The sequence below is a fragment of the Seriola dumerili genome, unplaced genomic scaffold (genome assembly GCF_002260705.1).
Source record: "Seriola dumerili isolate Sdu_G_001 unplaced genomic scaffold, Sdu_1.0 BDQW01000017.1, whole genome shotgun sequence".
In the NCBI taxonomy this organism is placed as follows: domain Eukaryota; kingdom Metazoa; phylum Chordata; class Actinopteri; order Carangiformes; family Carangidae; genus Seriola; species Seriola dumerili.
The window spans coordinates 5,633,835-5,685,229 of record NW_019174272.1 but is presented as its reverse complement, the minus strand read 5'-3'; the positions used below and the strand labels follow the sequence as shown (position 1 = coordinate 5,685,229).

Below are 51,395 nucleotides of genomic sequence, written 5' to 3'. Positions count from 1 at the left end.
CAGGCAGCGTACCGGAGCTGAAGGATGAGAGGCCATGTCCAATAATGCACAACAGACAGTTTGACAGCACAGCAGGTCAGAGCAGTGTACTCCTCCCTACACATACATTCATGCAACCACTGAGGCATAAACTGTAGCATAATCTCTTTCAGCCATTGGTCTTATTACTTTTAACCCCTTACTAAACTCCAACCAACACATGCTTACCCTGTTATAAGTTTCAATTCTTCTCTGTTTTGAGACTTTCGGGGTTTACCCTTACCATGCAGCAGATAACCTGATTTTTTTTTAATATTCCCAACTTTTCCCTGTAATTCCTGACATACAGTAATTTCTGTTTTTCTACTAAAAGGTGTTTCTGGGAGGAAGGTAACAGCATGACGGCACGCCCACATTCCTGTATGAGGAAACAAAGAGGGGAGAGGGTGGGCTGGGGACGGGTGTGGGACAGAGAGTTGTGAAATATTCAGGGGAAATGTGTCCGTATTTTAGACATACCAGGCCACAGTGATGGATTAACTTGAAAATGAAAATAAACAGGGACTAACTATTGCTGTCTCCTCACTTCATATAAACTCATAAATAACTGAATTACTGACAGTACCTACATTTTGAATGTATTTTCAGAAATAAACATGTAAATAGACATTAAACTGGCTGCTAATCATAATGGTGAGGATGTAATACCTGTTTAAAATCTAATAAATAAAATGTTAAACTGTTTTACTGAAGTTTATGTGCTTGATTTTTTTGCCATGACTCCATCCATTTTAGACATTTTTGAACTGCAATAAAATGATGATAAATACATGAACATATTGTACATCAGTTTTTCATATGAAAAACTATGAAGGTAACAAGTTGCACAACTCTATTTTAAATATATCTATACACACTCAATTACACTAACACACACACACACACACACACACACACATAGTTGAAGGAGTGATTTATGAACTCCAGCACCCGATGAAAGTATTTCATGAGTTTGACATTCATCTGTACAGTACAGTTTGATTATATAAAAGATCAGTTTTACTTATCTGCAGCATAATGATATTTTAGATGGATACGTTTCTCTGGGGATTTTTTTTAATAATAGCATGAAATATTGCTGGACAGAGAAAAATCCTCAAAACCCAATAACGAACCACATGTTAGTTTGTAAAACTGATTTATTATAAAATGTAATAGCACATTCACAACTTCGCAATATAATTTTGCAGCATATCTTATGTTGTTATTACTCTTGCTCTTCTCTTCCTCTTTCCTTTGCCTTTTACTCTGCTCCCTGAGCTGACTCCAACTGTCCACCAACATTTTCTTCATTGTTCAAGATGTTGTTCTTCACAAAACTCTGTGGATGAAGAGGTGGGCTGCGTTCAGGCGCTGGATTGGTGTAGATCGAAGGAAACACCCCGGACAAGAGATCAACCCAGGTGCTGTAAAATGAAGAAATATACAGTAGTTTGTGGAGAAAGAGGAGGGGTGCTAGTGTGTGTGTGTGTGTGTGTGTGTGTGTGTGTGTGTGTGTGTGTGTGTGTGTGTGGCAGCAGTGGAAAAAGTGTTCAGATTCTTTCAGTCTGTAAGTGGTACTAAGGAAAATGCATCAATACAACAATGTAAAAGTACTCCACAACAAGTGCTGCATTCAAAACTTGACCCAAGTAAAACTGCCCTAATTTTTGCAGAACAAGTAAAAGCACTTGTTTGCCAGAAAACAGCCCCTGTGGCTGATATTTCATTGCATAATAGGATATGATTAGATACTGATGCATCTCTGTGTCAAACAGCATTTTACTGCTGTGGCTGGTGGAGTTAGTGTTATCTACTCTACATTTAGGTAGAGTAGTCCAGAGGTTCCCAAACTGGGGGTTGACCCCCCTCCAAAAGGTCACAGGATGAATCTGAACGGTTATAAGATCATTAACGGGCCTCCAACAATTATTTAGATAAAAGTGTTTGAAAAACGGTTTGATCTCAAACAATTATAAAACATTTGTATTACTAGTAACTAAAACTCAAATAGAAGAAAAAATGTTCCTCTGAAATGGAGTGAAGTAGAAGTATAAGGCAGTGGAAATATTCATGTAAAGTATATGTAGCTCAAAACTGTGTGAATGCACTTATTTAGTTTCCACCTCTGCTGTGATGGGGTGTGGAAGTGAAAAAGATAGAGACTGTGGCAGCTGAAAATGGAGAAGTGAAGCTTTCTACTGACTATCACTTTCATGGTTCTGAACTGCATGGTGATTTCCAGCATGTTATATCCGCAGGCTCGTCAGAATCACAGCTGTCAGATAGCAGCGATGCAGACCAGGTGACGGAAGAAGCTGAAGGATCACAAGATGCCAAGATCTACATCCCCTACGAGTCAGCCGAGCACTGCATCACTCAGGTAAAATGATGAGCGTTGGCGGCGGTAGAGCAGCGCACAACAAATACTGTTTCTCATTCAGGCAATGTATTTATATTCAGAATAAAATCAGTTTTAAACCATTCGACATGGATACTGAAAAAAACATTGCAGACCGACACAGTGAGAGCAGATAAAATAAGCTTCACTTTATTTCATGAAATGGTGACGTGTGACTTGGGGCTCTGTCCAGTTGTTCAGTGAGAGGGCATGCAGGCACACAATGAACACACTGTCAGACACTGTGTTGTGATCTCGCTCACACTCACATGGCTAACCTGATGCTGCTGCTGTGGCCCTGGAAGGCATCAGGACCATGATACTATTTTGTGTATGTGATGTCTGTGTGTTTGTATGCACTCCACAACAGATAGCCGAGGACATGGAGGCTATGAAGAGACGACACTTGGAAATGGTGCAAGAGCTTGAGGAGAACTTTCAGATCACAGCACGAGAGACACAGGTGAGGAAGTGTCTGTGCGTGCACGTGTGCGTGTGTGTGTGTGTGAGAGAGAGCATGCACTAAAACATTACTAATGCAAATGACGGTGTGTGTTATCAGGAATGGACCATGCAGAAGATCAGATCTCAATACCAGAACAAGTTAAACATTCTGCGGAGGATCCTGGACCTCTACCAGGAGAAGGTGGAGAAGAAGAACGCTGACTGGGAGAGGAGAGTTGCAGTCAGTGTCGTCCGTCTTTCCTTCAGAGTCATCTCTTGCTTAAGTGTCTCTTTTGTTTCAAACCAACTCCCTGTCCTAATGTCTCCCTCATCTAAATATCTGGCTTTCCCCTGTGATGCCTGCAGCTCTCTTGTGGCACACTTTGTTCTTTCTGGTCATAAAGTTCAACAACACAGTCAAACTCTCTGACCTCTGCTTCAAACTTTGGAATTAGTTAATCAGCAATGCTTGTGCACACATTGTCATCAGTATAGGTGACATATCAAAAAGTAATTTATCTATTCATCTCGTCGCCTGGCCCTGTTTCCTGCAGGCTTTGACTGCACAGAACGAGCATCTGCTGGAGGAGCAGAGAGCTGAGAGGAGGAGGAGCAAAGAGGAGGCGCTGCAGTGGCACAGAGAAAAGGTGGAATTGTCGCTCTCATGTCTTCCTCTGAACCGGAGCGCCCTCTTGTGGCCATATTTCAGTATAAACCATTTCATTTTGTTACATAATTATCTTCTCTCTCTCTCTCTCTCTCTCTCTCTCTCTCAGAGCAAAATGCTGGAGCTGTTCTCCAACAGGCTGGACGTCCTGCACAGCCACCAGGCCTCCAGTGAGTCCACGTGGATGCATTCATATGCATGTGTGATCATTACATATTACACCTTTATTAATGCTCTGTGACACTGTACAGCACTGCAGGAGCTGCAAATGGCCAGACAGGAAGTTGGGAAAGTCCAAGAATTGTTGATGGTATCATCACAGGAGCAGCGGGAGGAAGCAGAGGAAGGTGAAAGCTCAGAGAACAAAGGACAACAACAGATTGTGGTGGGTTGGAGTTAGTTACCATGGCAATGCTGCTCATATCTCAGAACATGATCTAAGATTATAAACATATGAACACAAAACCAACAAAACAATCTAACCTTCTGAGGGACATGATCATATTACAAAGACATTAAACATTGACATTGAACTGATGTATTTTGATGGTAGCTGAAGTTTAAGAGGTAGATATCACAAACATCAGCACATAAAAACAAAACTATTCGCATGGCTGGTGGTACAAAATAAGTTTTTGTGATTTGGGTGTACTGGCCTTTTCTATTTGCAGGATTGCAGTGAGTCAGATCTGCCACTGGAGGGGGCTAAAGCCCGTCTAGAGGAGCTGAGGGAGAGTTTGTACCAGAGGGAGAGAGAGATCACTGAGCTGCTGGAGGCAGAGAAGAGCCATGTCCCTCCTGTTCCTCCGCCACCCTGCAGTCTTCTGCTTCCCACTGTCATACACAAGGTGCTGTTCAACTATTAAACTATGTGTGAACTGTTAACTGTCTGCGTATTGAATTATTATAGATATGGTTTTTGCTGCAGTAAATGCTTAATTTCTCCCTGAAAAATTATCACCCTGATTTTATGACTTTCTTGTACCAATACCATAACATTGCTTTGTTTTATTTTCAAGGCGCATGCAATCTGCAGTGCAGTGACTGAGACCAGAGCTCTGTTGGACCGGATGATTGAGGAGAATCAGGCTGCTCTGGTTGAAGCCAGACACAAACTGAACCGTCTACAAGCGGCCAAAGAAGACAGTAATGGCAAAGAGGATAAGACTTCAGACCATGAGCGGTTAGATATCATGGAAACAGTTGGCAGATATAAATAAGCCAACTTTTGTATTTTCTTCATTCTTTTTGTTGTCTGAAATATAATAATCATGAAAATTATTTCTCTTCCTCGCTTCAGGTCATATGAATATGGGTCAAGTTTGTCATTACTACAAGAAACAGTGAGGGAGTATGAGGTCTCTCAAATGGCTTTAGACTGCATCAAAACTGGAGAAAGCCCCGTAACAAATGGTAAATAAGTAACTTAAATCCCCTGAATATGTTGCTTGCTAAAGCTAAATTAATCACTACATTCATTTTACATGCATCCAGCAGTCAAGTTGACATGGACTGTGATTGTTTCTACATTAGATTTGACTCATTGAGTGTACAGTGCATCCACTTACATCAGTGGTTTTAATTTTTAATTTTTCAATTTTATTTAATTTTTTAAGATTGTGACACAGTCTCAGAACTGGACGACATCTTGGGACGAGGGACAACCCGAACCACAGAGGGAGTGAAGAGCGTCAGTCAGCAGCTCCTCTTACTGCAGGATCAGGTTGGTTTTATATTACATAGGTCAGTGTATCAGGTCAGATCAAGCCTCAGGGGTAACAAAAAAATACTGATGATAACCTCCCAGCTGCCCTGTACACTAGTAAACAACAAACTTATGTACCAGAAGAAGTGGGCCTTCCCTATGTATTAACCTGTGCCACTATATGACATCAGTGGTGACCATTGTGAGCGTCGACAACCTGCTACTGGGTCATACTCTGACCTTTGACTTGACTTTTCTATGGGTTTTTAAGTTTCCGGATGCAGAAGATGTTTTGGATTATTAAAAATTGGTTTAGCTTTCTGTTGTCATACCTGTGTGTTATCGTGCTCTTCTCTCAAGCTCAAGCAAATTAAAGAAGAGAAAAAGAAAATAATTGAGAACTACACTTCAGAAAGAACAATGAGGAAGAAGTACTACAATATGGTGGAAGATATGAAAGGTACACGTTAGCCAGCATTCAGTGTTAATGCATGGAATTAAACACCAGAAAGTGAGGCCCTCTCAGTTTAAACCTCAGCTTTTTGAGGTTATTAATGGGTTTTTTTTACCCCACAGGTAAAATCCGAGTGTTTTGTCGGATTCGACCAGTGAGCAGAACCGAGGATACGCAGGGTGAGGCCGTTGTTGTGGATAAAATAGACGATTACTCTGTCACCGTGGAAACCCCTCGTGGGCCGAGGGAGTTTCAGTTTGACAAGGTGTTCAGTGCTGAAGTGTCTCAGGAAGACTTGTTTCATGACACCTACAGGTGAGGGGTAATGTGCTTCCAAATCAGGGACTAATACAGTATATACACATATCTACAATAACACACGTATAATGGGCACCAGATGTGTCTCTTCCAGGTTCTGATAGTTTATAGTACATCCTGAAGTTTAGGTACAAGTACTTATGTAATATAATGTATCACACTGATGGAGGCCCCCAGATAATCTACAGATGTTTGAAAGCTCGCAGCTCAGAAATATTTTCCCCGCAGACTCATCCAGTCGGCTATTGATGGTTACAACGTCTGTATCTTTGCGTACGGCCAGACGGGCTCAGGGAAGACCTTCACCATGGTGGGGGACAAGGAGCAGAAGAATCCCGGGATCATACCAAGATCTTTTAATGCCATATTTGATATCATACGGGAGAACAGTACCAAATTCGACTTCAAGGTAACAGACCACTGTAATTAGATGTTACTGGGAGGAAAGATCTTAGATTTTACTTGAATTATGAAAACCTCCCATCAACTCTCTCCTCTTGTCTCTCTCCCCCAATTTCTTCTTGTCCCTTGTGCTTCTTCATCTTTCTGCCTCAGGTTTCGGCCTATATGCTGGAGCTGTACAATGACAAGCTGCAGGACCTCTTTGTGAGCCTGGCTGGTGAGGCCCATGCACAGCCCCAGTCCCATGGGCAGGCCAGGCGGGTGGAGATCAAGAGGAACAGAAAGGGAGTTGTGTTCGCCCAAGGAGCAGAGACAAAGGAGGCTTCCAGTGCCCAGGAGCTCTACGCTCTGTTCCAGCAGGCCTGCGCCAACCGACACATCTCTGCCACCAGTGAGTTCTCTGTGCCGTGCCGTTCTGTGCCGTGCCGCCCAGTTCAAACAGTGTCCTGCTAAATGGTTTGGATTAATTGTGTTAGTTACAGTCAGTATGGCTACAGCAGCTAGGTACATCATTACTGGACTGGACGGTGAGTGGCAGAGCAGCCAAATGGTGAATCAGCAACACTGTGTTATAGGTGCACACAGGTCATCAGAGTCTGTACAGGATACACCTAATGTTTTAGTTTAACAGAGCTAGAGCCACTACAAAATTCTTACTAACTATTACAAGTACAATCTATTGACAGTGGATACTGACACATTTGTAAAAACCTCACACACTATATGGAAAGAAGGACGGAACAAAAAAAAACACATTTTTTGTATGTATGGTTTTAAAGGTAATTACGCTATTTTTTTCACCTTAATCATTAACAACTTGACTATAGGTGAAATGATTAGATGATTAATTGAAGTCAAGTCATTTGTCACAAAAAACCGGCAATTAAGACAAACAATTGATCAGTTAATCTAAATGATGATCAGTAATTAAAATAAATTTTAGTTGTAGCTCTAATCTTGACTACAAGTTTATTTGAGAGAAAAACTAAATTAGTGAACTTTTTTTGGTTATGTTTCACAAGAGATGAATGTGGAGAGTTCCCGTTCCCATCTCATTGTTGGAATCATGGTGGAGAGCAGGAACCAGACCAATGGGAGCGTGATCACCGGGAAGCTGAGCCTCGTGGACCTGGCTGGCAGTGAGAGAGCAGCCAAGACTGGCGCCAAGGACCACCAGCTGAAGGTTTGCATGTATATTATTTATTAATATGTTTTGACTGGCCCATCAAGTGACAGTAAGGATGATTGATATTTCTAATGGCCTCTTTAAATTCCCCTCTCTTCAATAGGAAGCTAACTCCATCAACAAGTCTCTGAGTGCCCTGGGTGATGTGATCTCCGCCTTGTCTGCTGAACTGCCCCATGTACCATATAGGAACAGCAAGCTGACACAGGTAACTTTTAAAACCAGTAAACTTTAGCAATCCAGTTTGTTCAGTTGTGAAGGAATTCAAACTTTATTGACTTCAGACACAAATTATAAAAAATAGCAATGAACATTAAGGTCATCCAAATCTGACCTGTGCTTTTAATGTCCCTTTAGGTGATGCAGGACTCCCTGGGTGGCAATGCCAAAACCCTCATGATCGTCAACATTTCTCCTTCAGAGTGCAACCTTGATGAGACTCTCACATCTCTCATGTAAGAAACAAAGACAGAGAGAGAGAGAGAGAGAGAGAGACAGAGAGATTATTATCATTTATTTGAATGCTAACAAACTGAACAACACCTGAACCTCCTGAACCTTCCAGTTACGCAACAAGAGTGAAGGCCATAACCAACAATGCTCAGAGGAATGTGGAAAGCAAAGAGATTGCCCAGCTCAAAGAGGTGCATGTCACTATAATGTGCTACAGTTGTGTCAAAACCATGAATCTATATTTAGGATGAAACCTAAAGAATGTGATTGCCCCATTGAAACAGTCACACCAACTTTATTTCTGTTTTAACTTTTCCATTTTTTTTCTGACAGGTGATCATGAAGCTGAGGTCAGGACAGACAGTGGAAGAGGAGGATGTTTGATCTGGACTACATTGCACATTGCGCACAATAATGCACTTAAGTGGTGAAATGGGATTGTTTGGACCATTTCTTATATCTTGTATGCTTAAGCCGCAAATACTTCTGAACTGGCATTTTCGAGTATTTTAAGTCATATTTGGTCACATGGAGGGATGAGTGACATCACTATAGGAGCACTGACAGTGGCATTCAGGGCATACAGCATACAGTGGCAGGGGGTGAGAGCTTCATGACGGAAGGTAAAGGCAACCGTTAGAGGGGCACTGTTTAAAAACTGCCAAAGTTTGCAGGGGAAATATATCAAACGAAAGAGACCTCCAAGGTTTTATTTCCCTTTAAATGTGTATATACTACAGTTTCATATAATCATCCATTTGAAGAAGGCAGTGATTTAATTGAGGAGTCATACAGAGATTTATTCTGCTGTTTATTGGTTTGTTGTTCTCTCCAGGCCTTGGCTCAGACTGGAACAGTCACAGCAGATCCAAGGCTTCAAACAGAAATCGTTTGAGCCAGGATGGCATTTCAGTGCTTATGGGGGATAACAGGTTCTATAAGTAGGCTGCCTTTTGTCTGCATTTGGGCCTGATCTTAATTGTTCATCATTTTTTATCGATACCGCGGGCCCCACAAGACGTTTGTCTTTGTTATGCCACATTAGCTAGCTTTGCGTGCTGCGTTTTATTGGCTGCTTTAGATCAGAGGCCACTCAGCACATGTTCACTGTGATTTGTTATTCTTTAATGACGGCCATAGTTTCAATCATACTGCAAGCTCTGTGGACTAGAACAAAGTGAGGGACAAAGACACAGAGTGCTACAGAGAGCACATGGAGAGGGAACAGGGTTGATGAGGGGGCTGAGGTCTCATCCTCTGGGTGATTTTTGTTAATCAATCAACACAAAGCAATTCACTGTAAATGGTTTGCATACATGACCACCCACAGGCAAACAGCGAATGATGCCTTAATACAGTTAATGACTGCAGGCTTGCTGTCACTACATGACTTCTGTCAGTATACATTTGTATAGAGGACAACTGAGAGTTATCATTCTTGTACAATAAGCTTTAAAGGACAGGATTACCTTGGAAATAGAAATATTACAAGTACAACACAGAGGTTAAGCACTTCTTTTCTTATTTTCATGTTGCATGTTTCACCACAGATATCATGATATGCATTATACAAAGGCAATGTTAGAAGCTGACTACTGTTTTACTTCATAATTTGTGCTTTTATCTGAACAAGATTTAATGAAAGAAAAATCTGCACATATCATGGGATAAGTTTTATCTCACTCTTATTGGTCTACTTTTCCGTTTTAAAATGTTGTAAATAAATAAATAAAAAAAGTTAACAAAGCCTGCTGATAGTATAAACTATAATGATGAGAGCCCAGTGCTCAGAGATTTAATACTCTGAGTTAATCTTTTCAAGAGGTAATTCAACATGTTTGCAGTTATAATGTATTATAAAAAAAAAAGTGAATACCTGAATACCTATGAGAGTTATAATGGCTCACAACAAATGTCTACTGATGGTGCAAACCTAAAGACCAAAAATGTTCAAACAGCTAATAATGTGCTGCTAGATTAATGATGGCCGCACCAGCAGCCACACACTGAACCAGAAGGCCTGGTCTGTTTCATTTCCTTAGTTTAAGAGTCTTTCGGCATGATACTCAAAACTCACATATACAAAAAGATAAATAATTGGACACATAGCATTTGGTTTGATATAACATACAGTTTTATTAGCCATTTTTGACAGTATAGATATCTATTTGGGGTGCACACATTCAGTTAACTTTCTTTGTCGATTTTGATATATTAGTTTCATAAACTTATTTCCAAGTTAATTCAGTTTTCTTTGAGTTACCAGTTCCAGGGGATTGCAGCTGGAGTTGCCTGGTTTCTCCAGTGTGTAGGCTGCTAGCTCGGAGGCTTTTGTTTCCTGTAGTGAAGGAGATTTTTAAAACAGTAACAGGCAGGGAAAGTGGAAATGGAGACATGCTGCAAATGGAAGGCTTATACCCACAGTCTACATCCAGTGAGTCAGACTAATGTCAGATAAACCTTGGTCCCAATCACCAGCTCTGACTTGGCTTCCTTAGCTAACTTAAATCCAATTGACAGGATTGGTTTGTTATGTATGTGACGTATGAATCCTTGGCTGTATGAATTTCTGCTTGTTTTGTCCATGATATGTCTTGTATCATATAAATAAACACCATACGATTTTTTTTTAACAAGGTTAAAAGTTTGATTTTCATTGGAGGGGGTCTTTAAGTTTTACACTGCCTAATACCATTCCTACACAGCCTAGAGGTTGGGGAAGGGTATGACCTGAGGGTTGCCAGTTTGAATCCTTGGGACAGACTTCACTCTCTACTGTTCAAGTGAAACTATTCACTGCTGAACACTATCAGGCTGTGTCTGTAAAATGAAGTTTACAGGTCAGACACTGCTGAGATTCACATGAGAGCTCAGACTTCTCCAGGACAGATGAAAGTTTAAAACAGAGAATAATGTCATGAACACAACTTTCAAACTCTCCACTTAAGAGTGAAGTTTCCATAAGTTATTCAAACACATACTGCCATGCTTCTTTACATTTAACTTATGAAAATAGAACTTCCTGATTTCACACTTCGCCGTCCTCTTTACCTCCCTCAAAGATGTCTGGGACTGTGTCTAATCTGAGTGTGTGGGAGGTCACAGTACTGATGGGAGACGAGGAGGAGGTTCAAAATGTCTGAATATATACTTTTGCGTCATTCCTCAGAGAGCCACTGGGGGAGACTGGAGATGGGACAGATGAGTTAGCTCGGCAGTGTTTGCCTTGGAGCTACAAAAAAAGAGGAGGAGGAGCCAGGGCAGGGGGATAAAGACAGGAAGAAGATGAGGACATGAGGGGGATGAGAAGATGAAAGGGAATCTAACAGATGAGGAGGCAATAGGAGAAAAGTTGAAACGAGGAAGGAGAGACGAGGGCCAGCGAGAGTGAGGATGAACCCTGCATGAACACAGTTTGAGGCCTGAAGCGATGATCACCAATCTGAAACACCCTCTCTCTCCCTCCCTCAGTGTTTAACTGTAACTAATAACTTGAGATAAAGACATTTAATGAGGGTCTGTTTTCGAGCTAGTTTCATTTTTAATGTGATGGGACAGGAAGGCAGAGGGACCCTTTAGAAGTACAGGCACAGAAGCACTTTGAATGACCCTCACCCAGTAAAGATTTAGCTCAATACAAACAAGTTAGTCCATGGTAAATGCTATGTCTATCTGTTTTTTGATATCTTAGAAATGCTTTTTTACATACAGTATATTTCCCTTTTGTAGTTCATGTGTGTGCTTATGGTTTTCACCCCTTTTGCCAAAACAAAAACTCCAGTCTATGAACAAGGTATAATGAGAGGTACTATATCTCCGTGGTGTTAGGAAGGTTAGCCAAAGATGGTGGCTAATAGAAATAATAATTAGTATTTGTGTTGTGATTTTCCAAAACATCCACACAGAGCATCATTTGGGTTTTTTGAGGATCTAAAACCTCGAGGAGATCATGATCCTGTACGGACGTGGTTTCATAGTCAGACCAAAATCAGTGCTGAGATCCAGCTCCTGCCCTGGAACATTTTCAATCCGCAGCCCATGGAGCAGCGTGGTGAGAAAGACAAACATCTCCAAGCGCGCAAATCCATCACCGAGACAGCGTCTCTTTCCCATGCCAAAGATGAGAACCTTCTCCGTCAGCTCCTTGTTGAGGAGTCCTGATGGACTCAGGAAGCGTTCAGGCCGAAATGTGTCCGGGTCACCCCAAAGATCACTGAGACATCGTGAGAAACACGAAGACCATTAAAGTATTAAAACAGAAAAACACTATCTTCTCAGCTGAAAGAGATGTGCATACTTCAGTCTTTACTGATACAGTAGCATGTCTTATTAAAATCTAATTCAAAGTCATAATTAGGTGATGATTGCTCGTGGCTACTCACATGTCATGATTGACTTGATACTGGTTAATGAAGACACATGTGTCTTTGGGAATGAAATATCCATTCAGGGTGATGTTTCTTGTTGTACTAAAAGAGCGGAAAGGCGAAGACTGCATTAACAACAATACAGACAACCTGAAATTTACTGTATAAAAACATTTTGTCTTACCAGTGAGGTATGGTGAAAGGGACGTAGGAAGCATGACGAAACACTTCATATATGAACGCCTCTGTGAAAGGCATCTTGGGCTTATCTGAAAACCTGGGAAGTCTGGCTGTGCCAATGTGGTCATCTACATAAGAAAAAAAACACCAAACCTATTAGAAATGAATGGAGAACTGAGTTTGCACAACTTGTAGAACTTGAGTGTTATGTCTGTTGAGTGACTTCAAGGCCAGACTGACCTCCCACCACCTCCCCAAAATGTGATGGTCTGTCCTTACAGAGACAAAAGGAGAGGTGCATTCAGGCGCTCCTATTCAGCTTGCCAAGTTCAGAAAGTTCACCCAAATGGCTGACGATGAAGTGGTGAGTAGCAGTGATAAAGTACAGCTTCATGTTAACATGTTCAGGCTGTTTACAAGAACAAATACTGATGTATTTCCAAATATCTTACCACACACTTTGGGAGTTGCAATAGAAACTAGACACAATGCACAGGATTTATCACCTCAGCTGGGATACAGGTTAACTCAGGGTATGGCCAGTAGAGCCCTTGAAGTCGGGGTCTGCAATGACATCAAACTAATGGGTTTCTGATATAAGTGATAAAACTGCATGATCAGTAGGTTTCATTCAGACTTCAACAAATGTTCCCTGTCTGTAAAATTCAGCTGCACTTCAGTTCATTAGGGGATAAAGGGCTGAGATGTGTTTGAGTTTGTCACATTTCATTAAACATGCACTTCACAAATAATTACTATGACATAAAGTTGTAGTACAGCTACTGTACCTGCTGTAAACAATAGAATAAAAGCTTCTCAGTCAATTAATTGTATGAATCTAAGTTTAATTCAAGTGATGAGTATGTGAAGAATGTTAGACAGTCTGTGTTCAATGCCTTGCGTGTTACTGCCTTTGTGTCAGTCTGGAACAACTCTCTAACCTTTCTCTCTCTGGCTGTTTGTGCCTCCCTCTCTCGTTCTGATTCATCCTGCCTTTTCTTAGTGTCTCCCTCTCTCTCTCTCTCTCTCTCTCTCTCTCTCTCTCTCTCCCTCTCTCTCTCTCTCTCTTTCTCTCTCTCCCTCTCTCTCTCTTTCTCTCTTTCTCTCTCTCTGTCTGTGAAAATGCAACGTGCCTCAGAACAGGCAGCACCAGTTCTGTCAGCCCACTTCAAAAGTAGCTCTGGCATCAGCAAATTGGACTGATCTTTTGTGAGTTTCTCTCGTGGCTGTCAGATTCTGTCTGTTCGGGAAGGGCACTCGGGTTGGCTATTGTTGGGTCGTTATTGTGTTGATTCTGCCTGTAATGTTGATACTTCCTAACAGACATCACATTTGCCTGGTTAGTCCTGTGATGATGATAAATTTGTTACAAAGAGATGCATTTTCACATGTTTGTGTCCTTGAAAACATCTTTCAACTTTCTGAATCCTTTTTGGTGCATATTTTATGAGATAAGTTTGACAATAGTCTGGTATTGGACTCTGCAATAGTCTGTATCTCAAACATTAAGATCAACCGTATGTGAAGCAACACCTTCTTCTCTAAAGTTAGTAGTTTTGCTGTATCAATAATAAACCACCGGCCAAAATCTTTTCTCATTAGTGATGTGCAAATCATTAACGAGCAACCTTCTATTTCTGAACTATGAGTCATTCATGAGACCCGACCCTGGACAGGCTCTCGCTATTCAGCATAGCATGAATTCTCTCTCCTCTGATGCAGTAATGCTCTGTGAGCAATGAATTAACCACAGTTCCCTCTGGCTCCCTTTCTGGTAAAAGTTTATCTTGGTATACAAATAAAAACGGAAGCACAGCACATTTTGTATAATATGGAGAGCAGAGATTTGTCATATTAAAACATAAGACTGCACCTATATCCTGGTGTATTCTGTCCTGGATGTTGGGAAACTTGATGAGGTACAACAGGCTCCACTGTAAACCAGCAATGATGGTGTCGAATCCTTGAGAAAAACACAAACAACACAACTGCAGTGACAAGAGAGTCATCACCGTCATTAATATGATCAGTTTAATGTCATTACCAGCAGCATTTGTCAATCGGTGTTAATATAAGTGAGTCACTGATTTCCAGTGTGTCTAACCTGCGCCAAAGATGTCTATGACAGTGTGAATGATCTGAGAGTTGGAGAGCACAGACGTTTCCTTATTTTCTTCCCTGTCCTCGCAAAGTGCAATCAGAGCATCTGTAATGTCCCGGATACAGTTCTGCAATCACAAGCACGCACAAACACACACACACACACGCACACACACACGCACACACACGCACACGCACGCACACGCACGCACACACACACACACACACACACACACACACACACACACACACACACACACACACACACATAAACATATATAAACATGTATATGATATATTAACATTTGACTGTAGTTCTGTCTTTGTTAAATCACTGAAGAATCACACTGTTATTATTAACAATAAGGTGATTTGTCAGAAATAGAGGTTCAAAATTTAAAAGCAATAATTAGGGCAGAGACAGTAATCAGTTACGGTACGACGCGTGTCTTCCAGTGGGTTGCTAATTCCTAATTAGAGTGCGTGCGAACATTTTAGCCACTCTGCACAAGAACAAAGGTCCCTCCCAGGGAACTTGTTTGTTATTTTTTTGGCTACAGTTGCACTCACAGCTACTACTGCATGAGTGCAATGTCAGATTAAACAGTGGACGGCAAATTAGTGGAACAGACATACTGTAAAAAAGAAAACAACACTTACAGACACGCCATCCACCACATGAGGCCGTTCTGAAAATATCTTGTTTGTATTTTGTGGTCACTGTAGCAATAGATTGGCTTAGGTCAAGTTTAATTAAGATTAATCAAACCAGTGATCAGTCAGTCAGTATAATACATTTTCATGTTACTTAACCACTCATTATGGTGGCCTGGTCTTGGTAGGTATGAGAAATTAATATCCTTTTCTTTGAAATATTTATTTCCTATTGTGTGTCCTTCAAATAAAAGTGTAATATTAAAACAAAAATAAATATGTAATATACTTAGTCTTGAAATCCTGAGATGCTGCTTTTGTTCCTCAACAAAACCGTAATGTTTCGTCATACAAAGCAGCGATGCTTTCAATTTTACTGGCACTGCATTAATGTGTAATTATGCATTTCCTTTTTCATTTCCCCCTACTTAAACAATATAAATTCTGGTCTACTAGGGTGTCTACCAGCCTCCTTACTTTATCAAAGGTGTTGATGTGTTCCTCAATGCTCCTCTCCATGAATCCATTCATCCGGCGGATGTGCTGGACCATCTTCCTCAGAGAAGGACTCGGAAAGTAGCGAAACACGGGAAAAAAATCAGCCAGGTTCCCGGCTGCAAAGATCCTCAGCACCTCGTTGTTGATGTGTACAATAGTGAGAAACTCCTTGTCATTATAGTCATACCTTTTCCCAAAACAGAGGGCACACACAACATTTGCCACTGAGGTAACCAAGGGCACCACTGGATCTATACCCGTCATTTCTTGGCCCATTTCCCCTTTAGCAGCAACCTGCTCCCGAATCACCTCCACCATCTCAGCAGCCTCAGCACAGACATGCTCCTCCAACAGGCAGGTGGCACCAGATCCCCTGGGCTCAGCCTGGGAGAAAGACCTGAGGGCATTCTTACACAGCTTCTTGTGGAGCATCCAGACCGGTCCATACTTCTCACTGAAGGTCATACTGGTCCCGTTGGCTACAGCAGAAAAGGTGAAAAGGTCAGGCCGCCCAGCAAAAGCTTCCCCCTGCCGAACCAGTGCCTGTCTGATGGTGGTGTATCCACTCAGGACCACAACAGTCAAAGAGCCCAGACGCATCTGTGGTGAAGGAATGAACAAATGACTGAATGAAAGAAAATTCTTAAAATCCTTTGCCCATCTAAAATATTTCACATTTGACTGTATATACCTTGAAAACATCACCGTACTGGAGCCTCAAATGGGTTAGAGAAAGATGAATCTGGTCCCCCATTTGGAGGAGATTGCCAACAAGGGGCCACGGTGTAGGGCCAGGAGGAGGGGGATATTTTGTACGGTCCAGTTGGGAGGCGTGATGGCTCTTTCGGCCCCTGAGGGCCATTAGGAGGAGGGTGAGAAGACACAGACCAATAGTGACACCAGACAGAGAAGCACAAGAGTTCTCCTTGATGGGCAGAGTCCCAAACGTCAGTCTCATCTTGCCCGGTAAACTGCAAAGATACTGAGACATGGAGAGTGAAAGTGAAAACTTATGTATAAGAAAGAAAAAAATAGACCCTTATTAAATTAATCTATGTCAAAAAATTGTGAAGAGTGCTAAAAATATAAATATTTTTTCACAGAAAGTAAGTAAGAAAGCTATTAAAAGAAAGAAGAAAAACAAAGAAAAAAAAACAAACACATATATAAGAAAGAACAAAATATGGGAAACAGTTTTGTTAGAAAACTCACCTTGCAGTGTCCTCTGTAACTCTGGAGTAAAAACAAGAAGTAGAGAGCCAGACTCAGATGACAGAGAGCAAAGCAGAGACAAAATCCCTCAGCAGGCAGAACTTTGAGGTCCGATCCTGGGGAACTTAGTGAGAGTAGCTCACAGTCCGGGACGTCCCTTTCAGCAGCAGCTGGGCCCCCTGCAGAGGGAGCTGCTGCCCGCTCACAATAGAGAGGCACACATGGCGAGAAACTTGGCTCAGGGTTTAGGACGAGTCCGGCCAGACAGTGACCGTATCGGCCCATTTGACCGCCGACCGGAACCATTCACAACATGGGCCCCTCCCCTCCTGTTTCTTCTGTCCCTAACAAAGTTGGAGACTGTTTTTTACAGTGTATAGGTTTAAAAATAATTTTCAAGGACTTAAATGTTGTGAAATGTGTTTTAAAATATAAAGGGATGGAAAAAAAAGCCAAGAAAACAAATACTGCCGATGAGCATCCTGCAAATGTACCACAGCCATCCACTGATTCATACATTGTGAAGCAAGGTAGTTTATAGCTCATGTGCAAGTATATTTTGTTTTTTTTTAGCCAATCTCTAAATGAAATTAAAATATGTAAATTTACTTTTGTGTTTTGCAAGGAAAGGGGAATTTACATGAATCCATTGTTAGTGAAATATATAGTTATGTCTGAATTGCTATTATGGAGCAATGCAAATAGGGAAACATCCCTGTAAACTCTTGGCCACTCTTACAGCACTTTTGACACTTTAAAGTAAGTTTTAAAAGTGTTGCTGGATATATATCTGTGGTTTTAGGTACCTGACCTTTGAAAATGGGACTTTTAACCCTGTGATATTAAAACTTTTACTTCAGGAAAGCACCTGAGTGTTTCCTCCATCACTGGTTCACAGACCCCAGCAGTTTTATGAACAGTGTAATTGCCATATTGTGTCACAAGGGGACGCTCTCCGTCTGCTAGGGTTGACTTCATGTCCCTGCAGTTTGACTGCAGCCTGCAGTTCATGCTCTCGGGCTGCATATCAACTAGTCATGGTAGTAATGATATGTATACGTATCATACATGATACTGTCATACCGCCAGGTCTATCAGTATAATAATTTCATTTAATAACATTTCCCTTTCATTCAAGCAGCCTTCATTTTTACTTTTTATCATTTGTAATATTTACCTTGTGGCCTCTAATAGATTATTAAAGTCCCTTGTTTCTCTCTTATATTCTCTCCTTTATTTCCAACCTTTTCCCTTGTGCCCTCATACCTTATTTTCGCTATCTTCATCCATGCCTACATTACATCCTCATGCCCAGTTCTCTCACTGTCTTTCACTCTCCATCTTTCATTCCTTTCATTCTCCTTTCTTTCTCACTCTCCATCGAACTGTCAATTTAGCTCATGCTCAACTGTGGGACACCCGGTGCTGTCAGGCCGAGCGACAGCTCCTTTGACCTAGTAGTCCAACTCCTCTCCAGGCCGAGGCGGTCCAGTCATGTCATTAACTATGGCAGACAGAGCCAAGACACACTGACTCTGTGGAGCCAGACTAGATGGTGAAGTGTCTAGAAGGAGATTGTGTTGCTTATATTCAAACATTAAGACCAGGGTTACTGACCTAACGCTCATACATGACTCAAAATACTTGAATGAGCATATGCATGTGCTCAACATATACAGACTGCTACTACTGCTAAATGATATTAATATTTAACAATGATAAATACCAGGCAAAAACTTTGCCTTCACAGTACAAGCTTCAAGTTAACTAAATGTCAGGCCGCATACATTAGTATGGGAAGATGGTTTCCACTGTGTTTTTGCACATTCCCTAAATGCAGTTCTGCTGATCTTTTCATTGTTTAACAAGGGTTAATTATAGAGGTTGTGTTGTCCCGGGGGATATTTCTCAAAGGGATGTGTGTATTTCTAGACCAAAATAGGCGCATCAGACAAAGTTATGTGATCACATTGTTCCTGGGAGACAGTGAAGCAGCAGGAGGCCCCTTATCAAAGCAAACATCTTCCCAATTATGTTTGCTGTGTTGTAGATGGGTCTATCCAGGCAGTTTGGCTGAATTGATTCATAGACAACAGAAGTAATACAGCAAGTGGCCCTCACTTGACTGAACACAGCTTGTGGTTGCCTTGATTTGCAGCATAAAAAGTTCATGTTTATACAGGTGTAGGTTATCTCAATAGTAAATTAGAGCACAGATAGACAGATGAAGATAATGTCATTGATAATGTTCTTCAAGTGTCAAAAATAAAAGTATTTGTCATGGAGACAGCCTCTGTGATTGTTATATTGTTAATTTATCATTGGTTTATTGTTTGGCTACTAGTACAACAATGTGAAAGCAGCATTTTACTGTTGCAGTTTGAGGGTGCTAATTTTAAAATTTTAATCTGTTTAGGAATGTAGCTACCATAGCTGAAAAGTTTTATCAGCAAAGTAAACACTAGGCTAACTCTAGCTGTCAGATAAACTGTGCAGTAAATTTAAATTTCTTTTCTAAATATAGTTGAATATAAGTACTGTATGAAGTTGCGTTTAATGGAAACATTCAAATTAAAGTACCTCAAAACTGTACTTAAGTATGGTGGGGCTACTTGACTAAATGTAGGTTAAGTTTTACTGACTGCTTGTTACACATCAAATATACACAATATATATGAAAAATACATATTTTGTTAGGCTAATATTTAAAAACTTCACCTTACCACCTTACTGTGTTTCACGGTCACATCATCATGCGCGCGCCTGCCTCACAAGGGCACGTGGGGTAAACCGCTTCCGACTGAGCGGTGATAAGCGCGTGCAGGGGAGACCCTCGGAGGACCAGAGAGAACTCCCGGTGCGTAATGCTGCCGTTTCCTGTTTTCTAGCGCTGACAGCTGCAGGTATATAAAGCTGCTCGGCGGAGAGAGAGGAACCGGAGAGAAGCGGCGACATGCCGGTGACCGGAGTAGGAGTGCACCAAGCTGAAGGCACCTCATCAGCATCACCCACAGGTAACAGAACTTCTCATACTTCGGAATGGTAAAGCTTTACAACCTTAAAACATTTTAGTTTTATAGTGAAAGACTATACTAATTCCTCTTCAGTTATTTTCCAAATTTAATCCATTTAGTTGATTTTTGATAATTAGTCAGTGTGATAGCCTGTGTTGATTTTTTTTCTCAATGAACTGATAAACTGGTTTGTCGACATAATGTCAGAATATTACTTAAACTGACATTTTCAAAGTCCTTGTTTTGTCAAAAAATATTCAATAATCAATTTAAAACAGACAAACACAGAAAACACTCAAACAGAAAAAAGTTGGAAATAGAAAATGTTTGGCATTTTTGCTTGAAAAGTGACTCAAATGATCGATCAATATTAAAAATATATTGTTTATATTATTTTATATTTTGTCAATTGCCTAATCGATTGCATCTCAGCTCTGAAATGCTAAGTGCAGGTTAGATTAGTGGTATTTTTTGTGAAACAAAACAAAATATTTGTAGATAATGAGCAATATGTTTATGTTTGCTGTGAATTTGTGTGCGGGATTAAACGTAGTTGTGAGTATCTGTGTATGTAAAGTGGAATATTCTTAATCATCCATTTTATATAATGCAGATCTTCATTGTTTCTTAAATTGAGCCCATTTGTGATCAAAGCTTTCAGTTTTTTCGGCAAATGTGATGAAGCACACCTCTGGTAGTTTTTGGTCCGGCCTGCATCCTGCTGTTCTCTGATCCCCTCTGATCAAATGAGGTCAGTCCAACCCACCGCTCAGAGCCAGCCCGACTTTACGGTGCCAGTCATAACCCTTGACCCTGTGGTGTTACCCTGCTGACAATGCCAGTAGCTCATTTGGCACAGTTTCTGTTACTCCACTGGGTTGGGATGGCATCTCATGCACAGGGTTATGACAAAACACGAAAGGAACTATTCTCACTCAGTGATCCAGATATTAGCTTTCACAATCAAGAGGTCCCACACACATGCAGTACAGTATATGGATAAACACTCAAACACGCTCGGGTGGACACCGGCTTCCATTTGTGTCTTTTTCAGAGGGAAAACATGCAAACATGAACTCCAAGCCTGACAATTGCCACCAGCAGCACGCTGGTAACGGGTGCAACCACCAGGGTCCAAACCAGAACCACAAATCACAGCATGTAGATGAACCTGAGGCGCAGGCCCTGCCCATGCCGGTCCCAGACCCCCCAATACAATACACAAAGGTAAGCTGTGCCGGGCAGTCAAGGGTCAAAGACTGAACCAAATGTGAGGAATGATCCAAGCTCCAGTTTGGACCAGATTTATTTGTTCCTGGAGGGAAATTTAGCTCATAATAAAAAGTCAGAGTTCCATATAGTTTACCAATAAGACACTCGGATTTAGGATCTAATTATAGAAAATGTAAATCAACCACATATGTAGGGTTTGGCTTTCTCAGTCATTAATGGGACACTGTGTGCAGAAAAATCCACTGCAGAGGGATCTGTGTAGGTGTTTTATATTAGGCAGTCAAGTTTTAATTACAATTCTGATTTGATATTAAAAACTGCAGGTTTTGATATTTTCCTTTTATCCTCATCCTAACATTTCCCATGTGTCTCAGTGGTCAATTTTCTAACTGTGTTGCTTTGTTACCAGGCGGGTTGTGAGTCTTATCATCTGGTCTGAATTTGGGTGAATCAACCTGTTCATAATTGGTTCAGTTGCCCTTTAATATTGGATTGTGTACCAGTGATGTAGTAATTTAGTATTTATGGTTTGTGTCCAAACTGAAATAAGCTGTGTCTGCTTGTAATTAGACGAGAAGGAAAATGTGGTTTTTACGAGATGAAACAAGATGAATATGGGAAAATAATTACGGGTCCTTTATCAGTTCAGGTACTGATGAAGGCAGTTACCTGAAAATACTCTACGTGCTTTACAGCATGCAGATGCACCTCATAAAAATATCAGAGCAGGCAAAATGACTCCCACTAAATCCAGGGAGCCTGTTATTAATTTCATCAGGCTGAGAAGAGCTGATACGCTTCACCATGTGCTCAGGACCGTCTTTGATCTGCTTTGAGACAATAAGCAGAGGAGATACTACTTGAAGGAAAAAAATTTATCTGTGCCGTTTCTTTGTGTATTACTGCTCTTTACTTCTCCTCTGGTATCTCAGTTGTTCATCAGTAACGAGTGGCATGAGTCATGCAGCGGCAGAAAGATTCCTGTGTATAATCCCGCCACAGGAGAGCTGCTGTGTGAAGTGGAGGAGGCTGATGCAGTGAGTATATTATACATCACCAGTAAATTAGATGGGCTTTTTACCTCTGTACCCGCAAGAATTGGATAATGAAGCTGGTGGAGAAAGTGCATTGTACCATCTTATGTTATTTTATACAGTTGTTTGAGTCTGTAGCATTTTCCATCCTGCAAGAGGGACCCTCTGGCTTTGGGTGGAGTTTTTCCTTATCCGAATCCAGGGTCCGAGGATGCAGGGTGTCAAATACAGATTGTAAAGCCCTTTGAGGCAAAATTGTGATTTGAGATATTGGTCTATAAAACTGAAACTGACTTGAGTTGACTTTTATGACCACTACCTCAAAGTGTGCCTTCTCTTGTAGGAAGATGTGGACAAGGCAGTGAGGAGTGCCCGAGCCGCCTTCCAGATGGGGTCACCATGGCGATCCATGGACGCCTCAGACCGAGGTCATCTACTTAGTAGACTTGCTGACTTAGTGGAGAGAGACCGGCTGCTACTGGCAGTGAGAAACACACACACACACACACACACACACACACACACACACACACACACACACACACACACACACACATACACACACAATAAATCCTCAGTTTGAATATTGCTTCCCAAAATTTAGGTTTGAAGTGGTTTAATGCAATTGAGTAATGGCACTTGAATAATAATTACTATGTTTTTCTATTTCTAGACCCTAGAGGCCCTGGACTCTGGCAAAGTGTTTCTCATGGCATATTTTGTAGATCTGATGGCCACAATCAAAACCTTGAGATATTATGGTGGCTGGGCCGACAAGATTCACGGCAAAACCATCCCAGTAGGCGAGTTCCCCTCTTTTCAACACTCCTCACAACTTTACATATAGACGGAGATACTGCCATGTTTGACAGCTATTGTTTTGTTGTGTTTTTTTTAGATGGAGAGTACTTTACTTACACACGACATGAGCCCATTGGAGTCTGTGGACAGATTATTCCTGTGAGTAGATAAAATAATTCTGTCCAACACTAGAGAGTCATACACTTAAAGGACCTATTTGTAAGTTTTGTTCTTGCTGCATAGCCAGCGTTAGCATTAACAGCTGTTTACTTACCAGTCTAGATGAAACGTTGCAAGTGTGAGCATAGCATCAAGATATTTACATTTCTGGTTAGAATATTTTGTACTAACAATAATGTGATCTCTACCCGTGTCAGTTTAACAACAGAGAAGAAAATCTGAAGAAATCTGGCAACATGGTCAAACTTCTTTCACCTTAAATCAGTTTAATTGATTGAGTCTGGCTGTATCACACCCTCATGTATTTTAATGCTTATTAAATATGAATTATACTAACCAAGAATTTAGTAATTTTCCCCATGTTGTTGAAACTCAAACATGTCTGTGCATTTCGGCCGACAGTGGAACTTCCCGTTGATGATGTTTGCGTGGAAGATTGCTCCTGCTCTGTGCTGTGGGAACACTGTAGTCATCAAACCTGCTGAACAGACCCCATTATCAGCCCTGCACATGGCCGCACTCATAAAAGAGGTACTTGGATTGTTACTTTTTTCCCCCAACAATGATATAAGAACAAAGAACATGTGGACAAAAGCCATAAACTTGCATTCAGACACTGTCGAGGCCTACGTGGCTGTAAAAGTAGAAAGACTGCTCTAAGATTATGTCTCAGTTAAAGCTGAGCATGTGTAGTTTAGGCTGTTTATTATATCTTTCCCTCCGTCTCTCTGGGTCCAGGCCGGGTTTCCTCCAGGTGTGGTGAATGTGGTGCCAGGTTATGGTCAGACAGCAGGCTGTGCCATTTCCCACCACATGGACATAGACAAAATAGCCTTCACTGGATCTACTGCTGTTAGTATCTACTGAAATCTTCTCTTCTCTTCTCTTCTTTTCTCTTCTCTTCTTTTCTCTTCTCTTCTCTTCTCTTCTCTTCTCTTCTCTTCGCTTCTCTTCTCTTCTTGTACTTCTTCTAGTGTTTTAGTGTCCTTTGATCCTATTTACTGATCTCACACTGTTGTCCCTGGTTGCCAGGTTGGGAAACTCATCCAGAAGGCAGCAGGGGACAGCAATCTGAAAAGAGTTACACTAGAACTCGGTGGCAAAAATCCAAATATTGTCTTTGCAGACTGTGACTGTGAGTATTTTTCTTTTCAACAGTTACTTGATTACTTGCTTGATTAGTTGCTTTTTAAATATATTGTTCTTTTTCTACCTTCAGCATGTGTTACAGCGTACATACACTGAGTGTCACTGAAGAGATTGCTTTATTCTATGCACTGTTGACGAGAGCAAAATGTTTTAAAACTACTCAATGTAAAAGTAAAGGTGTGACAAATCAACGGACATGAAATACACAGAATAAAATTCAAGTAATCAGAACATGGAGTGTGCAAGCAACTCCAAATTATGTCCTTTAAACGGTTTTAAATGTCACTGGTAAAAATTGAATCTCAAACAGGGGTGATACTATATTAACCCTTCTTACTGCCTGTCAGTAATCTAGCTGCAGCATTTTAGACTAGAGTATGTGTCTGTCTTGCAGTAGAGTACGCAGTGGAGCAGGCCCACAGTGGTCTGTTCTTTAACCAGGGCCAGTGCTGTCTGGCTGGATCCAGGGTGTTTGTGGAGGAACCAATCTATGAGGAGTTTGTCCGTCGCAGTGTAGAGAGAGCCAGATCCAAAGTCCTGGGAAACCCACTGCTGCCAGGGGTGGATCAAGGGCCACAGGTATACAAGAACCCTATTTATTTGACAACTGATACAGGTAACAGGTCAGGAAGCAAAAAAAACCCAAACACACAAAGAGAAAATAATTTGAGCTGCTGGTTGCTTTTTTCTGTAGATTGACCACAAGCAGTTTGATAAGATAATGGAGCTGATAGAGAGTGGGAAGAGGGAGGGAGCCACGCTGGAATGTGGGGGGTCCCCATGGGGTCAGCAGGGACTTTTCATCCAACCCACCGTCTTCTCAAATGTCACAGATGATATGCGTATCGCCAAAGAAGAGGTACTCTGCTCTCAAACACATCTGCACATACACAACCACGCTCGATGGTGCGCATGACAAACACACAGATTATTTGTGTCCTCATTTGAACACTGTGCTCTGAATTTCCTCCTCGTATAACACCTTCATCCCTGTACTCGCACCCGCTCAGATTTTTGGTCCAGTGCAGCAGATCATGTGTTTCCGTAGCATCCACGAAGTCATCCAGAGAGCCAACGCCACACACTACGGCCTGGCAGCAGGAGTGTTTACCAACGACATTGACAAAGCCCTGACAGTCTCCTCTGCTCTGCAGGCTGGCATGGTGTGGTACGGATCAAATCCTCTTCAGTTTAGCTCTTACAGTTAATGTTGAGTGTCATGCAAATCATCAAAGAAAACTTTCCTTAAAGTTATATTAGAATCATATTAGATATCATATCAATGCATAATGCATGCCTTTGGTAGATTAACTGTTATGTAATGAGCTGGGGGTTTTTTTTCTAGGGTGAACTGCTACAATGCCATGAGCGCTCAGTGTCCATTTGGTGGCTTCAAGATGTCTGGCAATGGGAGGGAACTGTGAGTATAAACTTTCGGGCAGTAACCCTTTATACGTGCTGTATTTATGTCCACCACACATCTACATACAGGTCTGCACTTTTAACATTGCAACTTTACTGGTAAATGTTGATCATTTAATGTGAGGAAACACTATCACAAGTGGCATGTAGCACCTTTTCATTGCATAATCTGTGTTTTTTTTTTATTATTATTATTTTAGGGGAGAATATGCTCTTCAGGAGTACACAGAGGTCAAGGCAGTCACCATCAAAATCTCACAGAAGAACTCATAACACCGTGATATCACAGGAATGACTTTTTCCTGCCTTTTAAATTCTCTGCCACCCTATGGCTTCAGACGTTTTGTAATAATCAAATGGCACTGGGATGTTTTTGAAGGCATCGTCAATTCTGTGTCACTTTATGTACATTCATTTCTGCTGAGATAGTCACTATTTTTTCAATATCCTGTCAGTGTTACGTCTCTGTTGCTAGATATTACTGTGACAATGTAGACTTCTGTGTTCCCCCAGTGTACTATCTCAGATGTTTTACTTTAACAGTTTAGCGATCAGTACGTTCTCTATAGCAGTGTCTCTTTTGTGTTTGTTAGTTTAGAGAGCCTGTTTCTGTTCAGACGTAATAACTTCAATAGCACTTTGCCAGAGATGAAATATTTTAATTGGTGTCATACAAAAAAATTGACAAAAGACATTTTACAAACTATTTACAGGGATTTCAAAATGAAATCAATAAAATTTTTGACCTATATCGATAACCACTAAACATTATCTGATTTCAGTGCACTTAACATGAACATGTCCATTTCTTGCTATATATCTGTATTACAACAAGGTACAGTGCCATGGTTTTTGTTGATATTTTTGCTGTGGCAATTCTAGTCATTTCTGCGTCTTTACTTTACACTGCAGTAATCATAGACTTTTTCTGTGGTTAATTATAATTAATGCATGTTTAAAATACTAGCTACAACACTTCAGTTATGCAGTAAAAAAAACTATAATAATGTAATAAATGATTGATGAAAATGATTATTATCCATGCAAATGAATTTCTGAAAAGTCTATAGTTATCGCAGTGGTGCATCCGTCCTCCGTATATATGACAATGACTGCAGAAGTCATGCTTACAGACGCCCGTTGTTCGTTGTTAGTTGTAGGTCTCGTCTGGGTTTTGGTCCATGAACCGTGTCTCTCATTGCCTCGGAGGCCCGCCGCGACCTCTTCCTCTGCCCGCCCCAGGTTGAGGCCCCCTGGCATTTCGAGGAGGCACGCCTCTTGGGCTTGGGGCACGGGTCACTGGCCTTCTGGGGTTTGGGGCCGCCAGTGACACGTCCTTTTGCAGATTAACCCCTTTTCCTGCCGCACCTGGCTTTGTTTTGGGAGACTTGCTGCCCTTCTCAATTACGACATCTGAGATGACAGATGGAGAGCAAAATGAGTGGTGAGGACAGTCAGGTGCAAATTGGCTGATAGCATGTGCAATAAAGGAATATGCAGGTGTGTGGGTTTACCAGGGGAAGGTGGCTCTTCCTCGATGGGGGGTGGTATTAGAGACTTGTCTGGCAGCAAGTCCTCCAAGTCTTTCATCACTTGGTTAGTGCTGTCCTTGTTGTTCCTGCGGTTCTTCTCCTCGTCTCGAGCCTAAAGTGTCCACCAATAAATCAGACAGTCATTTTTTTGATTGAATCTTTTGAAAAAAGAGGGAAACAAGAAGAAAACACTCATACTAACCATTTGCATCTTCCTTTTAAGGTCCGTGTTCGCTTGTTGGTATCCTTTTGACACTGCATTCAGGTAGTAGATGGCCAACCTGTTATAGAGGATTATAAGTCTTTTAGGTGAAAGCCATTGTAAACAGTACAACAGCTTAGACCACAGGGCAGTCGACAAGTTTTATGACTTTACTTTCTTCAATTACACACAATAAGAATACATAATGTATAATGTGAAAAAAATCTTGTTATGTTATTTCAATGTCTACTTACATTTACCTTCCTCTCCAGTACATGGGATGGTATTTCACTCCCTAATTATTTTTTTGGATATTTAAATGATACATACACCATGAGAAGGACAGCAGGCATGATGAGTCCCGGGTTGGTGGCATAGGTAAAAATGTTCCCTATGAAGGATGGAAGATCCTGTTCTATAGTCTCCATGACCACATCATACATCTTCTCTTGACCACTGGTGAAAAGACATGGACCAAATTAACTGTTTGTTGCATCTAATCTTTGGACAAAAAGACAATTTTAGTATGTTTAAGCACAAATGTGCTTGTATGACCTGAAGGGGACAGCAGAGGAAAACTAGCTTCATGCTGACTCTTTAAGCTACATTCATTTGTGTTTAATATTGTACATGTTCCCTTACAAATAAACAAATAAAGTAAATAAAAATGCCTTTTGCCCAGGTGTAATGTCTACTAGGGCTGCAACAATGTGAAAAATGAATGGTGTGATAATCCCACTACAACCCAACAGGAATGTTCCTTCTTTTACTGAACAGAACCAGAAACAGGTGAAAAAAACAAGTTGTTGCTGTCTCAAAAAAGTGGTTTACTGGTGTGTCAAAAAGTCAGGAGCCTAAAACACTAAAAACAACCAGTACATATGGATAAATTGACTTTAAAGGTTTTAAATTGTTTCTGGTAGATGCAGTTAATTAATAAATTGAAGTACTTTTAACATGCAGAAGAATTCACCGTGAACTATTAATTCATATTTCACTGTCTCGTAGTCAACAATTTCAGTCCTACTGACCTGAATGGCCCGCAGTCGAAGGAAGGGGGCAAGGTCATGATGGTGTAGACGACTGGAAGCAGACTGAGGAACAGCACGAGCAGCAGCAGGCCCATGTAGAAGTTGTTTGAGCGTGAGGCCTTGAAAACTCGCTCATGAGGAACATTACAGGCCATCACTGCCCAGCACTGGTAGTACATGGAGCACAGGAGGCGCAGAACATTCATACCCACCAGACCTGGAGCATAAAATGCCCCCATCCTGAGGAAAAACAAGATGATCTAATCATTTAAATAAATCTGAGTCCTCTAATTAGTGTAATATCAACAGGCAAACAAATAAAACATCTTGAAGAGTCAGGCACTCATCACTCTGTATTTTGTTAATGAGTGGAGACAGACAAGGAGAAACCAGAAACATGAGCTGTTTTTCATCAGAGAGAAGCTCATTAGTCAACCATAAGTCCCATTAGAGAATCTCTTGTTATATATAAAAGAGGCAGAAAATAAAATCAAACATGCAGATGTAGAGTCATTCACCATATCATTCCTTGATTGAAGACAAGCCCCAGCACGTTTCCACTGATGTCAAACTCTCCATATGAAGGCTGGAAGAAAACACAACAACATGATCAGCATGTTCGTCTGAAATGAACAAAGAACGGGTTGATAAACTTTGCATTTGCCCCTCTCTCTGTGCCTACGTTTCGCTCTCTCTCTGTAATTAAGTTCTCATTGCAGTGTCCTCTTTCACTCAATGTTAGGGATCACCTGTCTCGCAAGATGTCGTGGTATGGTATCAGGTGGACTCGGTTCCAATAGGAACCGTGCTGTACTATCACAGAGCTGAATGACATGTTCGCTGTACAATGATGACATGAGCACTCATTTAACTGATACACCCACTTGAAATTCACACTGTATAACTGCAGAGACAAGAGGCACAAATGTCAGGCTTAATTTCATGTAAAGGCTGGTTTTAACGACAGGATGTCAAAATGGTGATGCTTTGATAGATAGGTAAAAAGAAAATAACACTTTAATTTATTTTAACAAAACAAACAAAAAAAAGAAACACACATAATCTACAATCTACACTGAAACACCGAGACCCACTGACACACATTGCCAGTACTCACAAATCCAGCTTCCAGGTCCCAGCACCAGCAGTAGTTGAGGAAGCGCACAATGACAGCTCGCAGGAAATCACCAATCAGGATGGTCAAATAGGTCACTTGCATGTCTGACACGATTAGCTTCACAAATTCCTGCACAGAAAAAGACGGCAGCGAGAAAAAAAGCAAAGGAAATAAGGACAAACATAGACCAATGAAATCAGATGTGAGGTCTGTTCTGTTTGATTTGAAGTGGGGTGAAGTGCAGGAATGATGCTGCAAATGGAGTTAAACTAGGCTACTCTGCACCCCCAGTTTCTCATTCACCATAGGACAACAGTATATAACGCCACTACTGACTATTCCCACTCCGGTCTCCCAGCAGGGTCCTCTAACGACGTCAGCTGGGTTCACATCTGGAGGAGGCACGTCTGTCGTGTTGAAGTGGGAGGTGTAGTTGGCATAGTACAGATTCATAGACCATTCAGTGGCATTCTTGATTGTCTTCTCCCTCTCCAGCTAAAGAGAAGAAAGAACATCAAAGAGCAGTCGAGGCAAAGCAAAGTTTATGTCAAACAACTTGCAGACAAAATACTCAGTTCACAGCCTTGATTCAAAGGAATTGTTCCATATTGGGAAGTACTGCTCACTTTCTACTTGAGAGTCGCATCAGAAGATTGATACCACATTAAATATAGCTAAAGCCAGCAGCTGGTTAGCTTATTAGCTCAAACACTGGAAACGATTAATATAGTTTTTTAAAGGCCAGTCAGAAATGTAGCTATTTTGCTCTTAAGTTGTTAATATTTATATAATATATCAGAAGGCAGAGCAAACACAGAGAAGGTTAGTGACTCTCATCACATGAGATAGTGTCCATGAACGTTGGTAAAAAATGAGCCCAAATGTGTATTAATACCTCAGGGTCATACATCATACCTTGGCAGTAACCTCATCAAACAGGGCAAAGAGGAAGGTGTAAAGGTTTCCCAGGAAGAGGGCAAAGATTCGACCCAGCTGCCACTTGAGGGCGATACGAGGGTGGTAATCCTCCAACTCTGCAATTGTTTCAAACAGAGGAGGACACACCAGCCCCAGCAGAGACATCACAAACTCCACCTGATACATCAGACAAGAGAGGGGGAATATTCATCTTATTTTGCACTCTAATTTTCAAGCCTCAGCTCTCCCACATCGCCAAAGATCCTTGTGAACTCTATAAAATAATGATCTGAAAACTCATAGCCTAAACAGAAATTATAACATTTTAATGTTTAGTGTCAACCTGCCTCGTTCTTTTCAAACCATGAGAGATCGTCTTTCTTCCTATCAGCAAACTCCTGAGAACGTTTCACAACAAAGTAGATGAGGTATCCGCTGCCTCCAAGGCAGCACAGGATCATAACGTTTGCAAGGACCCTGAGGAACCGCCGGAGATGGATGTTCTCGTCTTTCTGGTTCTCCTGTTCATCCACGATGGATTCCTACAGTGGGGAAAAATTACCGGTAGATAAAAATGATCCATTTCTTTTTAAAAAAAAAGATGCATTTAAGCCTCTTCTAGTTTTATGTTTTATGTACCACATTGCATGTTTCAGAATTTGAAATCTCACTGCAAACCCTGTAAGGAAAATGAGATTAAAGGAAACATCCATCCTGTAATGCTCTTATATTGGTGTAAACTGCACTTTATTATTCTGAAATGTTCAGTATTCCAGCATTTAATTCTAGTGGGTTGTCTTTAGAGATGACTTTTCAAATAAATAAAAAAAGTTTTCCTTCATTAAGGATGTCACCTTCATGTTTGTTCAATTTTGGTGCAAAATGGTGACTCAAGAAACCTTTGCTCTCAAAAGACATTTATTTCATGTTCCAGAGTTCATCCTCCAAACACAGATACACAAACACACCTGCTAACCTTGAAGCTGGTGGTGATGGAGGCGTACTTATTGTCTGCAGTCTCAGGGTTTCCTATCAGGTAGTCCCAGCTGGTGAACATCTTCCAGCTGAAGATGAACTCTCCCTCCTCCGCCCCGTCTCCTCCTTCATTTGAGTTACGAGCCATTCTGCAAGAGAGAAAGATGAAAAGCAGCTCTCAAACATCTCCAAACGCATACATGTACTGTACATCCGATTGCCTGCATTAGTGCGTCTCGCTTACGTTCTAATGACAACCATCAGGCTGTATCCAAAGAGGCCGACACCCACCAGCAGGTATGACAGAGGGAGTCTGAACTGCAGCAGTCCGATCGTTCGGTCGCTGTTGTAGTACCCGTAAAACAAAAAGGAGTACTTGCAGTATCCCTGTTGATGAGGTGTACAAGGAAATTCTTACAGACACATATCGCAGCTGCACAAGCAGGTGCAAAGCAACTTTCACAATTTTTTTTTTTTTTAAACAAGATTAAGAAAAAGTTCAAATATAGCAAATAAAATAGTAACTTCTAAGAACCTACAGCCATGCTAACGGCCCTGTGAGGCTGTACTTGGGACATTTCTGTTGAAGCATTTCCCCTCAAAACCCACATGTTGGCAGCATGGGAAAAGTCAGGGGATCACCAGCATCATTAGGATTCGTCCTCTGAGCACCATAGATGTCTGTACAGAATTTCATGACAATCCAATGAATGGTTGATGAGATATTCAGTCTGGACCAAAAATGGTGGACTAGTTGCCATCCCCATAGCCATGCCACTAACACATCTTATCTGTGGTATACCATGTCTTTCCAATAATACTGATTGTAAATATCACCCACATATTGTCATAAGTTGAGTCAGGTTTGATAAACTGATAAATGAAGCTAAGATCCTCACACCAAAGTCAAAGAGCACAGAGAAGTCCATGGCTGTGGCCTGCTCGTCACGGGGCACAGTTTTCCTGGGAATGGAGCCGTAGGGAAGACCCATAAGGACCTACACACAGACGAGAGGGTCGGAGGTGAGGAGGGAGAGGGATCTGAAAACTTGCACAGTGTATTATGGGAAAGTCTGTACCTCAGGCAGCACCACCAGGCCAAACATGAACCCAAAAAGGACCAGATTCAGACCGTACATCCACCTCAGGAAGATAAAGTAAGATGCCACAGATGACCCAAAGTGACCTATGGTTAGGAAAACAAGGAGCCTGACTTAGAAATGTAGTAACAGGTTATTAGAAACAATAAGTATCTTAGTGTTAGTATTAGTATCTTCTTCTTTTTTTCACATAAAGTCATCGTGGTACCAACTTTCTACTTCCTTTATCTTCCTCTCCCAGGGTATACAGGCTGTTTTGAAGTTCTCAAAGTCACGTTTGAACTTGATAAGTTTCTGGGGACAAAAAAATGTTATTTTAAAAATATCGTTCACATTATAAATTGATAGAGTTTTGTTGTTGCAGTAAGTGTAACATGAACAGATTACCTTTGTGAGCATGACTTTGAAAGCATACAGCTTCCTGCCTCGTCCTTTCCCCAGAGCTCCCTCAAACTTTTCAACAAACTCCTGGGCCTCCCTGTGTGAGCAATCGGAGAAAACACAGACAACCATGACCTACCTAACCCGTGAATGAATTAGTGAGTGGTAACCGGATGTTGAAACGACAGGTGTGGGGTGTTTTAGTGATTGATAATACATCACTACTTAGACTTGGTAAGCAGGAGGTCAGTCAACCACAGCGACATGCCTTAAACAGTGTCAAGCTCATTAAAAAAATAATGCAGCTCACATATCGTATTCCCTTTCCCAGAGCCATGCTTACACTAATCTGTATGCAGAGAAACGTACACACTTACCTCACACACACACACACACACACACACACACACACACACACACACACACACACACACACACACACACACACAAATACACTCAGTTACATAACTCCCAGCCTTGGGCCTGGCAAGGCAGCCTGAACTGTTCCCAGCCCTCTCATACTGAAGATGTCCAACAGACTGAACTGCAGCCAGCGTTGTGTGAGATTTATAGACAGCTGTCATCATGGTTCTACTGTTTCTACTGTGCATCTCACAGACAGTAAAAAAAAAAATCCATAGCTGATTAAGATATTCAGTGTGAGTGAACAAATACAGGCTTGGATCTAATCACTTTCAGAAGTTTCAAGATGTTGATTTTCTGTTGAGTGCTTTTATTTCTTTGCAAAGATAAGTTAATTGAAGAGAATGTGATTAATTGGGCAAACTACGGCATCCATCCATCAGAGCTCAGTTTTGTGTCCAGCAGATTTGTGAAAGCATGACAGCTTTGATTTGTAATATGACAAAACAGAGTCATAGGAAACCTGGTCTGAGCTCTCTGTAAAGCATCTTTTTTAAAGAACTTTGGTTTTGACTGTCTATAGATCACAGCACTGACAAAGAGAAATATCAAACAGCTAAAGCAATGAACAAGTTTTAATAATGCATGATCAGCATCACATGTACATGACATGAGTGATGGTAGGCATGAAGAGAAGTGGAAAAACAAATGAGTGACACACAAAGTGCCAAATTAAAACAAGCATAAAGAAGAAAATATAGCAACAACATTCACAAATTGAAATAACCACAAGCAAACAGCCGGAGGACGTGAGTCACTGTTTTGGTTTTGGTTTTTACTTGAGCAGTATGAGTCTCCTCTTCATGCGCCAGGGTTTGTTCCTTAATGTAGCGATCAGCTTCTTCTTCTCCTCTACCTGTTCCTTCAGGGCTGCGATCTCTCCCTCCGACAGCGATTCTTCATCAGAGTCAGAGGAAGAAGAGGAGCTGATAAAGGGAAAGATGTGTCACGTACCGTGGCTTTGACAAGGCGCCACAGGATTGAAACATCAGCAACTTGTGAAAATCCAACACCTCAACTCATCTGTACGTGAAGATCAATTTTACAAAATAGTGGAAGAGCAGAAACTCAGTGAAGCTCAACTCTCAAATTCATGTGAGACAGTTTGTTTTTTATGTTGGTTTGCGGTTTTTTTTTTTAGACGGGCACTTTAAAAAGGTTTCTTTTGCCTTCTATGCTGCACTTTGTCGAAACATTTTGTTTCAAAAAATCTACTCAAATTGAATTATTATATTGAATCATTTTCAATGACAGAATTAAGAGTTATTGTATGGCATTGAATTCTGCTTTTAAAAAACGAAGTTCAGATCTTGTTTCTTGACTCTCAGAACCAGTAGTAAGCTGCTTTTTAAAATGCTGCCAACTCACACCAAACACACCCGGTGAAACAGTAGGAAGATGAGGTTACTCGGGATGTTTTGTCCCTTTACCTTTGTTTTAAGGCGGCAGTAAATAATGGATGAACTAACGAGGATCACACCAGCACCATTACCAGCAGCCAAAAGTCTTTATCACCCAAAGTTGTCTACCGAAACTGAGTTTTGCTTGTTTTGTAAATCCTCTGATAGGGTGATGATATAACCTTTTCTGTTACCTGGAAAGACTGTAAACCCCTGGTCCACTAAATAATTAACCTAACATTTGGTTGTTGAGGCACAGTGTTCCCCATGAACAGCATCTGACTGCTGAAATGTCCCATTAAAAATCAACCAGATGTACTGTACATGCCATTTATTCAGGGAAACGAGTGTGTATTCTGGCTTTTTATAATATTGAATTGAGTTCCTATATAATTTGCAGTGTTTCATCTCCATGAATACATGGCACATACAATAATTTCATATCACTAGTCTGCATGAGACTGCATGGACAAAAGCGCGTATGAGTGTGTGGAGCCTGCAGGTAGGTGAGAGACAGCTCTCAGAGAATACTGCACCTGCTCAACTTCCCATTCTTCCTTTTCTTGTCCTTCTCATCGTCTTTATCCTTCCCTTGTTTCCCTTTAACATTTCCCTTCTTCTCCTTGTTCTGCTCCTCTTTCTCCTTCTTGGACACCGTTCTCCCTCCTCTTTTCCTCTTCTCTCGGTCGTCTTCGCTCTCCTCATCGCTCTCCTCCTTTGCGGCTCTCCTCCTGGAGGCTTTGGATCCTTTGCTTTTCACACTCCTTTTGTCTTCCTCGTCATCTTCATCACTGTCTCTGGGCCTGGCCTTCTTCCTCCGTCCTCTTTTCCGTGGCTCCTCGTCTTCATCCTCCTCATCCTCCTCATCGTCACTGACCTGTTTGGCTCTACGTTGTGGCCTGGCTCTTCTGTTTTTACTTCTCCTCCTGGCCTCATCTGAGACACACATGTATGCATTTTTTACACAAATAGCTTTATCCAGTGACAACACAATTTATATTCCCAACTTTAATTTACATCATCACACCATCGGATTGTGACAAATCTTCAAGATATAGACATTTCCTGCACAACTTAACTGTACCTCTGATAAAAATGAAGATTGTCTCACAAAACTCACCTTCACTCCCACTATCTAACACAGCATCGACCTCCATCCCAACTGGAGCATGTGAACAAAAACACACAAACATAAAATCAGCTGATCAATCTCAAAAAGGACTTTTTTTTCAGTCATTATCAGTATAATGAAAAAGGGGGAATATTTAAAGCTGAAAAATTGACAGACGTAGAAAATATTTGAAAAAAAAAAATCTTCTCACCATCTTCAACCTTAACTGCAGCATCGTTTTTTCTTTTTGGAGGCATTCTGCTGGGGTACTTTTAGTTATCTGTGTGCTCCCTTTGTCCAGTTAGACCTCGTCCGCTCACTTCAGACTCTGCCTCAGCTCCATCCATGAGTCACTCACTGATGCACCTGTGACGGTACTGTGTCAAAAAGCCAGGATACACACACACACACACACACACATACACACACGTAGGCACAGGTGTGTCTGTGTTTAGGCTGTTCAAAGCCCAGGCTCCTTGACAACCGTCAAAGACACACAGTCCATTAGATGATAATCAGGAGCCCGGGGAGAAAACAGAGCCAGACAATGGACTTGTCAATCAAAATGCTAATTGATATTTGATTAGAGCAACAACAGCACACATGCAGTCCACATTTAAATACAACTTGTATTATTGTCATATACTATATGTGATTATACAACACCACAAACTGATGGTTGAACATTTGCCATCATTCAGTTGTGACCCAGAAAGGAGACACCGGGGCAAATGTAGACATAAAGGTCAGGTCTCATTAAAGTTTGATGGAAGCTTAAGTAATCCTGAGTGAAAAGAGAAACAACTCACTGCATTTAAATACTGTACCCGGTGTCCTGTGTGACTCTGAACTCTGGACTTACTGTACTCCAATGAATAAGGGATTTAAAATAAAATGTTTTATTTAAGAGAGAAGTCAGACGATTTTACAAGCTCTTTAATAAAGGATATGGTCACATTTTTTTCAAGTCTTATCATAAAACAATATTGCCATGCTCATATGTACATTGAAAAAGTAACTGGTCAGTGCAATTATTGCTCCTGTTTTCAAAGCATTTCCAATATAAATCCACAGTCATAGTCCTGTTTATAAAAAACAATAATCCCAAGTTCAGCTGAAGCTAAAATATGAGTTAGTCAAACTAAGCGGTTTGATATAAGATATAATCTTTTTGTTTAAGATTCTGTCTTTGTGATACTGGTGTTACTGTCTTCGCTCAACGAGGAAACAAATAGGACTGTACGTCTGAAAAATACCCACTTGATCTCAGACTTGATTATTGGCCTTGTCTTTTGAATCCGGTTTTGCCTTTGTTTTAAGACAGACTTAATCAAATGTGAACCTGTCTGTCATTAATAGCTTTTATAGCACAACAGTAAAAGGAGGTGAAAGTGAGGCCTGATGGATGAACGGTGCAGCCTGAATTGTCCACATTGCATGTTTCAAACACTAAGATGCAGGTACAACCTGTGTGGTTATGGTCAAATGTCAGATCTGACCTTTTGAATAATGCAGGAGGAAACAGGAGACTCTGCTGCTATTCAGCTAACACACAGAGGAACACTCTTCCGGGGTTATATGAATGCTGGCTTGAAGGCTTGTACCTGAGAGACAAGTTAAGTCCTCGGGGTCGGAGCCTTTCATGTCTTCCTCGTCCAGCTCCTCCTCTTGCTCCTCCTCCTGATTGTCCCCCTCCACTTCCAGTAACCATTCAAATGCGTCCTTCTCACTATACTGTACTTAGTCTCAGAGAAGGCCTAGCTGCGTTTACTCTTCGGATCCATTAACTAAAAAGGGTCTAACTTTCCACCAGTTCACATCGAGGCTCAGCGCCAACCTTTGCTCTCCAAAGCAAAACTGGACACCATCCAAGCTGTCAAATCACTGTTGATCAATGTCTCACTCTTCATTACTGTTAGTGAATACAGCGGACATTGAGATATCCGGTAATGTGCAACCTGTCATGGCTCGGTTTTCTGCCACATTGTACCAGCATGGAGCGAGCCTGGGACAGGGCCAAAACACAGCTCCAGTAGGAGGGTGAAACAGCGGGCATGTGGGGGTTGGTATTACCTGGACAAATAATAGCCAAGCGGATTAGAGAGTCAGAGTCTCCAGTATACAGAGAAGACGGAGGGTTTACTTGACTCCTTATCAAAGTCTTCATTGAATAATGTGATTGACACTCCTTGGCTCAAGACGAAAGAATAAAGCATAGGGACTTACTTCATCCTCTGGATCTCAAATAACTGCAGAATTAATACTTAATGTTAACTTGCCATGAATTGATCATGAGCGTCAATGGAAGTGGGTTTGATTGACACTGTGATTTAATGTCAGTTGCATTATGAGCTCGTTGGCTTGTTGTCTTAAATGGTTTAAGACACAGACAGCATCCCATAGACCTTAAAATTCAATTAAATCTGTACAGGGCAAGACTTTCAATGACTGTCAATATGTAGAATTTCAGGTTAATAAAGTTTAACTAATGGGACAACACTGTTATTTTCAGATTTGACTGACATGTGAGCTGCAGAGCAGAACCAGCTCCTGGGACACTGTATATGATCATGCAGTTATCAGATTAGCAGAAGTCTGATATCCATGTTAAATGATGCGAAATAAGACCACAATCAAGAGATTCACACTAACCACTCAAATCTAAATGTTTTGCACAGGTTATATATGTTCTCATTTGTGCAAAATAATCTGACACAATCTGAGTGTGTTTTCCAAATTCAGAGCTTACTCAGTGTGTCAAATGTATAATATACGGCTGAAAAGCAGATTTAAGTTGAGTGTGTAAGTCCAGCCAGAGATGCATACTGATCTATTTAAGCCTAGCTAGATAGGTTAAACGGCCCCAATGTCTAATGAATTGTTTAATACTTTGGTCCAGTTACAGGTCCAGGCCCGGCTGTGCTCAATATCTGCGAGGCCAAGAGGAAAATATATGTCATTGTGGTTAAAATGAGTTTTGAATATAACTGAACTCATTTTTTAAGGAGGTGGACAGAGGTTAACAACTAAAGTTAAAAGGTGGTTATTGCATGTGACGTCATATTTACATCTTTTAAGACAAAAGGTTCATCAGAAATAAATTAATGCAATTTCAAAAAACCAACATCAGGACAGGACCATTATCATCTTATTCAAATTTCAGATTAATATTGCAGATTTAATTTACTCATTTATTGATTAGTGGTTTCAAAAGACATTGACAGATGTAAGAATTGCTAAGTAACACTTAACATGATATTCTGCTTTTGTTAATGTCTATCTAAACAAAGGAACAACTGCTACTGTAATTCGAAATGCTCACAATGTCTTTTTTATCATGAATGCGCAGTTTTTAAAAAAAAAAAAGTTTCAAGTCAGTCATTCTCACTACTCTCGGTTCACAGTACATCTAAACATCAGGTTCTCAGTAAAGTGCTTTGTTTTGAGTCTCTTTTGCTAACATGCTGTTCTTCACTCCCTCAGTGTCGCTGCAGGCTCGGCACCCTGTACATCCTGGGTTCACTTTGCCGAGAGAAACCGGGCAGGTACCCGGGAGCCCTGTGGTTGCCTTGGTGATAATTCCTGGTGACGGGGGCTCTGGTGGCCGGGGGCTGGTGTTCTTGGTCTCCAGCAGGAGGAGGATGGTCGCGTCCATTCTTACCATGATACAGCTTCTGATGACTGCCATGGTTTTCTTCCTCATCGGCTGAAAGAGAAGGTAGAAATCGGAGAGATGAATCAGATGTGGGCAGAAAATGACAACACGGATTATTAACATTCAGTAGAAAATCAACTGGATAACATTTAACTGTTGTTGGAGGACAGCTTTACTGAAAACACTTGTAGCTGTAAGCACCAGCTTTTTCTCGGATACCGAGATACCAAATTTGTTATGTGGAGGAAGAATGAGACCCATCTTTTAATCCTGTGGTAAAAATCCTTTTCATTGTGTTTCATTTTCATTTAGAACTGAACAGTCTCACTCTCTTGGTCTTGTAGTGAAGCGTTGTTGTTTTGTTGCCCTGCATCCTGTGATGCTGCTTTTCTGGCCTCCTCTAGATCCATCTGTGCCTTCAGTGCTGCTCGTTTGTTCTTCTTCTTGTTTTCCTCATTTTGCTTGAAAAGGAAACACGAGCAATTGTGAGTTTCACAACAGAGAAAGAGGCAAAAGGAAATGTAAAAATCAGCTCTTGGATGAAACGAACATCTTCTGCATTTGACAACACAACGACGAGTGTTAAGTATCGAACCCTTTTGTTCGTGGGCACATATGAACTGTTACTCTGCTGCTCTCTGCTGGAGTGATGAAACTAATACAATTACAGTGGTCACAGTCAGACACCTCAGGCGGTCTGTTTGTGCACCTACACACTGTTGGGAAGTTTTGAAGCTGAGAAAAACCGTTGGAAAAGCTAATGTGGACGACCAACAAATAACAAACATGAACATTCCTGAGAATTACTGACCTTTACTTGCCTAGAAATTCAATATAATATAGTATATAAATATGAGTGATAGAGTACTAGGACAAACAAAATGTCAGTTTACCGCTTGTAGTTTTTTCTTCAGTTCCACATTTGCTTCTTTGTAACTTTTGGATGTGGATTGTAAGTAATAGATGGCTAGTCTGAAAAATAAAATAACAGATTATTATCATCAAATAACCTTAAACGTTACCACTAAAATGAAGTTATGACAGCAATGCAAAATATCTTAAACTGTGTAAAAAATATATATTGGTGCAGTGTTTGCTGACTCACACCATAAGCAGTATGAAGGGCAGCACCAGTCCAGGGTTAGAGGCGTAGCTGAACACTTTACTAAACCAGGCAGGGAAGTCTGACTCCAGCGTCTCATGGATCACATCAAACATACGTTTTTTCCCACTAAGGAGAAGAGAATGATTATGACAGAAAGTCAACTAATTAAATTGTAAAAGCCAGATCCCCTGAACGAGTGTCATTACCTGAAGGGTCCACAGTCAAAAGAAGGAGGAATGGTGACGATGGTGTAGATGGCAGGCAGAGTGGACAGGAAGAGGATGACCAGCAACATGGCCATGTAAAAGTTGTTGGAGCCAGAGGCCTTGAAGACTCTTTCCTGCGGCACATTACAGCACATCACGGCCCAGCATTGCAGGTACATGGACACATGGAGCCGGAGGACATTCAGGGCAGGTAGGCAGGGGGCATAGAAAGCACCCATCCTGGAGCAAACAGAAAAGAGGGAGAGGAGGACAGGCTGAAGGTGCTGCTCTTCATCACTAGTTAGTTTTACATTATACCACTGCAGCTAGTTGTAAATAATAACACAAAAATTATCAAATCAAACCAGTGTTGTTTTCTTACCATATCATTCCTTGATTGAAGATCAGGCCCAGGACGTTCCCACTGACATCAAACTCAGAGTAGGATGGCTATCACAAACAACACAGGAAAGACAACAAGACCAGGTCAAAACTTAGTAAATGGCTGGACTGCATTGTCGGCTATTTGCATCCTGCCCAGTGCCACCCAAAGTCCGCCCTTTATCTGTTCCCTCCTCTCCTACTCTCTGTGCTCACATATACAGTATTTTAATACAACTGAATTTCCAAAAAAACTGTTCTAATTTACATGTTTTTCTGTTTCTGTTGTCAGACAGTGGGACAATTATGAAATAGTGACTGAAACGTGGCCCATTAAGACTACCTGTTAACGCCCAAGCCATTAACAAGCTGCTGCTCTGCTGCTGCTAAAATCCTGATTTTATGACAGTGATTTTGTCTGACAAAATCACCATGTCCTCATCCACACAGTCTTGCTATTGTTACCAGTGACCGTAGTTATGTCAATATATTTTTTTGAGCATCCCAGTGCAATAGCATGTGATCTGTCTTTGGCAGAAATAAAATACAATACAATACATTGGCAAAAGGCGAAGCAAACCTGGAGTGTTTTGTGTTCACAATGCACATGTTGAAGGAACCGCTACACAGACTTGAAATGCACCTTGAGAGGTGGGCACAGTGAACTGATCTGAGGCCAAACTGAGACCACCTCAGTTCGGTCTAAATGCACTATGTTGGCAACACTGCAGGCTGTATACACCCCCCTAACAGAAACTAACTTATTTATTATTTTTATTATTTATTATTTGAAAGAGCAACAGCCAATGGGGTAACTCCAACTCAGTCATGTTACACTTGGCTGTCCAATGGTGGAATTACGATCACTCATCAGTCAGCAACATTCACAATTATAGGGCTGGTCTAGCCAAAAATAAATCTGCTCTGACTCATATTCTCATAGACAGTATTTCTATTCACCTCTGGAAAAACAGGCACATCTTTGATGTGTAATAACAAATAAATTATACACTGTTGAATTTCAGCGGCACTGTCACTGTGATCAGTTAGAAAAGATGACTCACGAATCCGGCCTCCAGGTCCCAGCACCAGCAGTAGTTGAGAAAACGAACAAGCACAGCTCTCAGGAAATCACCAATCAGCAGCGTGATGTAGGTTGTCATGGTATCAGATATGATCAGCCTGACAAACTCCTGCATAGGATGAAGCAATCATATATATAATATAGTATAATATCTATATATAAATATTTGATAACAATAACACATTCTAATTATATGGATAATTTAAAAGAAAGAATAATTTTTTTCCATGTTTGCATTATGATGATCATATAAGGTTATACTTTTTATTTACTACTTTATCATTGAGTATATTTCTCAATATTTAACATGTATGGTTTGTTTACATTTATTGTGTATGGGTTTTCTAAGCATATGTAGCTATTTGTCCTACTCAATGTAAAATATACTGTGTTTTATCTTTAACCCATTGTATTTTTTTGCACTTATTATCAAAGATTTCTAAAAGCAACATAATGTGATCAGAACACATTTCTATTAGAAATCATTGTTAAATACAGTTTGGTTTGATTATGGTGTCAAGCAATGCAGTGCAGTAATATTGTAATGAAAAGCAGCATTATGAAATAAAATAGTCGAATGAATAGAATAAAATGCCCTTGTGAAATGTAAACTGACTTTGCTAAAAGGAGATTTTATATTCCACATTTTGTTCATTCATATGATTATTTCATAAGCAGTCACTTTGAGTATCCACAACTTTATGATGCATCAACAATTACGTCATGCAGTTATATAATGGTTTGCAAACACATGCACACTGACCTGCCCCACCATGGTCTCCCAGCAGGGCCCTCTGGGTACATCAGCAGGTTGGATAGTGATGGGCGGGGCAGTGCTGTTTTCTGATAGTGTGCCATTGTAAAGACTGGCTTCCCACATGGTTATATTAAACTTTATGATCTTTTCCTCCTCTCTCTGAGACATACACACACACACACACACACACACACACACACGCTTGATATTGATTATAATGTAACATTACAAAAGCATCTCACACATCTACTCACACTAGCTCTCACTTTGAGGTTGATCTCATCCATGAGTGCAATGATAAAAGTGTAGAGATTTCCCAAGAAGAGGGCAAAGATACGACCCAGCTGCCACTGCAGAGCGACACGAGGGTGGTAGTTCTCCAGGGTGCTGATGACGTCAAAGAGCATGGGGCAGAACATCCCCAGTAATGACATGACCATGTTTACCTGAGGAACACATGTGTCTTTAGACTCAAGACAGCTCATATCACACGTGAGGACAATGGAGTGTAGCCTATTTTTTTTTACCTAGTATGCAATGCCAGTCTGTTACTTAACACAGTAACTGTGTCCCAAACCTGTACTAAATACTAAGTCTAAGCAGCTTTAGAGTAAGTAGTGTATTCATATTGATAAAGTGACAAAATGAGTCAACAAAAAGCTTAGATTTTTGAGAATACTATTCCTCCACAAAGTAATGCACAAAGGAAAGAGGGAAGCTGCTATTCTTGAAATGAGAATGTGGTGCAAATGCTTTAACCCCATATATCATACCGCTCTACATAAAGAACTTGTTCAACAAGTCTTGCCTGCCACTAAAATGATCCACATACTTTTCCCCTCTGTATTCTGTCTCTTTGATTCCCCATGTCTCCATCTCTCATTTCTCATTTCTACCTCATTCCTTTCCCACCAGGTGTGATTCTCCAGTCCGTCTAGGGCAAACTTCTGAGAGCGACGCACTACAAAGTAGATGAGGTATCCACTTCCTGCTAAGCAGCACAAGACCAAGAAGTTGGCGAGCACTCGCAGAAAGCGAGTCAAATGGATGTTGTCATCCTTTCGGCTCTCTTGCTCCTCTAAGATTGCCTCCTGGAGAGGTAAAAGGAGGGTTATACAGGGTACAGATAACTGTATAATAAGTGGTGTCACTTAGCTACTATATTGGAGCACCAGTGGTCATCAGTACTGACCTTGAAACAGGTGGTGATGGAGGCAAACTTATTGTCTGCAGTTTCAGGGTTTCCTATCAGATAGTCCCAACTGGTGAACATCTTCCAGCTGAAGTTAAAGCTGTTATCATCTCCAACCCCTGACTCATTTGCATTACGGGCCATCCTTTAACCAGAAATAGTCACAGATTCAGTAGAATGTTGTGCCTCAAAGACATTAATTAGTTCTTTGTAGTCATAATAGACTCACGTTCTTATGACCACCATATAGCTATAGGCCACTGTTCCCACACCAACCAGGAAGTACGACAGAGGCATACGGAACTTAAGCCAGCCAATGGCTCGCTGGTTGTTGTAGTAACCATAGAAGAGGACTGAATACTGAGCGTAACCCTGTGGATACAAATCATAGTTGGAGCACAGTCATAGATTCTCATATTTGTAGGTGTTGGTAGCACTTAGCAATTTTCTTCCACAACTTTGGGCAACAGTACATCTTCATTTAAAAACTGTAGCAAATGAAAATATAATGTTATTTAAAGTGGGTGAGGTGAGCATGACATATGTTGTCAACTGACCCCACAGTCCCATAAGACAGCAAAGTCCATGGCACTGGCCTCCTCAGCCCTGGGGACAGTCTTTCTTGGGATGCTGCCATAGGGCCTCCCCATCAATGCCTGTAATAATAATAAGAAGAAGAAGAAAGTCAAACATTTAATATACTCAAAGCAGTATTTTAGGGCAACCAAACTCCGCCATACCTCAGGCACCATAACCAGGCCAAAGGTCAGACCAAACAAGATCATGTTGATGCCATACATCCACCTCAGGAAGATAAAGTAAGAGGCAACTGAGGAGCCAAAATGACCTGAAGGGCGGAGGGAATAAATATGAGGATGATCATTACACTAATACTCAACTCTTCAAGCAGAGAAACTAAATGTGAGGCCTGCAAAACATGTAAACTATACTATAGGTGCATTTACTAGAAAACCATACATACTCTATGTTAATGGCTTGCATAGTTTTATTATACTCATCTACTTATAATAAGTACATTGGAAAAAAGATAAAACAAGCCTACTTTCAATCTCCTTTATTTTCATCTCCCAGGGAATGCAGGCCGTTTTGAAGTTTTCAAAGTCCCGTTGGAACTTCATCCATTTCTAATAAAAATAAATAAACGAGATGCATAAATAAAAATGCATCATATATTCCTTTACATTTAGATGATATTCTAAATAAGTCGAGGTCAGTGACTCCTTGCCTTTGTCATCATGACCTTGTAAGCATAGAGCTTCCTGCCTTTCCCTTTCCCCAGAGCTCCCTCATATTTCTCCACAAATTCCTGAGACTCCCTGTAACAAAGCAGGCATCTGATTAAATGATTTAGAGGTGACACTTTGAATTGCAGCTGAGAATTCAGGGGAATCTGATCACTTCAGGAACCTACTTTTATCAATGAGAAAACAAAATACCGTAAAGTGACGAGTTTCTTTTTCATTGGCCAGGGTTTCCCCCTCAGACTTTGGATCAGTTTCTTCCTCTCGTCCACTGCCTCCTTCAGCTTCTCCAGCTCCTCTGGTGACAGAGACTCTGGCCTCACCTCTTTCTCCTCATTGTCCTCCTCTTCATCATCTTCATTGTCTACCTCACTCGTCTCCTGCTCTGAACTGAGGCATAGAAGAGTAGTGTGTTTAATGTCTATGCAGCTTTCTTGTGAGCGATAGGACAGTTTTCCTCTGTAAGAAACTACAGATTTGTGAGATAACGCTTTACCTTGATTCAACTACTTTCTTGTGCTTTTTCTTCTTCACGTCCTGCTTTTTGTCCTTCACTGTACGTTTCCCTCCATCATCTTCTTTCTCTTCTTCTTTTTTGGCACGTTCGTGTTTCTTTTTTCCCTTGGCAATTCTTTCTTCAGCTTCTCCCTCCCCCTCCTCAGTTTTTCTTGTTTTTTCATTTTTGATATTCTTCCCTGTTTTTGCCATCTTACCTCTTTTTATTTTGACCTCCTGCTCCTCCTCGTCCCTCTCTCTTCCTCTTGTTTCTTGATCATTCTTTGTTTTCCTTCTCCTGCCCCTTTCTCTTTTCTCCAGCCTGGCCTGTAATTCCTCTTCCCCTTCCCCTGCTTCTTTCGATGCTCCTTTCCTCCTCCCATTCCCCCTCCTCCTTTTCTCTCTATCACCATCCCTTCTTTTTCTTCTGTGTCTTTCCTGCTCGTGTTCCTCATGAAAAGTGGAAACCTCATCTTCGTCACCTGCAGTAAAAAATGTAGACACTGTGTTTATTCAGTGATAGAATAAGCATTAACATGCTCCAGAGATTATTCACACTCACTCACACATTCACATCATTCTCTCTGTATCCTACAATATTACGAAGTTGTTCCCTACTCAATTAAACCATCTCATTTTCTCTGTCACTGAAATGTTTTTATCCAGGTGTGATAATCCTGTGGTAATTATGGACACAGGTCATGACAGAAGGGCAAATAGGAATATGCAAATCATACAGGACTGGGTATGAAAAAGAAAAGACCTCCAGTGGATGAACTGGTAGAGCAGCGGTGACAGATGGGTTTAATGGTGGCAGCAGAGACAGTGGAGCTTCTCGGAGAAATTAAGGAATAAAATAATAAAGACAAAAAGGGACATTTGGAAAGAGACTCCTCTGCCTCTCCAGTGCTCTGTAAAGTAGAAACAGTCTGAACCACTTGATGCGCCAGTGATTAATGTTATGATATAAGAGACGACACCCACCTGCAAACTCCAGCCCAACGTCAACTGTGGAACAGACATAGTTTCAGTGTAAAAATGAAAAATGAAAAATTCTTCAAATTTGAAAAGGCTTTTTGGGAGGATTCTGACTCCATGAATATACTAATGAGCTAAATGTGTTTGTAACCAATTCGATTTGATGAGTCAAGTGAAGGATCAATTGGACATTTATGGAGAACCAGAGAATTATAAGCTGATCTGAGGTCAGCACTGATGTAATCATCAAAGAAGAAGAGTTTATTCATTATAATTGACAATGCTTTCACATTGGATGCTTTTGTTTTATTTTACACATAGTTGTATTGCAATGTTTCTTACATCATATTTCTGTAAGGTAATGTGTGACTTTGTTTTGAACTTTGTGCTGTTCAACAAAAGCTTATTATTAATGTTGGTGTTATTAGTATTTTTAAAATGATAAGATATACTGCATCTAATCACCTCCAATGGCGTAACCAACCTCTGCCTGCTTTGATGACCTCAGCGTTAAAAATCCAGTCCATTTTTTATATCCTCAACACAACCCTGACCCCTTTCACTGGCAGAGCTTATCCTACCTTATTGTGTACCTGCCACTATTGTCCTGCCTTAAAGGGGGATGAAGAGGACAACAGAAAGGACCACTGACAGACTGAACAGATATTTATGTAGTCGGCCCTTTGATGTGTGTCCTTAGTGTAACCGGAGTGGCCAGCACACAGGTCATTACGGCCATGTGCAGCAGAGGGACACAAAAGAGACAAACAATGGTCTAATGAAGGGAGACGGGGTGGCTAAGCCCAAAAGGATGGGGGAGACAGCCAGAGGCCAGAGGCCAGCTCCCAAATATGCAGCGGAGTGAGTGGGATGGAAGAAAGTAGTGTATAAATATGTTTGTGGTGGCGGATGCTGGCCTTCCTTTGATCATAAACTTTGATCAGCTGTAGTATTTTCACTTGTATGTTATACAAATGAACTTCAGGCTCCATTAAACTCAATAAAAAGGGACAGTTTTGTCCAAAAATAGGTTCAAAACAATTATCACAACTACATCATAAACACACTGCAAAGACAGAGACCAAAAGGCCTTTCTTTATTCAAAGAATCAGTAATATTTTCTCCTAATGAACATGTAGCCATAAACTAAAAATTGAAAATAATTTATGGCAGATTATGGCAAGTAAATCTATTGCGCTTTTATCTAAACAGGCACAAGAATCTATGAACAACATACCTGTGCCATAAAATGTGAAAACCAGAATAGCAATTTGGTAATGAAGATATAAAGATGGTCACGGTCTTACTGTCATTCTCAGAGGTGATCAGACTGTCTCCTCGAGGCATCTTCCTGTCATGGTCCTGTATCTCCTACAACAGTCGTCCCAGCATCCAGTGGAGGTGAGGTGATGTGAGGTGGACGAAGCAGCAGGGTTTGAGTGGTCTCTCTCCTACTGCATCTTTACAGGAAGGGATGCAGTGTGTGTGTGTGTGTGTGTGTGTGTGTGTGTGTGTGTGTGTGTGTGTGTGTGTGTGTGTGTGTGTGTGTGTGTGTGTGTGTGTGGAGGGGCTGGTACATGATGAGTAAGTCGCATGAGAAGTTTACTTTTTCCTCGCCACCCATCGACCCGAAACAGGGACAATGACAGCATGGAAACCCTAGAGCCACGCAATTTCACTAGCGATCAATTATTCAAAACAGTTATGACTGCCTTTATGCAGCTGTGTGTGTGTTTTGTGAATGTTTATGAGTGTGCGTATATGTGTGTGTGTGTGTGTGTGTGTGTGTGTGTGTGTGTGTGTGTGTGTGTCTTTGAGTGTGTATGTGTGTGTGTATAAGACAAAAACATGAGGGTCATGAGAGCAGTAGGCCTAAGTGAGGGACATGGCTTTTTTGTTTTCATTGTAGCATAACAGATGACTCAGCTGCCAATTTTGTTTATTCACATACCCATCAGTTTCGATATACTCACTCACATCCTCATCATTTCTAAATGAGTACCTTTGGCTAAAAGTAGTTATATGAATCTATGTAAAGCCACAGTGAAGAGGTGAATAAAATGGGACCATGATACCAATACTTGACCAACTGTTTCTTTAAATTCACATTTCATTTTTTCTCTCTTTCAATAAGTGTCTCACAAGCTTGTGTAAAAATGACTAATAGAACAGCATCATTCAGTCTGTTACTTTATCCTAATTATTTATGTGTGAGTTGTGCAGATGTTTTGGTATATAAAGCCTTTCCTCTGTCACTGTCAGATGAAACTAAAATATAGACATTTTGCAACGTGGTGAAGAATATGAAAACAGCTACAGATGTCTCAGTCTTGTGTGATTGAGATGGTTTCTGGACTAATTCAGCCATATAGCACATGTAAATGTGTATGTTTGTGTGCATGCCTTTACAATTATTTTGTGGTGAAAAAAATCTTTCACACTAAGGTGACTCAGTGAAATGTAAACTATTACATTTTAGGGTTGATATATATATGTTTTGGTTTTTTTTCTTGTTTTTTTTTGGTTACCTCTAGGGGTAAGGTTAGTGTAAAGTTTGGGCTTGCTTATGCATTGTACTTTTCACTTAGAAGAATGTTGTATGTTGTTGCATTATTGTATTAATTCCTTGGAGACTTACAACAACCTGAACCACTTTCTCTCAAGGTTTTGGGGAGTTTGACAAAAGAGATAAAATGTGATGTTTACTGTAAGAAGCCGAACAAACCATGTGACCTTTTGAAATATCAGAGTTAATGTAGCATGAGTATGGTGGAGTATGGTGTCATCCTGACATGACTGAACAAGTGAGTTCAACCTGCTGTGCATAAAGCTACAGCATGTAAGATGACGGCAAAGAGGTGAGCTCCAAGCTAATTAACCTGTAGAGGGCAGTGTTGCTCTATACTGTAATGTGTAGGAAGCAACACCTCTGCCTGGTAGAGATGATTTTTATCTTTAACTTGTGCTTGCACGTGCAGAGACAGCCCGAAGCCTGACAGACAAATAAGCATGTTTGTGTACACGCAGATCAACTCACGCGTGTTGTGGAGGAGAGAGAGTAGGAGAGAGATCAGTTTCCCAGTGCTAAAGTTAGCTGCAGCTACGAGGAATCATTGAGCAGAGAGGCGACGGAGGACATCAAGGCCACTTGAGTAGAGAGTAGAATCAAAACATACTGCAACAACTGCAAGATGAATCTGACTGTAAATGGACACATCACTGCAGTGCAGCTGATTATAAATTACAGGCCACCAAACTGTAAGAGGAAGCAACAGGAGATTTCTGTCATAAAACTGATACACATAAAACTGGGTACAATGACGCAATAATACAAATTTACCAAATTTTGTTATGTCTGAAGTCAGGATGATCCAGTTTTTGTTTGAACTACTTTCTACTGCAAAAAATAGTCCCTGGACAAACTATCCATGTGGTGAGATACCACCCTTTAAGTTTGGGTGATCAGACAGAGCTTTTAAGGAGCAGGATTTGTACAGGTTATGTGGCCTTATTGGCACATACAATGTTTTAATGCAAAGTTTTTTAAAGTCAAATTTTGAGAAGCTGAGTATGCGCACCTATGTGACTACATATTTGGAACACGTAATGCCTTTAAATTAATGCATTTTTATAATTTATATACAGAACAGGGAATCAGAATGGGAAATATTCATGAGAAAAAGAGGATTATCGCAATCATGGAGTAAAACTGACAAACTGCTCAATCAAATCTAATCAAAAGTTCACATGTGTCTGTTCGTCTTGTCTCAGTCTGTTCTGATAAGTGTGCCTTTTTTGTTGAAACACTAAAATCATTTGGAGCTATCAGTGTGCAAGGGGTTAGACAGTGATTCATCCATCTGTTGGCATGATAAAAGGCTAGTGAGGCCTGCAAAGTGCCTGCATGTACCGTATGAGTCAAAGAGCAGCTCTGCAACAGATGATCAGTCTGTCACCAAGCTCCCTGCCCCTCTCATGCAGGTCACAGAGGCAGGAAAAACAGCACAGACACAGAGGAAGTCTGTCGAATGAGGTCTAAAGGCATTGTGCTGTACCTTGCTAAAAATAAATGTCAGACGTTAACAGAGAAAAACATACTGTATCAGAAGGGTTGTGGGTTATCATGAATAACAATCTGCAAACATTTTTTCCAAAGTCAAAGTGCAACACAAAAGACAAAAAAAATGCACAACCACTG

The 51,395-nt window shown here is 40.9% G+C and overlaps 5 protein-coding genes across 6 annotated transcripts; 2 read left to right on the top strand and 3 right to left on the bottom strand.

Annotated features, from left to right (window-relative positions):
• Positions 1-3,645: 3,645 nt before the first annotated feature.
• On the top strand, positions 3,646-8,432 carry LOC111227261 (kinesin-like protein KIN-14E). Its single transcript, XM_022752699.1, has 14 exons — positions 3,646-3,700; positions 3,782-3,915; positions 4,202-4,378; positions 4,550-4,676; positions 5,147-5,253; positions 5,596-5,695; positions 5,812-6,004; positions 6,236-6,416; positions 6,563-6,800; positions 7,432-7,592; positions 7,699-7,803; positions 7,953-8,050; positions 8,161-8,239; positions 8,382-8,432. Exons 1-14 carry the CDS (start codon positions 3,646-3,648, stop codon positions 8,430-8,432), a joined length of 1,806 nt encoding a protein of 601 aa, XP_022608420.1.
• Positions 8,433-11,978: 3,546 nt separating this feature from the next.
• Positions 11,979-16,825, bottom strand: LOC111226752 (cytochrome P450 1A1-like). Its single transcript, XM_022752068.1, has 7 exons — positions 16,539-16,825; positions 15,827-16,447; positions 14,700-14,823; positions 14,469-14,558; positions 12,600-12,723; positions 12,431-12,517; positions 11,979-12,261 (listed from the first exon to the last, which is right to left on the bottom strand). The coding sequence occupies exons 1-7, from the start codon at positions 16,803-16,805 to the stop codon at positions 11,979-11,981; spliced, it is 1,596 nt and encodes a 531-aa protein (XP_022607789.1). The 5' UTR covers positions 16,806-16,825.
• Positions 16,826-21,261: 4,436 nt separating this feature from the next.
• On the top strand, positions 21,262-26,165 carry aldh1a1 (aldehyde dehydrogenase 1 family member A1). 2 transcript variants are annotated; one of them, XM_022751944.1, is made up of 13 exons: positions 21,262-21,300; positions 22,239-22,343; positions 22,684-22,824; positions 23,014-23,143; positions 23,239-23,300; positions 23,724-23,852; positions 24,060-24,173; positions 24,354-24,456; positions 24,865-25,049; positions 25,165-25,329; positions 25,481-25,638; positions 25,816-25,890; positions 26,093-26,165. In XM_022751944.1, the coding sequence occupies exons 1-13, from the start codon at positions 21,265-21,267 to the stop codon at positions 26,163-26,165; spliced, it is 1,476 nt and encodes a 491-aa protein (XP_022607665.1). In that variant the 5' UTR covers positions 21,262-21,264. The 2 variants fall into 2 exon arrangements, with proteins under 2 accessions (XP_022607665.1, XP_022607674.1); XM_022751953.1 differs by having other exon boundaries at positions 21,265-21,300; positions 22,239-22,347; positions 22,688-22,824.
• A 922-nt stretch (positions 26,166-27,087) lies between these two features.
• On the bottom strand, positions 27,088-36,339 carry LOC111227250 (transmembrane channel-like protein 2). Its single transcript, XM_022752688.1, has 20 exons — positions 36,294-36,339; positions 36,092-36,133; positions 35,508-35,907; positions 34,351-34,497; positions 33,155-33,245; positions 32,980-33,061; positions 32,747-32,853; positions 32,567-32,665; positions 31,912-32,054; positions 31,669-31,816; positions 31,040-31,234; positions 30,690-30,869; positions 30,111-30,269; positions 29,775-29,903; positions 29,176-29,243; positions 28,658-28,897; positions 27,957-28,082; positions 27,627-27,705; positions 27,407-27,536; positions 27,088-27,305 (listed from the first exon to the last, which is right to left on the bottom strand). The coding sequence occupies exons 1-20, from the start codon at positions 36,337-36,339 to the stop codon at positions 27,088-27,090; spliced, it is 2,829 nt and encodes a 942-aa protein (XP_022608409.1).
• A 3,023-nt stretch (positions 36,340-39,362) lies between these two features.
• On the bottom strand, positions 39,363-46,432 carry LOC111227241 (transmembrane channel-like protein 1). Its single transcript, XM_022752678.1, has 18 exons — positions 46,235-46,432; positions 45,920-46,101; positions 45,709-45,799; positions 45,526-45,607; positions 45,203-45,309; positions 45,020-45,118; positions 44,692-44,834; positions 44,463-44,607; positions 44,167-44,361; positions 43,537-43,716; positions 43,277-43,429; positions 42,494-42,622; positions 41,431-41,498; positions 41,049-41,288; positions 40,843-40,968; positions 40,631-40,709; positions 40,066-40,198; positions 39,363-39,788 (listed from the first exon to the last, which is right to left on the bottom strand). The coding sequence occupies exons 1-18, from the start codon at positions 46,430-46,432 to the stop codon at positions 39,562-39,564; spliced, it is 2,577 nt and encodes an 858-aa protein (XP_022608399.1). The 3' UTR covers positions 39,363-39,561.
• Positions 46,433-51,395: the final 4,963 nt, after the last annotated feature.

What these genes read in the sequence shown, in the direction of transcription:
- LOC111227261 (XM_022752699.1), top strand. Translation starts at nt 3,646, where the DNA reads ATGCTGGAGCTGTTCTCCAACAGGCTGGACGTCCTGCACAGCCACCAG. An exon ending in TTGTTTCATGACACCTACAG is followed by an intron (nt 6,005 to 6,235) that starts GTGAGGGGTAAT and finishes TTTTCCCCGCAG; the next exon opens with ACTCATCCAGTCGGCTATTG. An exon ending in GGAACAGCAAGCTGACACAG is followed by an intron (nt 7,804 to 7,952) that starts GTAACTTTTAAA and finishes ATGTCCCTTTAG; the next exon opens with GTGATGCAGGACTCCCTGGG.
- LOC111226752 (XM_022752068.1), bottom strand. Translation starts at nt 16,805, where the DNA reads ATGAGACTGACGTTTGGGACTCTGCCCATCAAGGAGAACTCTTGTGCT. An exon ending in ACATCAACACCTTTGATAAA is followed by an intron (nt 14,824 to 15,826) that starts GTAAGGAGGCTG and finishes TTGTGATTGCAG; the next exon opens with AACTGTATCCGGGACATTAC. An exon ending in CCTTTCACCATACCTCACTG is followed by an intron (nt 12,518 to 12,599) that starts GTAAGACAAAAT and finishes CCGCTCTTTTAG; the next exon opens with TACAACAAGAAACATCACCC.
- aldh1a1 (XM_022751944.1), top strand. Translation starts at nt 21,265, where the DNA reads ATGCCGGTCCCAGACCCCCCAATACAATACACAAAG. An exon ending in GAGACCGGCTGCTACTGGCA is followed by an intron (nt 22,825 to 23,013) that starts GTGAGAAACACA and finishes TTCTATTTCTAG; the next exon opens with ACCCTAGAGGCCCTGGACTC. An exon ending in CGGCAAAACCATCCCAGTAG is followed by an intron (nt 23,144 to 23,238) that starts GCGAGTTCCCCT and finishes TGTTTTTTTTAG; the next exon opens with ATGGAGAGTACTTTACTTAC.
- LOC111227250 (XM_022752688.1), bottom strand. Translation starts at nt 36,339, where the DNA reads ATGCCTCCAAAAAGAAAAAACGATGCTGCAGTTAAGGTTGAAGATG. An exon ending in CATGGTTTGAAAAGAACGAG is followed by an intron (nt 30,870 to 31,039) that starts GCAGGTTGACAC and finishes CTGATGTATCAG; the next exon opens with GTGGAGTTTGTGATGTCTCT. An exon ending in GGGACCTGGAAGCTGGATTT is followed by an intron (nt 29,244 to 29,774) that starts GTGAGTACTGGC and finishes GTTTTCTTCCAG; the next exon opens with CCTTCATATGGAGAGTTTGA.
- LOC111227241 (XM_022752678.1), bottom strand. Translation starts at nt 46,432, where the DNA reads ATGGCAAAAACAGGGAAGAATATCAAAAATGAAAAAACAAGAAAAACT. An exon ending in CTGTCTTATGGGACTGTGGG is followed by an intron (nt 44,835 to 45,019) that starts GTCAGTTGACAA and finishes TTGTATCCACAG; the next exon opens with GGTTACGCTCAGTATTCAGT. An exon ending in TTCAATCAAGGAATGATATG is followed by an intron (nt 41,289 to 41,430) that starts GTAAGAAAACAA and finishes TGTTTGCTCCAG; the next exon opens with GATGGGTGCTTTCTATGCCC.